The 72,089-nt window shown below is 32.4% G+C and overlaps 1 protein-coding gene, 1 long non-coding RNA gene and 1 other non-coding gene across 7 annotated transcripts in view; 1 reads left to right on the top strand and 2 right to left on the bottom strand.

Annotated features, from left to right (window-relative positions):
- Positions 1–23,662: 23,662 nt before the first annotated feature.
- Positions 23,663–23,769, bottom strand: LOC128295879 (small nucleolar RNA R71). The gene has a single exon (XR_008286428.1). It is a non-coding gene; the product is annotated as a small nucleolar RNA R71 (small nucleolar RNA).
- Positions 23,770–36,556: 12,787 nt separating this feature from the next.
- Positions 36,557–47,581, bottom strand: LOC128295129 (uncharacterized). Of its 3 annotated transcripts, XR_008285448.1 has the most exons (4): positions 41,178–41,278; positions 40,158–40,229; positions 39,051–39,107; positions 36,557–36,739 (listed from the first exon to the last, which is right to left on the bottom strand). It is a non-coding gene; the product is annotated as an uncharacterized LOC128295129 (long non-coding RNA). The 3 variants fall into 3 exon arrangements; XR_008285447.1 differs by lacking the exons at positions 36,557–36,739; positions 41,178–41,278 and adding an exon at positions 47,476–47,581 and having other exon boundaries at positions 38,756–39,107; XR_008285446.1 differs by lacking the exon at positions 36,557–36,739 and having other exon boundaries at positions 38,756–39,107.
- Positions 47,582–65,871: 18,290 nt separating this feature from the next.
- LOC108454375 (uncharacterized) overlaps positions 65,872–72,089 on the top strand; it is a 7,069-nt gene continuing 851 nt past the window's right edge. Inside the window, exons 1-6 of one of the 3 annotated variants that reach the window (XM_017752820.2) lie at positions 65,872–66,370; positions 66,960–68,001; positions 68,877–68,995; positions 70,105–71,010; positions 71,088–71,382; positions 71,926–72,089. The exon at positions 71,926–72,089 is cut by the window's right edge and continues 2 nt beyond it. In XM_017752820.2, the coding sequence (XP_017608309.1) occupies positions 67,186–68,001; positions 68,877–68,995; positions 70,105–71,010; positions 71,088–71,382; positions 71,926–72,089 (2,300 nt within the window). In that variant the 5' untranslated portion in view covers positions 65,872–66,370; positions 66,960–67,185. Of the gene's footprint in view, positions 66,371–66,921; positions 68,002–68,876; positions 68,996–70,104; positions 71,011–71,087; positions 71,383–71,925 lie in introns of all 3 variants that reach the window. The other 2 variants (XM_053030582.1, XM_017752828.2) reach the window with 2 other exon arrangements.

Raw genomic sequence — 72,089 nt, 5'->3', positions numbered from 1 at the left:
TTAGGCCATTTCTAAAATTTTCTAATATTCTTAACCTGACATGACACTATACCCAACTCTAAGGCATAACGCGAATGTTACAATAGCTTCATCTTCAAAGGCTTGAACGTAAAGAAATGTCTCCGCACATGCAAACTTATGTGCATAGAATTCTAGCATTAAGTTCTTCACATATGGCTTGACATAAAATTTTAAAAAAAAAACATAAGTTCAGTTTACTCTAGGATGATATCAATGCCATGCTCTACAAACCCATTTTTTTTAATATTTCTTTCATTGATGAAGACTTTCTCATACATAATCTTTTTTCTCTTGGCACATGATGGAGTAAGAAATCGAGGTTTCCTTTATTCAAGCTCAAGTCTAACAACCTCAACAACTTCCTTTAGGATGTTTTGAACACTAGCAACTACCAATTTCTTGTTTCTTTTTTCAACTAAAGAGGGGCACTAGGTTTCTTGAATTGGTGTTTTACAACTTGCGATGCTAAGTTAACCAATTGCATATTGTTTTTATCATTAGAATCTTCAGTAGGTAAAGCATTTTCTTTTTTTTTAAACCCTTGTTCTTCTTTGGAACTTGAGGGATAAAAGATTTCTTTCTTATAACATTCACTTCCATCTTGGCATTCTTTGACTCAATCGTGTTGGTCATAGATGCCCTAATACGTATTTAAGATGTAGGTCTAGTTGTAATTGAGGTAACAACAACTTTAAGTTTTTCAACCTCAACATCTACATCAATAATCGTCTCACCTTGTTCTTTTATTACAACAACCTTATCAACAATGTTGAGCTTCTAGTTCAACTATTAATGATTCCTATTGATGATAACATCACTTATTTGATCAAGATTGTTATCTTGGTTTGGATGTGGTGTAACAGCCCGATTTTAGGCCTAGTCAGAATAGTGGTTTCGAAACCACTATTCCGAGGCCTAAGAAAATTATTTTGATGTTATTTTATGTGATATAGAATGTTTATAAAGTGAATGAAAATTTTTGTAATTTTATTTTAGCGATTTCTAGTCCAATTTCGAAAAAGGACTAAATCGCGTAAAAGATAAAAGTTGTGTTTTGATGCCTAAAGGTGTTAAATTGCTTTGTATCTTAAATTGGGGGTCTTTAAAGTGAAATTTGGACATTGAAAGTGTGATGGCTGGCCAAAGGAGACAAGATTGGTCAAAAAGCCATATTTTATGGGATTTAAAGTGACTTTTTGGTAATAAAATAGAATAAAGAAAAAAATTGTCATTTTCATTCATTTTTCTTCTTCTTGTTCACCGAAAATGGCAGCAAAGAAACTCCCATGCTAGTAAGTGATTTTTAATGTCTTTCTTGATGATTTTTACATTTTTGGAACTCCTAAAGCATGAGCTTTCAAATGAGGAGACTATTTTGCAAAATGATTAAGAGTCTAGGGTTTTTCCATGAAAGTATATGTGTTATTTTCTGAGTTTTTTTATGGAATAATATGAGCCTTGGTAGTGTTATAAACAACTTTCATGAAAGAAATTTGCATGAAAGCACCTAAATGGGCTATTTTGTAAAGTTTGTAAAATAAGTGTAAATGTGTGAAATAATTGAATTTGTGAGTTGCTATAGTTATGAAAATGGTTCATCTAAGATTAAGGAGTAAATAAATTGAATAAAAATAATTTTACAAGCCTAGGGGCAATTTGGTAATTTTGGCAAAGTATAGGGGCAAAATCAAAATTTTTCCAAAATGTGTCATTGGACTAATTTGATTAGTATATTGTTTTAATAAGTTAAATGTGATGTTATAGATGATGAAAAATGAGATTCGGGCTCGAAACGAGGAAAAACGAGAAATTGATGTTTAGGCCTCTTTTACCAATTTGGTGTCGAGGTAAGTTCGTATGGTAATAATAATGTAATATCATACTTGAATTAAAATTTTTTATTGTTATGGCATTAAGTGTATGATTTAATATATTGGAAGTTTGTATGAAAGTAATTTATCAACTTTATTTTCGTGTGCTTAATACTTGATATTGTACAAAATTTGGATGTATGCCTTTATTGGAATTTACTTGTGATGATTCAATGAAAATGTGATGATAGCTTTGTATCTCAGAAATCCCAGGTGACTCTGAGGAATGCTTAGGATTTCGGGTATCATGACACCATATTAAATGTGTGCTAGTATAAGACCATGTCTGGGACATGGCATCGACACTGACTTGAGACCTTGTATAAGACCATATCTGAGATATGGCGACGATATGTAGATCCATGTAAGACCATGTATGGGACATGGCTTTGGTATTCTATTTGGTGTATGATAATTTCGAACATCCTTTAGCATCCCGAGTGTTCAACGGGAAATGAAATGGATGATGTGATGAAAGCCCTAAAGAGGGCATGTTAAAGAAGGTATGATGATATACTTTATTACGAGTTGGTACAGGTATGTACACTAAACTCACGAGTAATATCATGATATATAATGGTTCCAATGAGGTAAGTCATTGGCGAGTATGTACTTGAGTTATGTTACAAGTTGTACAAGTATGTACACTAAGCTTATGAGTAATGCCTTGATATGTGAAAATCTATGATGTATATAGTATTTGGTGATTACTATGAAAATGGCATGATTTGGACTAAGTCTTTGATACTTGATGACATTGAGATTATGGGTCCATGCTTATGATGCATAGCTATGTCTTCTTACCATGATGGATTGAATGATGTATTAATTTGGTGAACAATAATTGTGAATGAGTAAATTAGCCTAGACAATTTTGGGCTATTGCAGTAGTGTAACTTTGAAAATACACTAAAAATAGTGGAAAATGAGTTAGTGGCTGAATAAAATACAGAATTAAAGATTATTGAGTCTAGCTTTTTTATAAAAGAAGCTGTGTAAGCAAAAGAATTTCCTATAATGAGATATTTGAAGTTGTGTGAGATAGAGTCAGAATGACTTCGAAATCCCCTTTTTTGATTTGAGAAAATAATTATAAATTGTAAAAAAATAGTTAGGAGTTATAATTTATATGGTTAGAATCCTTTATGAGTATATTTTCAAGAAAAATAGACGGGAACGTTGTTCGAGTCCTGTGCTATGAGATAATTAAACTTTAGTGCAAAAGGGTCGAAACTATCAGATAGTGCATTAGTGGTAACTTTGAGGAATAAACTATACCAATTGGATAAACCAAAAATTCTGGAAATTGTATGGTAGAAAGGTATATGAGTCTAGTTTCAAGGAAAATTAACAAAACTTAATTTGGAGTTTTGTAGCCCCAGATATAAATATTTTATCGACTATTGTACAAGAAGACAGCTTATTACGAACTTGAGAATATGTTGGGAACATTGATAAAAGCATGTTAATGAGTTGCTTATTATTTTCATATGAACTTACTAAGCGTAAAGCTTACCCCCCCTTTCTTTCCCATGTTCTCTAGTGTTGCCAGGTTAGCTCGGGTTGGAGTTCGTCGCAGATATTATCACACTATTAAGCTATCACTATTGTGTAAGTGATTTCAAGTACTTTGAGTCTATGGCATGTATAGGAGTTTAAATATTTGACTATGTGATATTGCTTTAGCCAAATGTATTAGTTTATTTTGATTATGGGGTTGGTAAACCTATTTATTTATGAAGAGTCTTTAATGGCTTGGTATAAATGGTATGTGGATGTGATCATGAATGCTTAGTGATGAAAATGAGGTTTGATGACATGTTGATAGCTATAGCATTAATGTGGTAAAGATGAAGGTAAAATCTATGATATTGGTTGCATGTGAATTTGCCATGGTCATGAAATGTTAGGAATGTTTAAGTGCCTAATTTTTCCATGTTGTATGCTATTGTATAAGTATCCGTGCATGTGTTGTGAGGGTGATAAAATGGCTTGGAAAATAACCTTGTATTTTTCCATACGGATAGACACACGGGCGTGTGTCTAGGCCGTGTGTGACACATGGTCCGCCCCCATGGGTGTGTTGTCCAGCCGTATGTCCCCTGCACCTAAGTTTTTCAAGTCAGTATGTATGATAGTAAGCATACGGGCAAGAGATACGGCCATGTGTCTCAGTCGTGTGAAGGACACGACGGGCGTGTACTTTGGCCGTGTGGCTTCTATTTGTTCATGACCAAATTGGTAGAATGTCCAGGTTTTTGAACACGGGTTCAGGACACGAGTGTATCCTTAACACACGGGTGTTTGCTCTATACTCACACGGGCGTGTGGAGCCTTAAAGCATGAAATTTTTCCAAGGTTTTCTTAAGTTCTCGATTTAGTCCCGAACCGTCTCTAATGCATGTTTTGGGCCTCGTGAGCCCGTTTAAGGGACAAAATGTATGTGAAATGAAAATTTTTAAATTGATCAAAATTTTACGGCCCGATTTTATATGTAGTTGGTTGAGTTTAAGTCTCGTAACACCTCTAACCCTGTCCCGGCATTGGATACGGGCGAGGGGTGTTACATGTGGGGGTTCTTTCAGTAAATGATCCCTTTCTCTATATGCTTATATGTGTTCTCATTCGGTACTATTTCAATATCCTCTTCAACGTTCTCAATATTCTCTATTACAACAATATCATAAAATAAAGATCAACAAAATCAACCACAATTGGTTCTTTATGAATGGTAAAATTACGTTATCTTTATGATTGGTAAAATTACCTTGTGAAGTTGCAAATGATATTGTATCTAACTGTGGTTCTTGAACAGGTTGCTCTCGATCCTCGGTTTAAGGAATATTCAAAGAAGTTCCTTCACCACTTCATTGGATCTTCTATGGATCAATGGTTTGTGAGAGGGAAAGCATCTATTATTTCTTTGTGAGATCTTGAGCCTTTCGAGCATCTATTATTTCTTTCATGCTCACTTTCATTATGAGTGCGTCAGTATTGAATTGTTATTCTAGAACTTGCTTGATTATGCATGTCAAGACCACACCATTTGATTTGATATGTCAAAATGATAAAGGCACTTAGGTTTAACCCACTCACTCCATAAAAGCCTACCTTCACAATTAACCCTTAGTGAACCCCCTTGAGCCTAACAACTCATTCATTAATTTACCCTTAATATTAATCTATAACTCATTATTGTTGAAATCCCTAAATTAATTTGATCCTTATTTTTGTTGAGATTTGAGTTGGAATAGTTGCTTAGCTATGTTTTATTCTATTTTTTAATTTGACTTGTTCTTTAAAAAAAAATACATGTATACATATTAGTAGTGTTGAAACCCTTTTTAAAGGGGAATATATTTTGAAAACGGGAGTCGCCACCAACCTTTTTTGGTGTGATTGGACCACCTTACAAAACATTTTGGTTTATGAAGTTGTAAGAAAACGGGTTCGGGAGTCGGTTACGTACGGGGAAGGATTAGCACCCTCGCAACGCCCAAAATTGGTACCAAATTGAATAATTTTGTCTTAATGTCAAAAGTTTGAAAGAATTTAGAAATAAGGTCTCATTTTAAAAACCGTAATAATTTAAGTTAAAAAAAAAGCAAGATTCCTTCGCTCCAAAGAGTACAAACATCACATCCAGCATGATTGGACACGATATTTTTAAACTTTCGCAACTGAAATCATCTCGTGATTTACGAAATCTATTTAGAAGGATATTTTAGACATTTAGAAAAACGGGAAATCGCAACCCAGCATGTTAGAGCACTACTTCCCGAATTCCTAAATACCAAAAAAACATTGCCTTATTTTTAAAATTCTTTTGGATTAAATGAAATATAAATTTTATGATAATGATGTATCTAACATATTACAAGGTATCGATACCAAATAATACAAACTATATGATACATACTTTAACAATTCATGCAAATATAATATAGAAAATGATAAATAATGACATAAATTTCATAATATATATTATCATTGTATGCAAATATAATCACAGAAAACAATGAACATAACAATATAGATTACGTAATACATACATAATAATATTTCATGCAAAATATAGCATAATGAATATAACAATATAAATTACATAATATATAACAATATTTTATGCAAATATAACTTAAAATAACATAAATAATCATTTTTATGCAAACATGATAAACAACAAATAACATAAAAATAACAAATAGTTGGTGAGATAACATTAGCATCTAAAACAATATTAAATAAACACAAAAAGATACCAAAATAAATAAACAAATCATGAACATATAAATCAAAAAAGATAAGAAAAAAATACAAATTTTTTAAAAAATAGATGAAGTATTTTAAAAATAAAATATTTAAAACAATGTATAAATGATAAATGAGAGTTTTAGAGATGATTAATATATATATATACACTACATGATATAATAATTTAATATACTTATAAAAAATAATATGTTAAATAGGTACAAAATTTTGTAGTAAATTTAAAAATATTAGACATTAAATATTTAATAATGATATATGCATTATTTAATAATAATTTACAAATTTTAATTATATGTATGCTAATAAATAATAAATAATAAAATAATATATAATAAAATGAAGATAATATAAAGAACAATATATAATAAAATATACTATATAATAAAATATATATAATATACAATGAAATATAAGTAATACGATAAATAATCACATAAAGAAAAAATAAATATAATAATTTTTTACATGTATAAATAATGTTTATCAAAATAAATAATATATATAAAATATTTAAAATAAATAAATTATATGTAAAATGTATATATAAAAGGATTAAAATTGAATTTAAATAAAAATCTAGGGTTAATTTTAAATAAATAAAATGAATCTTGAAGCTAATTGAAACGCGTGTTAAAAGTTGAGGGACTCACTGGGTAATTTGACCCTAATCCCAAAACGACGTCGTCCCGAAATAAGCTTTAAAATAGTAAATAGCACTAAATTGAAAAAAAATAAAAATTCAGGGCTAAATTAAAACAAAATAAAATGAGATTGTAAATAATAAAAATGTGGGAGGATCAATTGGGCAATTAGCCCTTTAAATAAAAACGCGCGGATCCTACCCGGGTTTCGGGTCAACGCGCGGATCCTAAGCTTTGAAACGACGCCGTTTTGAGGCCTATTGTTTTAAACCAAAACGACGTCGTTCTTATGAAGCTATGTAAGCCAACTTTTGGCCTTAAAATCATTTTAAAACACGGTTTAAAAAAAAACCAAAAAAAATCCTTTGAAAGAGGATTGACGGCTGGCCCTCGGAGCTCCGTTGAGTCTCCGTCCACGGGCTCCCACATGCCTATGCGCTACCGTCAACTTCGCCACATACGGCGGCCGGAAGCTGGAAAGCTTTGTTTTTTAGCGCAAATCCGTCGGTAAGCCTCTCCTTTCCTTATTTTAGTGATATTTTCATACATTCATAACGAAAGAAAAAATAAAGTAAAAAATCACCTCTGTTTCTTCGATAATCTGCTGGTATTTTTTGTCTATGTGTGTATCAACTGCTTGTATATATAAAAAAAATCGTCCCTTTTACAGATTAGAAAATAGGCTTTTATAGCCTTCTGTAAATTGTTACATTTTGGGAAAGAAATTTTGGATTTCTTTCCATATTTATTCCCTTTCTGCTGTAGTTCTTTCCTTTTGCGGTACCGGTGAGGATATCACGGCGGTGAGTCTTGTTGGCGTTGATTAAATCGCCGATTACGGCGCGATACGAAGCTAGAATCACGGTACCGATGAAAGTCCACTGGAACGGCGCGAGACGAAGGGGCGTGACGATTGGGGTGTTTGCGGCGTGAAGCTTCTGGAAACCCTAGGGTTTCCTGATTCAGTTTAGGGATTGGGCCTTACTGGGTTTTACTGATTTGGGTCAAGTTCAGGTACATGGGCTAAGGGTTTTAGGTGTAACCGGGTATAAGGTTAATGGGTATTCTGGTTTAGACCAGTTGGGCTACAAGTGTAACCGAGTTTGGGCTATCAGGCCTTTAGGCCTATTTATTGTAAATTGGACATTAACAGGGATATTTTATTTTCAGTTTATAAATTTTGTTTATTTCATTTCACGGGCCCAGACAAATTTGGGCTATTACAAGTAGTAATGATCTTCTGAGCTAAAGAAGTTAAATTCCATATTCTGAGAAAAAGCTCTGTTGTACGCAATTGATGACTAGTCATTTTTCTAGTTAGGTAATTTTTCAATTGAATCTCGATTCTAAACCTTTCTTTCAGCTTGTGACCACACCCTCTAACCAAAGCCACGTTACAACCCTCTAAAAACCTTTTGATTGATTTTTCATCTCAATTTATAGTGGTGGAGATTTGATTTTCATGCAAGCCTATGGTAATGACTTTTCATTATTGACTATTGAGTGCTTCATTTATTGTACTTAAACACCTCGAGTGATTTGAGTGAATCTTTAGTGAGGATGTGAAACTCTATGATATTTTGAATCAAAGGTAATTACTTAGATGATGAGAGACACCTATGTTTTCATAATAAAATGCTCAACTTGGAATGTTTGAAATTTTGATGTTCTTTCAGTTGAATTTTCAATGTATGATTACCTATGAATTATTTTGAGATATTATCGATAAAAATTATAAGTTGAGAAGAATTTATTTTGATTATGAGTTGAGGATTTTGCTTGAGGACAAGCAAATGCTTAAGTGTGGGGGTATTTGATAAACCGTAATTTATACATATTTCTATCCCATGCTTAGCACATTTTATGGATGATTTTTCCTTGGATTTGGTGAATTCAATGCTCCTAATGCCTTAATTTCATGTTTTATACTTAGGTGAACATAGGAGAGTGAAAGGAACGAGAAACGGGCCAAAAACAGAGACAATGGGCCAACGTACAAAATCAACACAGCCTAGACTTCCTCACACGGGTAGACTACACGGCCGTGTCAATTTGGCAGAATCGAAACACGACTCACACGAGTAGACCACACGCCCGTGCCTATTTAATAGGCTTGACCACGACCTGAAGTATTAGTACACGGGTGTGTCCCTGTCGAGCCCAAACAGAGTTCTATTTAGAAAAGGCCATTTTTGAGGGCTCTTAGGCATTACAAAGCCTATAAATACACCCTAAAGGGGAAGGAAAATGAGGGACGCACAGGAGGAAGTAAGGAATTGCTCAACGAAAGCCGATCGATCCATTTCAGAAGCCGGATTCACCATCAAAACTGAAGATCTCCCTTCAAATTCCCCCAAGAGTTTTGGGTTTTCTTATGTTTTGTTATTTTTATTCTTTTGAGATGTGTTCTTTCATTAGTATGAACTAAAACCCCTAAATACCTAAGGGGAATGAAACCTACGACGGATCTTGTTATTATTATCTAAATTGTATGATAAATATTTGACTTGTTCTTAATTATGTGTTCTTAATTCTTGTTTTGATATTCTAGGATATTGATTCAAGTTAAGCTCTTATTCAGAGGAGAAATAGACCCTGTCTAAGAGTAAATTTGTCATAATTAAGCGGAGTTGATTGCGCGCCTAGAGATAGGGTGACAAGATTTTGCCGGATTAGGGTGAAACCTAATATGAAGATCTATAGATCGAGTTAATGCAACCCTAGGGCGTTAATTAGAAAAAGATTTCAATTATTCAATCTAGGGTTAGACGTTGTTAGTCTCGAGAGAGATAATAATATAACTTAGGGATCTCTACGGAACAAGTTGAATGAATAAATCGTTCAATTCAAAATCAAATAACAAGTGAAGTCTAGGTGGATTTTTCCTTAGGTATTGTCTCAATCAATCGAGTTTTCCAAAGAGTATTTTCTCCAAATTTCTTTTCTGTGATTTCTTAGTTTAATTAATTAGTTAGATAAACAAAACCCTTTTATTTTTTTAGGCTATACTACTGTTCGATAGGTACACTTGCCTTCATCGTGATAATAGTTAGTTTCAAGAACGATTCATTATAAATATTTAAAACCTGTCATGAATATCACGTATCAATCTCCCTCATGAAGCGATATTTGGTAGACCTATTTTCTATCGATGGATGTATCCTATAGAAAGGTGCTAATTTATTTGAAAAGTATTCATTCATTCACCTCTATACCTTTAGTTACAACTTTTGATAATGTTATATATCGTGTTTAGGTTCCTATGCAAATTGAAGTCTTATTGTAGTAATAGACGTTATCCAAAAGGATCAATTGCTGAAGGTTACTTGGCAGAGGAGTGTATGACTTCCTGTTCTAGATATTTAGAATATGTTGAAACAAGACTGAATAGACCAAGTAGAAATGCTGGGCTCACTGATCATAACTTGGCCGAAACTTATTTATTTCAAAGTTATGGAGAACCAATTGATAAAGTTGAAATTCTAGAATTAGATGATATATCTTAGATACAAGCACATCGATATGTTCTTTTTCACCACGATTCAATTAAACCATTATGCAAGTAAGTTCTAGAATTTGATAAAGATTCATTTTTTTTGATTTATTTATATTGTAACCAATTAAACCTCCTTTTAACATAGTGAGTATAAACAAATCTTGAGATCTCGTTCACGCTCCCGAAGATTACAACATCGAGAGATTAATAAGTTATTCACAGAATCTTTTCATGAATGGTTAAGCTAAACGGTATGCAACTGAAGTTAATAAGTTACACATAATCGTGATATTTTGTATCAAATAATAATGTTTTCTCATAACATTTATAATTACTAATTTTACTTTCGATTCAATAGGTTTGGAGTGGGAAGGACGTCAATGACGAAGTTAAATGGCTTTCCCAAGGTCTAAATAGAGTAGTAAAAAGATACAGTGCCTTCCTCATCAATGGATTCAGATTTCATACAAAGTATCGCGAGAGATTGAGGGGAACTCAAAATTGTGGAATTATTGTTAATTCTTCAATTACAAGTTATGCTAGTGCTAGGGACAGTAATCTTATTGAGGGAAATGTGGAGTATTACGAATGTCTTACTGACATTATTGAGTTGGATTACTATGGCAAATGGAAATTTGTCTTATTTCGATGTGATTGGGCTGATGTTAATATTGCTCGTGGAATTAAAAAAGATCAATTTGGTTTTACAATGTGAATTTCTCTCGCTTGATTCACACTGGACAACAATTGATAGACGAGTCGTATGTATTTTCTTCTCAAGTGAAACAAGTTTTTTATTCGAAAGATCCAACTGATGAGGGTTGGTACGTTGTACTCCGAAACACCCCTAGAGACTTGTTTGACATGGGCAATGGAAGTAGAGATGACATCGTCGAAAGATCAGAAACTTTGCCTTTTCCAGAACAAAACTTAAATGAAAATATCCTTAGTACTAGTACACAATTTCAATGGGTTCGCCAAGATGTGGATGAAGATGTTTACGAATTATGATGTAGTAATATTTTACAATTTTTTAATTATATGTAATATTATAATTTAATTCTTAGTCTTGTTAAATATTTCAACTATTTTATATGTACTATTATTTTTGTAATTAGTTACTAAAATTTCAACTATTTTATGTGTATTGCAAATAAATGCGTAGAAGAAGATTACGAGATCTAAGTATTATTCAGAATACTCCAAATTCAGAAGAAACAAATAGTGAACAATAAACTGCTATTGGATCTTCGAATGTTTCGAAAACACCTGACGAGCTTGCAGAAATTCAAAGTAATGTTAAATTTAATTTACATGCGTGTTGACTTTTATTATTAATTTCTTTTTCAAATTCTTATATTATAATATATCATTTTTCAGCTGAAAGCGGTGGGTCGCGCAGAACTCGAGAACATACGCTACTAAAAGATTTATACGAGTTAAATCCTGTCGAGAGTGTCAAAGTATTTAGAAACAATCTTGGTCAGCCTGTTGGATCAGAAGCTCAACTTTTAGCAGGATATTTGGGCATTATAGCACGAAATGCCAATATGTTGCCTATCAATTGCGAATCATGGCATTAAATGCCTGATAGTAACAAAAATTAAGCTCTTGATAATATTAAGGTAACAAAACATTAATGAAATTTATAATACTTTGGTTTAAGTTTCATTTATATTTATTTCCTAAACTTGTGTTTTTTTAGGAGAGATTTGCCTTAGAGGTCTCGGATGCTTATATCAAGAAAGCATTGGGAAAAAAATGGAGAGACCATAAAAGCACTTTAAAAAAGATATAAGCCTCGAAGAGAAATTGCGAAATGTCCTGCCGGGAATGCTGAGGTACCAATAGGAAGATGCGGTTAGATTCTAGAATTCAAAGAAAGGAGAGGTATTACGTACTTCCAAACTCTTATAATTATTTCAGTTTATAGTATTTATTATATACGTAATAATAGTTTCATAATGTAGGACCGTGAGTGAGTTGGAACAAGCAGCAGACAATAACAAAAATTCATGCACACAGCAGGGTCGAAAAGTTTTGCTTGTGTCAAATATTAATTTTTTTCTATTAAATAATATTTTTACTACTATATTGTAGGAACTCTCGTCTGGTCAAAAAGTTGGACGCTTTCAGCTTTTTGACATTACACATAGGAAGAAAGATGGATTTCTAATGACTTCTGAAGCTAGAGAAATTACGGTATATTTACTTAATAAAATTTGATTTATTTTAAATATTTATAATGTTTAATCATAATGGTTTAATTATAATGGTTTAATTCATCGTTAGTAGTTTTAAATAATGTTAAGTTATGTTGCATTTGTTTTTATTATATATTTCGTTTCTAACTCTTTGATTGATTTATTAGAATAAACTAAAGGATAAAAAGGTGGAGTATGAAGCGATTGCTTCGAGTGATAGTTTTGTTAATCTTGAGGACATTGATAACAGAATTATTACTGAAATTTTGGGTCCTGAAACGTATGGTCGGGTTCGATTTTAAGGATCTGGTGTTAACCCAACCCAATATTTTGGATCCAACTCGCAGCAATACATGCCTTCGAGGAGTCAATGTAACACCCCAAACCCGGCCCAGAAGTTACGACCGAATCCGGCGTGTCACATTGAAGTGTTTTTCGAAAACCATGATTTCATTGAAAACCCTTCTTGATGTTTAGAAACTTTTACCGTTTAAACTTGTATAAAAATTTAGCCTTATTTTTTTCCAAAACGTGATTCATTGTAACAATCAAAACATTGTTAACAACCTTGTAAAATCTTATGGGAAACTTTGAAAACTTATAAACCTTTGTAGTGGCAGAAACATGTTATTTTAAAAACAGTTAAGTATCGAGAAATCAAACCTTCTTTGTTATGGCTTAAAGTGAATGGAAGCTGTGCACCAGGTAGGAAGCCAGAAAAGAGGTGGTGAGTCTATTGGGCTGCTTAAGTACCAAGCTCTTCGTGGATCCAATCCTAGACATGCACACATCCATTGCCACACTTAAAGCATATTACTTGTCCACGAACAACAAATTAAGTTTAAGTCTATTTAAAATATTTATTTCCTTTGAAAACATTTACGTTGCGGAAGCTTTGCTCGGTAATCGTGATATTTTGAAAATAAGTAACTTTTATAAAACGCGCCCGAGAGCTAACCAATTTAATAACCCAAAATATTAAAAATAATAAAAAGAGCGGCCTTATTACAACTTAAACTAGAAAATAATCAAAATAAGAAATGCCAAACTTATTTTAAAGAAAACAGAAACTTAATATTTTTGGCCACTCTGAATCCCGCCCAGCTCAAAGTCCACCAACTAGGGCTCACCTGCAAGGATGGAAGAGAAAGGGGGTGAGTTTGGAAAACTCAGTGTGTAAAGTATCAGAACCAGAGCCCAAATCAGTTCAAGCCTTACTGGGCCTAAGCCCTATTCAGAAATTAGTGTTAATTGGGCCTTAGCCCATATCAATATTAATCTGGGCCATAGCCCTATTACAATATCAGAGCATACTGGGCCTAGCCCATATCAGTATCAGTCTGGGCCGTAGCCCTATTACAAGTCGAGATATATTGGGTCTTGCCCATATTAACACAGTTGGGCCTATTTCAATATAGTTGGCCCATAACAAAATAATCTCATATGATTAATGCATGATAACTCCATCCAACCCTGCACTTGCCTCCGTCCATCCTTACACTTCCTGTGGGGAATAAATCACCCACGCCATCCCTACACTTACAGTGTTAGCACCGATTGCGGCACTAACTATAATCCGCAGCAAAGCTGCTTATATCAGAATATGTGGCACAGCCACTAGAACGGGTTCTTCCTCCATAACAAAACCCAACCCCATGCAACAGATATACATGTCATGGTATACAACAAACATAATCAGAATATCATGCATTTCTGTCAAAATTAACCCTAGGGGTATAACGGTCATTTTGCACCTAGGGGTAAAACGATAATTTTCCTACTTAAGGGTATTCTAGTAATTTAAATATTTTAGGGTTTACATACATATTCTAACCATTAACACATTAACATAAGCACTTACCGAGCGTTTTTACCGAATCGAGCCCGTTGGCCCACTAACCTATTTTCGGCCCATTAAGCCCAAATATACCGAAGTGCGTGAAATTACGCACTCTACAATCATACTGCTTGTGATTATCAAAATTAACAACCAAACCACCTCACAAGCGCAGACATCATAAGTTCATAAATGTCGCTTTTTGGCTTTTCGGCCACGATCTAGTCTATGAGTGGGTGTCATTTACACACGATTTGTAACGATCTGTTGGCGCGATCCACTCACGAGTTGCCTACAATCAAGTTACTAAACGTCAGTCTACATGCCGAAAACAAACTATGTACTATTCCCCTTACCAAATTCACCAACATCCCTTACCCTAGAGTTCTTACCTTTTTGAAATATGGATTAGATCTAGAGATCCAATCCGAATCGGTCTTCACACCCTTCTTTGCCGCCCCTTGTCCACGCTAATGCTTATACAATGAAAAAGAAAAAAAGCACCAACACCCTTAGTCCAAACGTTAGCCACCCTTAAGGGTTTGACTTTTATCTTAAACCATGAATAACTAACACAAGTGATTGAATACTTACCAATCGTTGTTACGCCCAAGAGAGTGCTCTTATCTATGATTCTAATCCCAATCTACCATAGTCAGAAGAGACAGGTTCAAGTAACCAATGATTCGGCTTCCTACACCCCAGATATGAAGGTTTTCGGCTTTTGAAAGAAAAAGGGAAAATGATAGAGATTCGGCTATAGCAAGATTCAGCTTTTTGAGAAATAATGAAGAAAGGAAAATAAGGGAAAAGATAGAAAGAAAGGAGTATGGGTTCGGCTATGGAGAAAAGAAAATATGAATGCAAGTGAGGGGAGAAGAGAGGAGAAACAATGAAGGTCGATCTCAAAAATAACCGTAGATATGAATGGCCCCAACCTAAATCTATTAGTTACTTAAAAATACCCAAGACTAACACCAAAATTTTAAGAGTTTTTTCGGCATTTAATTGCCTATAGCCAAATTGGTACTCTGCCATAAATCTTATTTCGACATAAATTCCTTCCCAAATTTAAATTCCATACTTTTCTCCTAAATTTCAGCCCCCACCAATTTAAATCCTATCCAACTTCCTTGCACCATCAGCTGTAGTCCACCGCTTGACCGACTCAAGCCATGGCTAGGAGAGTTTCGGTCAAACTCTGACTCTCCCCCACGTGAGCAGCAAAAATCCAAGCCTTCCAGTGCGCGAGGTGAGGCTCAAACCCCAGACCTCAAATGCGCCCTTGTGCCTTCGCCGTCTTTGCCACTGCACCATGCTTCTCTCTTTACTTATATACGGTCACAATTAATTATAAACCTTACTGCTGAAGCTCGGTTACTTTGAAACAAAAGGAAATTTTTGCTGCTGTACATCTCGAACCTGCGACCTCTTAAACACACACATACGTTGCTTGCCACTGCGCCACAGGCTCTCCTTGTGTCAAACTTCATTCACAACTTCCTTTAAGGCCTATTCCAACCGCAACCTGCATACTAAAAAAACCCAATTTATGTGCCGTGCCTTGAACCAGGCACTTCCCACAACCTCCTAGCGTGCTTAGCCTTTGGGCAGTGCTTCTTTATGCTAAAACTCAGCCCAAGTTATTAATAAGGCCTACTGCCCAGATTCTCTTAAGAGGCAAAATTTGAAAATTTCGCTAAAGCTATGGGCCGAGCCTAGAGTTTTTCCCATACTATAAGCCATTCATATTTTATTTAAAAACTAAAATAATAATAATAATAACCATAATAATGAAAATTTCAAATACGATAATATATATATATATATTTCCTAATAATAATAATTATAATTTCCATAAATCAATAAAAATAGATCTTGTAAAATTTTCTAATAATATGTTAATTTAAACACTAAATTAATAACAATAATTTTATAAATATATTTGTATCTAATAATTATAATGATAATAATTTTATAAAAATTAAAATATTAGTACTAACATAAATATTTTATCAATATATATATTTTAAACACTAGTAATATTCAAAACTTCTCAATATTCAGGTTTTCTTCTATCCGAATCCCAGACTCAAAGTCCAACTCTTCTAAGCCCAATTTTTGGGGCGTTACAGTCAAGCTCAAGTTGAAGTTCAGAGGTTAAGAGACCAGATAGCTCAGATGCAAGCGAGCACAGTTGAGCAAATTGCTCAACTTAAAGCGGAAGCAGCAACGAGAGAATCAGAGCAAAACAGAAAATACAACGAACTCCAGCTATAGCTTCAGAATATGGTGAAGATGTTTCAGTAGTCGCAGAATCCACCATCTTAGACGTTTATTTTCTTATTGTAAGAATGTTTTAACAATATAACTTTTAACATTACTGTAAGAATATTTTGTTATTCCATTTATTAATTTAGATAATATAACTTTCGTTGGATTTTTGAAGTATCATTTAGGTTTGCTGTTATTGGTTGGATTTGATGTTATAAGAAGGGTTGTATATGAATGAAAATAGGATATTAGAAATCTGCTAAAATTAGTGGCTTTTTTGAGAAATGCGCTGTTAAAAGTCAAGTTCTTTAGCGGGGTTTGTATGAAAAGCGCCTCTAAAGGTCCCGTTCTTTGGCGGCATTTGTTTGAGAAGTGCCGCTAAAGGTCACGTTCTTTAGCTGCGTTTGTATGAAAAGTGCCGCTAAAGGTCACGTTCTTTAGCGACGCTTTATCAAAAACGCCGCTAAAAGTCATGTTCTTTAGCAGCGTTTTTTTACATAAACGCCGCAAAATGTTAGCGGCGTTGTCTTTAGCGGCATTTTTTGTGGCACTTATAAGCGCTACTAAAGGCCCAAAAAAACGCCGCTAAAAACCTGGTTTGCTGTAGTGTAAGGACCTTTGTTTTGAGCAGAATATTTTTTCCTTCGTCTCGTATTTTTGTCTCTTTTTCTTTGTCTCCTCCCCTTTTGTGTGTCTTTTATTCCCTTTTTATAATATCCAAATCATTACAAAAATAGTCATTTTTGTTTATCTCAGATTATATTTTAGTCACCTATATTTGACATGTTATGTTTTAGTCACTTCTGTTATTATTTTGTTACCAAGTAGTCACTCCACCATTAAACTCAGTTCCCTCTCTAACGACAGTCCAAATGGGTTTTAAATGCGAACTTGAATGTCCAGTTGTTGGGATGAAAATAGGTTTTTATAAATTTAATTTGGATTGCCACGTAGGACATCCAATTTGGCATTTAAAACTCATTTGGACTGCCACGAAGGACCACCGTTAGAGAGATAACGAAGCTTAATGATAGAGTCACCATTTTGTAACAAAATAATAACGTAAGTGATTAAAACGTAACATTTCAAACATAAGTGACTAAAATGTAATCTGAGGCAAACGTACCATTTTTGGACATGGAGTTCTCATTTATTAATCTCTCATTAAGTTTGAATACTTAATCTCATTTATCTAGCATTATCTTGTAGGTGCCCTTAAAATCTACATTGGAATCAGCATAACTATCATTGTAATTGTTTAAGTCAGTTGCAATTATTTGGTCAACTTGAGAGGTGGAGTCTACGTAGTTGCTAAGATGTTCATCATCTTCTTTTGTCATGTCATCATCATGTCGGGTTATACAAAGGGACATCTTTTTCTTCTTTAAAGAATTGGTAGACTTGACTTGAGTGTGTTCAAATTCCTGGCACTCGTGACACTGAATTCCCTTTTTTTTTTCACCTTGGAACCTTTTTCACTAGTTGCTACTACCTTAACTTTGCCCTTGTTGAATTCATGACTACCATCAAAATTCCCACTCTTCTTAGTTAGTTTTTTAAATGCACTATTAAAGTTTTCTGGGTTTCTCTTTAAGTTATAATTGGAGATACAACTTGCAATATAATATTGTTTTGCTCTTGCTCTTCTTTGCCTATTCAAGATTCTTCTCAAAAGTTTGCAAGCATCCAATTAGTTCATTAATTTTTATTGTATCAATCTCTTTGGCCATTTTATATAGTAGTAACCTTGATTACAAATCATTTAGGTAGAAATCTCAAGATTTTTTCGACTAACTTAGCATCAAAGTACTTTTCACTAAGAGCAAATGCCTAGTTTGTAATTTCACATGGTTTTACATAGAATTTAAATAAAGACTCCTTAACTAGCATTATAAAGTTTCAAAATTTTTTGTTAGCATTTGAAGTTTAGATTACTTAATAGTATGGTTGCCTTTGTGCGTAGTTTCAAGGATGGTCCAGGCTTCTTTCATAGTAGCACACTTTGATAATCCATAAATGTAACATATTTTAATTCCATGCTTGGCATATTTTTGGATGATTTATAATGAGAATTAGTGAATTTGATGCTCCTAATCCCTTAAATTCATGTTTCTATATTTAGGAGAGCATTTTGGAGCAAAAGGAGCAAAAAAGGGGCTAAAATCAGAGTTTTCAAGATCCACACGACCTGGGCATTTTCCACACGGGCTGGGCACATGCCCATGTGATCCACACGAGTAGGCCACGCGCCCATGTGCCAGCCCCTGTCAATATCGCTCACTGTTTCCCAAACAAACAGAAAAAGCCAATTTTTAGGGTTTCTAAACTTTCAAAAGTCTATAAATACATACTAGAAGAAGACCTAAGGGGGGCACACAGAGTAGAAAGTAGAAATTACTCGAAGAAAGCCATTGGAATCATCTTAGAAGTAGATCCACTTCAAGACACCAAAAAATCAAGCATGATAAGTCTATTTTCAATATTAAAAATTTTAGGTTGTTTTCCCTAAATTGAAGTATTACCTTGAAGTTTGAGATTTGCAAGATTAACATCAAAAACCATAATTTTTGTTAGATTTTGAGCCTTTAGAGCATACACTTTTCTTGCTCATTTTATTATTGGTTATAAGTGTGTTAATATTGAATTGTTATTCTAAAACTTGCTTCAATTATGCATGTCGAGACTACACCTTTGATTTGATATACTGAGATGATAAAGGCACTTAGGTTTTAACCCACTTATCCCATAAAAAGCCTACCTACATAATTAACCCTTAGTGAACCCCTTTAAGCCTAACAAACTGTTTCTTGATTTACCCATTAATATTAACCCATAACTCATTTTTTGATTCATTGAGAATTGTTCCCGTTTTTATTAACACCCTTTTTTTTATTTGGTTAGTTGCTTAACTATGTCCTTTTGTTTCAGTTGTTAAATTCTCTCTTATTATCCATTGTTCTAAAAAAATTAATGAAAAAAAAAAGAAGTGAAAAAAAAATTATGTTGATTATTAACTAGTTCTATGTTTTTGAGCTTAAGTAGTTAATTTCATATTCTGAGAAGAAAGCTCGTGTTATTCTTTAATAATTTCAATTGATGTAATTATTCAGTATTAGTTTATTTTTTTAGTTGGGTAATTTATCAATTCGATCTCGATTCTAACCTTTTTTTCAACATTTATCGCACTTTTAACCTAAGCCCCGTTACAACCCTTTCAAGACCTTTTGATTTGTGTATCATATCATCTTATAGTGGTGGAGATTTGATTTTCATGCAAGCCTATGGTAATGACTTTTCATAATTGACTTTTGAGTGCTTAATTTTTTAACCTTAAACACTTTGAGTGATTTGAGTGAATCTTTAGTGAGGATGTAAAATCTTGTCGATTTTGAATTGATAAACGCCAAATGATACATGTTTTTACCCCAAATACTTAGCATATTTATGGATATTTACTACTGGATTTGTGGATTTTGGTGCTTTGAATCCGGTTATTTCATGTTTTGTACCCAGGAGAGCACCAAGAGTCAAAAGGAGCCAAAAATGAGCTAAAAATAGACAAAACGGACCAAATCGAGAAGACCCACACGGCCTAAGCCTACCCACACGGGTAGCTCACACGCGCATTCCTTTCGAGGGTGTCGACCAAGGTTTACACGACTTACATGGCCTGGCCATTGAGCCCACATGGCTGTGGCAATTTAACGGATCGCACACGGCCTGGCAAGCACGTCACACGGCCGTGGCACACGGACGTGTCCCTTTTCCAATGATTTGTATTCTACATGAAAAAAAAAGGATACTTAGGGGGGAAGAAAGCCAATAAAAAGCCTATATAAACACCCTAAGTATGGCCTAGAAAGGGGGCTCTCCAGAACTTTTCTGGAACACAGAACCACATGCTGGGAATTACTTGAAGGAAGCCAGACGATCCATCTCAAAAGCTGGAGCTACTCCAAGACTGAAGATCTCTCTCAGAATTCCTTCAGGGGTTTTAGAGTTTTCTTTATGTTTTGTTATTTTCATACTTTTGAGATGTACTCTAATTTTATTTTGAACTAAACCCCTTAGATACCTAGGGGGGATAAAACCTATGATGGATCTTGTTATTATTATCTGAACTGTATGATAAATACTTGATTTGTTCTTAATTATGTGTTCTTAATGCTTGAGTTAATATTCCGGTTATTAATTCATGATTTGATGTGCTTATGTAGAGGAGGAATAGACCCTGCCTAATAGTAGATTTGGCATAATTAAGCAGAGTTGATCGAACGCCTAGAAATAGGGTTACGAGATTTTACCGGATTAGGGTGAAACCTAATAAGGGGATCCATAGATCGAGTTAATGCAACCCTAGAGTGTTAATTAGAGAAAAGTCTCGGTTATTCAATCTAGGGATTAGATGTTATTAGTCTTGAATAGGGATAATAACTTAACTTAGGGATCTCTACGGAACAAGTCAAGTGAATAAATTGTCCGGTTCAGAGTCAGATAACAAGTGAAATCTAGGTGGATTCCTCCTTGTGTGTCGTCTTTATTAATTGCTTCTCTTCAAGTCTTTTTCTAAATTTTCTCTTCCCTTTAATTAAATTAGTTAATTAGTTTAGATAATTAGTTCAATAAACAAACCCTTTTATTCTTAGGCTAGATAATAAGAAGATAGTTATTACTAGTACTTTTGGTTCCCTTGGGTACAATATCCCGATCTTGCCATTACTATACTATTGTTCGATAGGTGCGCTTGCCTTTTCGTCGTCATAATAGTTAGTCTAGGTTTGATCTTCATTATAAATATTTATTACTTGTTACGAATCACTGCTATCATGAATTAAAGGTAATTACTTAAGTAAGGGGAGATACCTATGTTTTCATGTCTTAAAAAAATGTGACTTGGATTGTTTGAATCTTTAGGGGTCTTTTAGTTGAATTTTCAATGCATGATTATTTGTGAATTATTTTGAAACACTATTGATAAGGATTATAAGTTGAGAAGAATTAATTTTAATTGTGAGTTGAGGATTTTGCTTGAGGACAAGCAAATACTTAAGTGTGGGGATATTTGATAAACCATAAATGTAACATATTTTAATTCCATGCTCGACATATTTTTAGATGATTTATGATGAGAATTAGTGAATTTGATACTCCTAATCTCTTAAATTCATGTTTCTATACTTAGGAGAGCATTTAGGAGCAAAAATAGCGAAAAAGAAGCCAAAATAAGAGTTTTCAGGATCCACATGGCCTGGACATTTTCCACACGGGTTGGGCACACGCCCATGTGATCCACACAGGCAGGCCACATGCCCATGTGCCAGCCTCTGTCGATATAGCTCCTTGTTTCCTAAACACACAGAAAAAGCCAATTTTTAGGGTTTTTGAACATTCAAAAGTCTATAAATACATACTAGAAGAAGACCTAAGGGGGACACACAGAGTAGAAAGCATAAATTACTCGAAGAAAGTCGTTGGAATCATCTCGGAAGCAGATCTACTTCAAGATTGAATATCTCTATTCAAATTTATTTCGAAGTTTATTTGGGTTTTTTTATGTCTTGTTAGTTTTCCAAATTTAAGATGTTTTCCTATTACATTATGAACTAAACTCCCTAAATACCTAGGAAGGATGAAACCTACGATGGATATTATTTAATTATCTGAATTACATGATAAATACTTGGTCTTGTTCTTAATTATGTGTTCTTAATTATTACCTTAATATTTTTAGGATATTAATCCAAGTTTGATGTGCTTATTCAGTAGAGCAAAAGTCCTTGTTTAAGTGTATATCTAGCATAATTGAGTGGAGTTGCATGCAACCCTAGAAATAGGGTGACATAAATCTACCGAATTAGAGTCAAATCTAATAGGAGAATCCATAGATCGAGTTAATGCAATGATAGGGGTTTTAATTAGAAAGAGATTTCAATTAATCAACCTAGAGTCAGTTGTTCTTAGTCTCGAAAGAGATATTAACATAATTTAAGGGATTTCTGCAGATCAAGACAAGTGAATAAATCGTTTGATTCAGAGTCAGAATAATAAGTGAAGTCTAGGTGGATTCTTTCCTGGGTATTGTCTCTCTCATTGGTTTTCTTAAGTATTTTCCTAATTCGATCTCTGTCGAGTTCATTAGTTAATTAGTTTAATTTTAGATTAAAACAAATCCCTTTAATTATAGGCTAAATAATAGAAAGATAGTTATTACTAGTACTTTTAGTCCTCGTGGATACGATATTCTGGACTCACCATAGATATACTACTAATCGATAGGTGAGCTTGCCTTAGTCGTGACCGTAGTCTAGTTTAGTGAATCATAAAATGATCATCAAGTTTTTGGTCGTTGTCGGGGAGTAAAATATTAGGAACACTTAATTTTTATTACTTTATCCCTTTTTTATTTTTATTTTTGTTTTTACTATAATTTACTAATTTTTTCTCTTATTTGCTTCTGGCAGGTTTTTTTAGTTTATGATTAGAAGAAACCTGTCAGAACCCCTATTATTTGATCGTGAAATTAAAAGCACAGCTCGCAGAATTCGTAGAGAAATAAGGCAGAGTCTACATTATATAGAGGAAGAGCAAGAGGACGATACCAATATTACTGAAGAGATGGCTGAAAATCAGAATAATCCGCTACCTCTTGTGGTTACTGCGAATCCTATAAATCAGAATCCTACTCCTCGTACTATGTACAACTATGCCAAAGCCTAATTTAGCAGGGGTTGGATCGAGTATTATGAGACCTGCTATTGCTGTAAATAACTTCGAACTGAAGTCGAACACCATTCAAATGATCTAACTGTTTATTCAGTTCGATGGTTTACCCAAATACTCATTTGGCTAACTTTCTGGAGTACTATGATACTTTCAAAATTAATGGTGCTTCTGATGATTCCATTCGCCTTCGATTATTTCCCTTCTCATTGAGGAATAAAGCTAAACAGTGGTTGAACTCTCTACCATGAGGGTTCATCACTACATGGAACCAAATGACCGAAAAATTTTTGCTGAAATATTTTCCACTGGCCAAGACGGCCAAATTGAGGAATGATATCCCTTCCTTTATGCAGATGGATTTAGAAACCCATTACGATGAATGGGGGAGGTATAAGGATCTATTGAGAAGGTGCCCTCACCATGGGTTACCTCTATGGCTACAAGTTAAAACCTTCTACAACGGTTTGAACCCCTCAACTAGGCAACTAATCGATGCAGTCGCCGGTGGTACTTTGAATAATAAAACACCTGAGCAGGCTTATGAATTTATCAAAGAGATGTCACTGAATAACTATCAATGGCAAGTCATGAGGACAAAACCTAATAAAACAATCGGTGTTTTCAACCTTGACGGGTCACTATGTTATCTAACCAGGTAGAGCTTTTAAATAAAAAAAATGATGGTTTGTATGGTTCTACGCAGGTACATCTGGTGATGTAGTGTGATACAAATGGAGGAGGGGTGAACAACATAGAATATCTATCCTATAACCCTAGCACAAAGAACGAACAAGTCAACTATATGGGTAACAATTCTAAACCTCAAAATAATCCCTATAGTAACACTTATAATGTAGGTTGAAGGAGCCATCCCAATTTCTCGTGGGGTGGTCAAGGTAATCAAAGACCGCAACCTCCTCCAGGTTTTCAACAACCACCTTACTAGCAGGAGAAGAAGCTGAACCTTGAGGAGATGCTAACGAAATTCATCTCGGTGTTAGAAACACATTTCTAAAACATCGAAACAGCGTTTAAAAATTAGCAAGCATAGATTCAAGGACTCGAGAATCAAATAGGTCAGCTTGCTAAACTAATCTCAGAAAGACCACAAGGTAGCTTGCCTAACAACACCGAAACTAACCCAAGAGAGCACCTCCATGTGATTACTGTTTAAGATGAAGAAGGGTTAGTTGAGTCTAAACCAAAGCCAATGCAAAAAAGTGTGGTAAGTAAATGTAAGGTTGATGAAAGCCAAGTAAACAAAAATCGATAAGTAACGAGTATACACCTCGTGTGCCATATCCAAATGTGACAAAGAAAGACCGTACAAATGAACAATTTGGTAAATTTCTTAAACTTTTGAAAAAGTTGCATATTAACTAATCATTTATTGAAGCTTTTTCGCAGATGCCTAGCTCAGTTAAATTTTTAAAGGAGCTTTTGGCAAACAAACGAAAGTTAGATGATTTGTCTCACATGTAGCTAAATGCGGTGTGCTCAGCTATCTTACAAAATAAACTGCCCAACAAATTGAAAGATCCAGGGGTTTTACTATTCCTTATTTAATTGTTAACTTAAATGTAAATAATGCTTTATCTGATTTAGGGGCAAGTATTAATGTCATGCCTTACAAAATGTTTAAACAGCTAGGTCTTGGGAAACCCAAACAAACTAGGATGGACATTCAATTAGCAGATAAAATGATTAGATTTCCTAGAGGTATTGTTGAAGATGTACTCGTAAAAATTGATAAATTCATATTCCCAGTTGACTTTGTTGTCCTAGACATGGATGAGGATAATGATGTCCCTTTAATTTTAGGACGTCCATTTTTAGCAACTGCTAGAACTATCATTGATATTGGTACAAGTGAACTCACACTTCGTGTAGGTGATGATACAATTACGCTCCAAGCTCGCGATTCGGTTAAGACATCAAGTAATAAAGACGATTCTATAAATCCTGTTAATAAGACTAATCATGGGATTCAACCCTCTTTATAGGAAACTCTTTCAAAAAACACAAATGAGCCACGTTCTGGTTCATGCGCCAACAATGGAACCTTCCATAAAAGACAAATGCTACAGATAGATGAACTAGACGAATGGCGGACTTATGTCAAAAAGGAACAGAAGCAACACCATGTCGAGCTTAAGGATAGAACCAATCAATTTAAGGTTGGAGACCAGGTACTGTTAGATAAAATGGATCCTCGAGTTATCACTTCAAAGCTTAATGCAAACGGAGCAACTCCCTTTACGGTACTAAATGTCTTCCCATACGGTACTGTCGAGGTAACTCATTCTAAATTTGGTACTTTTAAGGTAAATAGTACTCGAATTAAACCTTATTTTGATGTTAGAACTGATAGCAAGAGAGAGGAGTTTCAACTCCTCAAACCACCATGATCATGCGAATGAGAGGTAAGTCAAGCTTAGACTCTAAATAAATGCTTCTTGGGAGGCAGCCTGAGCACTAACCCTACTAATTAGTTTATTTTTACTTCTTTTCATGTTTAAATGCAGGTTTTTGACCCACACAGCCTAGACACACGGGCGTGTCCTTGGTCGTATGAAAACAGGGCTAAAATTTTCCCAAAAATTGACAAAGACACGGCCTTAAATTAAACCACATGGGCGTGCGACACGGCCGTGTGAAACCTAGAGCAAAATTTTTCAAATTTTAAAACAAGTCAAAGAGTTACACGGGCAAGGCACATAGCCGTGTACGAAACACGGCCTAGCCACACAGGCATGTAAGAGGTCACACGGACGTGGGAGAAATGAAGGACGATATATATGGTCGTGCGACTCGACCGTATGAACCACATGGCCTGGACATACAGGCGTGTCCGAGGCCATGTGAAGACTGGCTACTTTTTTCTCCCTCGACGAACACGGGTTAAAAACAAGCCACATGGGTGTGTGACACGGCCGTGTGGCCCAACAGGGACCCTCATACAACCGTGTCACCCCATAAAAACCCTAACCCCTTTTTTCTTTTCTTATTTTGTCTTCTTGTTTTATCTTATTTCAATTTTTATTTATCTTTTATGTTTCTTATTATCGTTTAAAGACTTGTCTATTATATTTTGAACTATATTATGGTTGTTCCTAATTGAGTAATCCTTTAATCTTCTCCACCAATTATGTTTATTTTCTTAATAGCTTGCTCAGAATCATGCACTACATGTAGTTTTCTCTACAATTCCGCTAGTCACTAATTTGAGGACTTCATCCAAAATTCAGGGCAGTTTCACTTCTCTCCCTCTCTTATGATATGCTACTTATAATGTCATTATATATATTTATACATTGAGGACAATGTATATTTTAAGTGTGGGGAGGTTATTTATGTGATTATTAGAAAATTCCTAAATTATGTCTTGTTCTTAAGTAATTTTCTCATATTACTATTAGAATAAATTTTTATTGATTTATGATTTTTATTAATATGTTTTGGGTTAAATTCATAGGTAATTATGCATTAATTGTTTAAACTTTAAGACACCAGAAAATCAAACATGATAAGTCTATTTTCAATACTAAAAATTTTAGGTTGTTTTCCCTAAATTGAAGTATTACCTTGAAGTTTGAGATTTGCAAGATTGACATCAAAAACCATAATTTTTGTTAGATTTTGAGCCTTTAGAGCATACAATTTTCTTGCTCATTTTATTATTGGTTATGAGTGTGTCAATATTGAATTGTTATTCTGGAACTTGCTTCAATTATGCATGTCAAGACTACACTTTTGATTTGATATACTGAGATGATAAATGCACTTAGGTTTTAACCCACTTATCCCATAAAAAGCCTACCTACATAATTAACCCTTAGTGAATCCCTTTAAGCCTAGAAAACTATTTCTTGATTTACCCATTAATATTAACCCATAACTCATTTTTTGATTCATTGAGAATTGTTCCTGTTTTTATTGACCCCCTTTTTTTTGTCGAGATTTGATTTGGTTAGTTGCTTAACTATGTCTTTTTGTTTTAGTTGTTAAATTCTCTCTTATTAACCATTGTTCTAAAAAAAATGAATGAAAAAAAAAAAGAAGTGAAAAAAAAACATTTATGTTGATTATTAACTAGTTCTATGTTTTTGAGCTTAAGTAGTTAATTTCATATTCTAAGAAGAAGCTCGTGTTATTATTTAATAATTTCAATTGATGTAATTATTTAGTATTAGTTTATTTTCCTAGTTGGGTAATTTATCAATTCGATCTCGATTCTAACCTTTTTTTCAGCCTTTATCGCACCTTTAACTCAATCCCCATTACAACCCTTTCAAAACCTTTTGATTTGTGTATCATATCATCTTATAGTGGTGGAGATTTGATTTTCATGCAAGCCTATGGTAATGACTTTTCATAATAGACTTTTGAGTGCTTAATTTTTTAACCTTAAACACTTTGAATGATTTGAGTGAATCTTTAGTGAGGATGTAAAATCTTGTCGATTTTGAATTAAAGGTAATTACTTAGATAAGGGGAGATACCTATGTTTTCATGTCTTAAAAAAATGTGTGACTTAGATTGTTAGAATCTTTAGGGCTCTTTTAGTTGAATTTTCAATGCATGATTATTTGTGAATTATTTTGAAATAATATTGATGAGGATTATAAGTTGAGAAGAATTAATTTTAATTGTGAGTTGAGAATTTTGCTTGAGGACAAGCAAATGCTTAAGTGTGGGGATATTTGATAAACCATAAATGTAACATATTTTAATTCCATGCTTAGCATATTTTTGGATGATTTATGATGAGAATTAGTGAATTTGATGCTCCTAATCCCTTAAATTAATGTTTCTATACTTAGGAGAGCATTTGGGAGCAACAGGAGCCAAAAAGGGGTCAAAATCGGAGTTTTCAGGATCCACACGGGCTGGGCACACGCCCATGTGATCCACACAGGCAGGCAATATGCCCATGTGCCAGCCCCTGTCAATATCGCTCCCTGTTTCCTAAACACAAGGTAAAAGCCAATTTTTAGGGTTTCTGAACATTTAAAAGTCTATAAATACATACTAGAAGAAGACCTAAGGGGGACACACAAAGTTGTAAGCAGAAATTACTTGAAGAAAGCCGTTGGAATCATCTCGAAAGCAGATCCACTTCAAGATTGAAGATCTCCATTCAAATTTTTCTCGAAGTTTATTTGGGTTTTTTTATGTCTTGTTGTTTTTCTAAATTTGAGATGTTTTCCTTTTACATTACGATTAAACTCCCTAAATACCTAGGAAGGATGAAACCTATGATGGATCTTATTATTTATTTATCTGAATTACACGATAAATACTTGTTCTTATTCTTAATTATGTGTTTTTAATTCTTGCCTTAATATTTTCAGGATATTAATCTAAGTTTGATATGCTTATTCAGTGGAGCAAAAGTCCCTATTTAAGAGTAGATCTAGCATAATTGAGTGGAGTTGCGTGCAACCCTAGAAATAGGGCAACATAAATCTACCGGATTAGAGTCAAATCTAATAAGGGAATCCATAGATCGAGTTAATGCGACGATAGGGGTGAAAGAAATTTCAATTAATCAACCTAGAGTCAGTTGTTCTTAGTCTTGAAAGAGATATTAACATAATTTAAGGGATTTCTACAGATCAAGACAAGTCAATAAATCGTTTGATTCAGAGTCAGAATAATAAGTGAAGTCTAGGTGGATTCTTTCCTGGGTATTGTCTCTCTCATTTGTTTTCTTAAGTATTTCCCAATTCGATCTCTGTCGAGTTCATTAGTTAATTAGTTTAATTTTAGATTAAAACAAATCCCTTTAATTATAAGCTAAATAATAGAAAGATAGTTATTACTAGTACTTTTAGTCCTCGTGGATACGATATTCTCGACTCACCATAGCTATACTACTAATCGATAGTTGTGCTTGCCTTAGTCATGATAGTAGTCTAGTTTAGTGAACCATAAAACGATCATCACACTTGGAGATTTGTTTGAATTATTACGGATCCACTCCATTAAAAATATCATTGGCGACTTTCGAGTTAGCATTAGCCAGTTTGTTCTCTATAGTAATCCAAGTAGTTTCTAGCTTAGGAGTCTTTACACCACTTTCATCATCTATAAAAGGCTCCCAACTAGTCAATATGAATGCCCAGCTCTCTTGTATGTGGAATTGATAAATGCCCTCATTCTTACATTCTAGTAAGCATAGTTGGAGTTATCTAATATAAGGATCCTTGAGATTGATGTTCTTTTCATCACATAAGCAATTCAACGACAAGATTTTCTCATAGTTCATCAAGTGTCTAGCTTTGATACCAATAAAAATTTCATTGAATTGGTTTATCAGTTACATGTTCATTTGTAATTAGAGTAACAATTAGAAGAGTAAAAATTGAGATGGACATAGAAATTGGTTACAAAGTTTGAAATTTTTTTGCTACACCTACGAGGCCTTACTTAGAGAGTAATCCACTATTAGTTCATAATACAAGATGTTATTTAAGTTCAATTCACTCATCAAGTTGCAACCTCACTCTTATACATCAAATCTAAAATCAATCTCCCCACTAAGACTTTCTTCTTGAAATCTTAGTTACAATTTGAACATAAAGAACAATTTGTTTACAATAATTGTGCACTGAAAAGGAGGTCTCTTACAATGAACAAATAAGTGATCTCTTACTCTCATACATAATCAAATAAATAAGCCTTCTTTATATAAGCATTATCAACTTGTAGAACTCCAATTAGTGTGAACTTTAATTCTCTTAAATTGTGCTCTAGTAGGTCTCCGATAAGGAATCAAATATTAGAGATCTAGGAATAAATTTATCTTACAAACATGGTCTTTTTATTTAAGGAAATTTGATTACACCAAAAATCTTCAAAGAGTCATTGCTTGATTTTTTTTTTTTGAGAATTCCATCTATTAAATTATTTCTTAAAATCCTCAAGATGTAAAAAGAAAATTCCAAGCAAATTTGATAAACAAGATGCCAATAAATATGGGAAGTTGCACATCAACCTACTTGCAAATCGAGTTATAACTAACATTTCATTTGAGACGTGCTTCTGACGCTAACATGGTGCATAAAATTTTTGGAACAATATGGTGAGGCTAACTGGATTTTGCATATTTGTTTTGGGCATCATGTGAGCGTGGCTCAAGCCAATACTTGGCTTTGTAAAATTGAATGTTGACGCTGGCAATAATGGGAGCAAATAAGTATGAGTTTTGGTGCAATACTTAAGAGTTGGGGCTTTTAAAGTTGCGAGGTGTTGGATAAGAAGAGGTTTTATGGAGATGACTAATATGAAAGCTTTCGTAGTGCTTGCTGGAATTAGATGGTTGATTGAAATACAAGTTAACAAAACTTAACGATCAAACTTAGCCAACATTAAAGGAGGGGCTTGATTGATTAATTTTTATCTTTAAGGCTCAATTGGCTGCTAAATTTTATTGAGGGTTTAATTTATTTTTATTAATTTTTTTACTAATAAGCGTATTTTATTTTAAATTTAAAACTAAAATTGGCAAGAAAGGATATTAAAAAGGAATAAAAATTGAAACAGATTTTATTGACAAACAATAACCGTTAATATAGGTAATTGTGAAAATTTTGAAAATAGATTCAATTTTTATTGATGAATACGCAGTCAGTATAGATTAAATTATGCAGCTAGACAGGGATCGTTATTAATTCTATGGTTAAATGGTGGAGTGAAATTATGAAAGAAAAAATGGGTTAAAATATTTCATAATTCCATTCTTAGTAAAATTTAATTTTTCTATTTTATTTTGAGATAATGTCACATTTGATACTTGTACTTTTATAAAATATCTAATGTAATACTTGAACTATCAATTTGTATATTATTTGGTACCTATACTTTCATAAATTGTCTAATGTGGTACTCATACTTTAAAAATGTTCAATATAATACCTAAGTTATCAATATGTGTATTATTATAGTTCCTAGAGTTAACACTCTTAGTAAATATTAAAACAACCAATGAAAATTTGATACATAAATTTTTCCCAAATAATTAATTCCACATAGATAATAAAACATATGTGAAAAGTTAAATAAAACAAAAAAAAATAGAATGAAATTATATTATATTATATTATATTATATTATATTATATTATATTAAAAAACAAATAACTAAAGTTAAAATATCAATTCCTTAATTTGAGATTAAACTCCAAATTTATGAAAATACACCATCTTATGACATGTTTAAACAGAAAATACTGTGTGAGAATATTTGACAGTAAAAGTTTATGTCGTCCTTTGTTGGTATATATTTTGATTGGTTATACTAAAAGAAATTAGTGTTTTATTGGCGGATTTGTGATCATCTGTATACATTCAATTCTTTTTAGTAGAAGTCTTATCATCATACTCTAATATCATGTTTTTTTTTTTTTTAATCATACTTAAAAAATATTTTATATCTGTATAAATTTTGATGTGTTAATAATTTATATTATATATGTTGGTTGTTTTTTGCATTTCCTAAATTCCATATTGTCAAAATGCCTGCAAGAACAAAACCGGATCAGCTAAGCCTGAGCTAGTTTGTTGGTTAATTAGGCCCATAAACTAAATTGGCTCTGCTATCATTGCCCATCATCTTGGCTATTTACTCTCTTCAGTAAAGAGGTTTGAACCCCCCAAAATAGGTATAGAGGTAATGCACTAATCAAATATTAGGATGCCATCTCATAAGTACTCTTATCTCAATGTTAATTTGGGTAAAAATTATGGCTTTTAAATTAAAAAACTTCAAAAAGCTAAAATTAATGATCCTTTTATCTTTAAATATTTAATATGTTATTATTGCATCTCAATCACTTTTAATCTATAAATAACTCAATTTCATATATAAATAAATTTATATATAATTAATTGAGAAAGTAAAAGAAATTAAGTGATAGTCACCTTTTAAGACATGGTATTTAATAAATTTAGTTTGAATTGAATGTTTATTTTTTCCTTTTTAAGTTGACGTATAAAAAAAAAATGAGTGGTGAAATTGTTTGGCCTCTTGCTAACGTTAAGTAAACATCATTTCATTTCGTTTGATTTCAATTTGTTCCAAAATTAACGTTGACGCCAAGTGAGGAAGTTGCTGATTGACACCTATTCCACTCTTCAATGCCTTACAACTTTGAGACCCCAGAAATGGAATTCATTTGGCTTCATGTGTGTTGGTTGCACCTAATCACTCATTCAATCAAACCATAAAATTTCAGCCTCCATTATATCTCTACATTTACTGACTATCTTCTCTTAACACTAATTATATAAATCAATTAAATTAAACGAAGAAAGGTCCTAATAACCATACTTACTGCCATTGGGACTGATCAACTTACCATTTTTCTAAAGTTATCAAATCTAATTTATGGTTAGTTTAAGGTTTAAAAGCATGCTATAGCGTGATAGAGTAATTTAATGATTGTTAACCTATAATTAGCAAAAGAAATTATTGATTAATTTTTCTATTGTATATAGCGTAAGCATATATAATTATCAATAAATGGTCACTTATAAGATTTTGATACCTTCAGTATGATGTGTCAAACATATCTAAATATAATATATAGGTTAAAATATTTCAAAACTACGAAACAAAAACTTTAAAAACATATAATATTTTTATCAAAAAAATTGCTCAAATTTGATACTCATATTAGACTTGGATAACTATGTTGTAATAAGAAGGCATTATTATAGAAAAACAACAAAAAAAAACACTAGTCTAAGCCTAAGACAAGATATGCACCCTCTTTTGACAAAAGACTTGCCCCAAGAAAGAGAACATGCTTCATTTTTTTAGGATGTTTGGCCCTTAGAGAAAGAGATAAATGCAAAAGGAATTCCTTTAGGCATAAGCTTAACATGAGGGAAAAAAGAAAAACAAAAAAACAAACACCATGTTTCCTGCTGGGGGGCCTAACAGGGGCGTAGCCAAGGGGCTGGCATGGGCTCCGGCCCCACTAAAATAGAAAATTCCATTTTAAGCCTTTGAAATTTTTTAAAAATTTTAAATAAGTAAAGGTAAAATTTCACTCTGGCCCTCCTTAAAATTATAAAAATTTAATTTAATCCTTTACAAATTATAAAAATATAAACTATAAAAAATTAAAATTTCATCCGGCCCTCCCAAAAAAAATTTCTGGCTTTGCCCCTGGGCCCTAAGGTATACATATAGCAAGGTGTCCTACCATTATAAATTCTGCAAGATGGTTAAATTTAGTAAGAACATGCATGTGCCTTTAAAGCTGCCAGTTTCTGGTGTTGATAAACTTAAATTCCTATCTTTCTAGAACACTCTTTCCCCCTAATTTGGCCATTTTTGCATGGCATATTGCTAAGATAAAATGGAAATCGATGTTAAATACAACAGAAAAAAAAATTATTAAAATATAGCATAATAAGAAAAGATTATTTGAGCACAAAATGAATAAAAAAAATTAATTATGTTGAAAAATATGAAAAAAGGTAATTGAATGCTCGAGGGATTGCCCACTCCTTAGACCATTACAACAGGTTAATGCAATATCTATATTTGTGATATTGACAATTTATTGAAATGTATTTATAGGTTGTGTTGATTATGTAGAACGTAATCTAGCCCATAAATGAAGATCATATCACTTGGGAAAATATATTTGGAAAATTGGATTGGATGGTATCACCCCTATCTAATCCCTTGGATCATGGATATTGGATTGAATTGGAATGTTATATCTTAGTTGCCAAGAGTTCATGTTTACCTTGTTCACTATTATTTTATCGTATTCAGCTTATATAGTGGTTGCTTTATAGAGATTGTGATAGATCTTATGCTAACAAGTCTCGAAGTATTCTATATAATTGAAAGACTTGTATAGGTTATTATACAAAGAGATTGAACACTTAATCTATTATAGTGAGCAACTACACTTTGTAAGTGCATTTTGATAGAAAAACCTTTGGTGTTGAGGTTTTATTCGCTGAGTTCATAAGGGTGAACTTAGTGGTGAGAGTTTCATTCTTCAAGGTATAAAGGTGAGAAATTTGTCACAGAAGTTTCACTCCCTTAACCACTTATTTCAAGCACATGGCTTATATCTAAACAATTGTTTTAAAACTTCAATTGAAATCAAAGCTTACCACTTAAAGTAGCTAAAGAAGATCCTTGGTGTTGTTAGATTCAAACTATGGAAGATTCATCTACTTCAAGACCCCCTGTGCTACACGTTGGCAATTATACATACTAGAAAGCACAGATGAAGGCATAAATTAGGTTATTATTATTTACAATTCTTCAATGTTGATTACCCTAAAATGATTTTTCTCAAAATATATTTCGATAAATTAGGTTTATTTCATGTTAACTATATATATTATACACAGTACAAAAATTTAAATATATATAAAATAACATGTTGCATTGTTTTTATTATAGTATTGTTGTCTTTATAAGAAAAGATCTCACGTTTGTATCAAATTTTCATGTTGTGCTCAATATATATAATGAAGGAAAATAAAGTAGAAAAATTGTATAGTCCTGAATCAAAATATCAAAGATATAATAAAAATTTACTCTCCAAAAAAATTATACCTCATACGTTTAGGATTTTGGATTTTGGTATTTAATATTGGGACCAAGTAAAACTAAATTTCTATATTTTAATTAAGATGTTTTACTATTTTTATTAAAATGTGCAATAGTAAGGCACATTACACTCGAGAATAAAATTCAAATTCAAATATTAAAAACAACATTATAGAAGGACAACCACAAACCCCAAAAAATTGATATACATCTAGTTGAGATTGTAGGAGAAGTTAATATTTAAAAAATAAGTTTTAAGGTCATATTTATGACTTGTCTTGTGTTCATGACAAATAAATTCACATATTTATGACTCTATATATAAATTTTACATATATTGTGCAAGACACTATATTTTAAAAATAAAATAATTATATTTATTTTTAATAATTTTTAAAAATTACTCGCTAATTTATTAATAATGTGTTTAAATACTATCCACCATATGAGGGGTGGGTGAGGTTTTTGCGTGACATTTTTGGTTGAAAGAGAGGAGGGGGCAAGGAAACATTATCTTTTCAGCTGTCGACATTCAATTTGCAATGTTCATAAAAATATAATGTGCCATTAAGAAAAGACAAGCTGTTGGGTTTACCTAAAAGTAAAAGACCATTACTTTTGAGGCCATTGTTTCCTAAATTATTTACATAATATATTTTTAAATGAATAATATATTTCTCTAAACATAGATTATTTATAGGATGTGATAAGTTTTTAACTTTAACTAATTCCATTGGTTTGGAGGATTTATTTTTCTATTTAAAATTGATAGATTCATAAACAATTAACTAGTTATCATTCTTATTAGAATTGTGTATGGGTCAGTTCGAGTCAAGTAAAAAATTCAGGCATGTTTTTTAGGTTCGATCCGAATAATGGGCCTAAAATTTTGTTCAAGCTCGGCTTAGATAAAAATGTTAAAACTCGATCATGGCTTGCTCGTATTAAAATATTTTATATTATTTTTTATATAAAAATAAATTTAAAAATATAATATATTAAATACACTAAAAACATTAAAATAAATATTTCCCAACAAATGAAAAAAATTAAAATATATATATACTTAAATAATACTAAGATAAATGCAACTTAGAAAGCAAATACCTCTACATTAGTAGCAAAATTAATAATAATAATGAGAGTTATATAATATCCAAACAATAACAACAAAATAGCAGCAATATAACAGCGAAATGATAGCATAACAATCAAAAAATTGGCAAAACAGTAAAAAACAGTAGTAATTTTTTTTACAAACTCGAGCCGGGTCAGGGCCAAGCCCGAGCCAAAAAAAGCTTACTTGAGGCCCGACCTGTTTAGAAAACAGGCCTTTTTTTTGTCTAAGTCCAATTTTCGGGCTTATATTTTTGCCTGAACCCTCCTATTTTTCGGCCGGGCGTTCGGGTGGATAAGTTCAATTGTGATAGATATTAATAAAGCTCAATAAGCTATTTGTTGAATTTAAGGAAATGAAGAAGGAAAAAAAATGATGAAATGATGAAGAGAAAAGGAATTTTTAATCTCTGAAAAAGCACATAGTTATTTGCAACAATGTTATATATATAGAAACTGTAACACCTTAAAGCCGACCTAGACGGGAAGGCTAAGTTTGGAATGTCACATTGTCTTATCAGAACACAGTCATACTTAAATCATTCTTAAGTTATAAAATCATCCAACATTCGGGGCATAGTCAAATCCTAGAAGTTTAAAAATACAAAGTTAAAACATACATTCACATACGTATACAAGTCTGATTGATGACCGAGTCCCACATCCGTCGGCCGCTTATTCCTGAGAGTTCCCTGAAATTCATTCAAGTAGTTAGTGTGTTACAATGTAGAACTTAACATAAATAGACTAGCCTATGTGCACGAATTTAGATATTACTGATTATTCAGATAACAATTCGGTCTCTTCGATCAGATTTACAACCTAAAACAAATCTAGACACAACAGTCCTGATACGTAGTAGATTAGTACAGATGCATGCATAATGCAAATACTATTAGGTGCCTACATCATACAGTACAGATACAGATGCAATTTCATATTCCATCCACTACATACTATCTCCATCCACCGTACACACCAATAAGTATATAATACCCATCCACCTCTACATTCCTTATAGTGTTGGTATGACACATTACAGTGTTTATAGTCTCGTTGCCAGATTAGATAATTTCGTGGGTGGTTTGACCACTAATTCATTACAGAATACTTCCTCCAATTCATAATTCTTGCCCTATGCAGATGCAGAACAAATAATAGATATCAATATGTATTTTAGATGCAAATACAATCACACGTTCCAATATAACAGAGTATAAATAGAAGCAGTTTATAGTTACAATAAAGTAGTTCATACAATTCAATATAGTTATACCTATCTCACAGTTAGTTTACACTCGCTCCGTACAATAATTACAGCATTACCAAAGTTGGCGATTTAGGCTCACGCGCCTTAACGGTGGCCCATCTTACTCCACACGGCCTAGCAAACGGCTATGTGGTCACCCATATGCCCTATTTGTCAAATCAGTAAGTCACACAGCCTGGGCACACGCCCGAGTGCTAGCCCATGTCCCTCACACGGCTCGACACATGCCCGTATGGCAGTTCGTGTGCCGTCGATAGCCTCATTTTCGACAGAGAAAAACACAAAAAAATTAAGGGTTTTAGTACGCACCTATTACCCGATACTTTAGAAGCACTCAATTGCAAATTCCAAGCCTAACTAGTTCCAACACTCAATTCAACATTACATTTGCAAAACACACAAGCACTGACAATCGAGTTCCGTCGTAACTTTCGACTTTCTACATGAAACAAGCGAAAGTCTACTTACCATGGAGTTCCAGTACACGTTCAAATCCTAAGTAAAATGGAAGGCATTAGATGTCTCTTGAATCTTCTATAGCGTACCAGAAAACAACGCACAATAAGATTATCAATCTTGGAGATTTTGGAAAAATCCCAAATTGCACAATAACGTAGTATAATGAAGACAACGATTCAACTTACCTTCAAACACACTAGAACAAGCAAGAACACCACCCGATGCAACAATTGTACAAGACGAATAGAACCAAAATGAAAATTTACTAAGAACGAAATAGCAAAAGGAAAAACATATTTGGGAAGAAAAGAAATAAATAAATAACTTCTAACTTAACAGTAAAGGGAAAGAGCAATTAAAATCCATTTTTTGCAAAAAAGTGCAAAAATATAAAATTCTTATTGCATATACAGTGACTTGAACACGGAACTAGAGAATTGGCAGACGCTTAACCAATGAACTAGCTGGCTCATTCTTGTCACAACAACTCACCAAATTCAACTTAAATAAAGAATCCTAAGCTAAGGGTTCAAGTAAAGAACTTAACAAAATTTTAAAATTTATGCGACTCAAACCTCAGATCTCAAGTGAGCAAATAGAACACATAACCACCAAAGCAAACACATATTCATCTGACACAACTTAGTAATTAAAACTCAATTTTTGGGGTGTGACAGAAACTATAGTTAGTCTTTGTTAGATTAGCTAATTAACTATTAAGTCTAGAAGGTTCTTTAATAAAAAGAGGAAATGTTGCAAACAAGTAAATGAGATGTACTGAAAGAAGGCAAAAAGGAAGACTAAAGTAAACTCGATAACACTGATATAACAACAGTGGTGGTTAGTAAAGTAGAGAAAAAGGAAAATATGGTTGACGATAAGACTTAAAAAAGAAAATAAGGCAAGAGAATTTTAAGGAGAGGGCTCTGAGAATCAGAATGTAACGCCCCCTAACCCTATACCGTCATCGGAACAGGGTTACGAGACATTACCAGTCAGTACAGTCCAATTTCGGTCATTAATTAAAATAAATATTTACACACATCCTAGTTTTAAGATGTCGTCCCTTTAATGGGCCCTCGCGGTCCAATATGAACAGTAAATTCAATTCGGGACTAATTTAGAATCACTACGAATTTTTAGTAAATTTCAAAATTCATACTACATACTGTTGCCAATCATAATTTACTCATTTCATGAGTACATCTACAACCTAAATGACTCTCATAAAACATCCTAGGTACATGCCATTACCAATAATTAACACACTTTACCTTGATGAATTCGGGATCGAACTGGGATGCTGATTCAACGTTCTATCTTTACTAAACCTGCGCACGAAAACAAACCATACGCTGAGTATGGTATACTCAGTGGTATTTCCATAATCCGAACACTTAATAATATAACAATTAAACTTAAAATCACAATAACAATTATAAGTATTCATTTATTTGTTTTATAGATAAAATTTCAATTACTTACCATATAAATTCTATACAAGTCATATATTCACAATTCACTTGTTTTCACACTTTACTTCTTAACAATATACCATTTTAATTCATCTAACATCAATCATCATCCATTTGAACTTCACTCATTTCATGAACCTTTTGGTTCATGTTTTCAATCTCATATCTCAATTTCAATTCTCAATTCAATTTCTCATTTCATTCCAATAGCTCAATCAATCAAATTCACTCGACTTATCTTTTCACTTATTTACCCCTATTAACAAGACTCGGACCTTGGCGGATACACAGATCCAACCAAACACACCAATATGGCACCCAAAGGCCTCATCGGATAGTTCAAGCAATATTTGACACCCAGTGTCTCATCGGCCTAGTCAAGTAAAGTTGGTACCCAGACCTCATCGAACCTATCCGAAGAAATATAGTGACACCCAAGTGTCTCATCAACTCGAGGTCGAAGAGTCCCTGAACACTTCCAATCCTATGGCATGCCAACTATATCCGACTCACCCGATCATCATTAATAGGGTATTCAATTCACTTTCAATTTTTTCAATCAATACACATTTTAATTAATCACATAAATTCATAATTCAATACAATTCAATTCACTTTTCAATAACAAATATCCAAATATCACAAATCTCATATTTAAAATTTTCAAACAATTTATATTTCAATTCAATTCAAATAATCAATATATATTCAATATTCAATATTCAATATATATATCTATATATATATCGCCAATTCAATCAATATAAATTCAATAAGTTCATCACATACTATATCAATCCATTTCATTTGCAAAACACAATAATTCTTACTTCAAAACACTTAATATACGTATTAAGAAATAAATTCAACAATCAAGTATTAGGTTCGGATTATAGAAATACAAACCGTAATTTTCGAGCTAACTCCCGTTGACTTTGTCTTGTCCTTTCTTAGCCGAGATTTCTGGTACCACATTGACTACGAAATTAATACAATTCATAATCATTAATACATTACTAATTCATATCTTGAGTTATAGAATTCTAAATTAAGATCCGCTAATTTTTCCTGAAACTAGACTCACAAATCTTCTTACAATAAAATTTTCAGAATTTTTGGTTTAGCCATTAAGTACAGTTTATTCTTTAAATTCACCCCTATTCTGCTGTCTGACAGTTTTGTCCCTTCTTCACTAAAAATTAATTATCTCACAGTACAGAACTCGGATAACATTCTTGTTGATTTCTAATGAAAATAGACTCATTAGGGATTCTAAACATATAACTTTAAGCCTCTAATTATTTTTATTCAATTTTTGGTGATTTTCCAAAGTCAGAACAGGGGAACCCGAATTCATTCTGACCTTGTCTCACAAAATTTATTATATCTCATAATTTACAATTCAATTGCTTATATCGTTTCTTCTATAAGAAACTAGACTCAATAATATTTAATTTCATATTTTATTCATCCTCTAATTCAATTTCTACAATTTTGGTGATTTTTCAAACTTAGATTACTGCTGCTGTCCAAAATAGTCTTAGTACAAAATGTTGATTTACTTTAATTTCAATTTAATTCTAACTAAATTCACTTACTTTTCTATCTTAATTCATACTTTATTTCTATTCAAATTTCATCCATACTCTCATTTAAATATTAAATTTCCAGCATACTTTCCTAATTTCAAAATTTCATCAATTTAGTCCCTACAACATAAAACTTATAACTTACTTTACAATTTGATCCTATTATCAATTCTAGCTTGAAATTTACTCAATTAAACCCTTAATTCACTATTTTATTCAACATGAACTATACTTGAAAATCTATAAACTCTCAAAATATCAACTTAATTTCATCAAAGCCTTGTTCCAAAGCTTCTAAAACATCAAAATTTAAGAAGAAATGACTTAATTGACTTACCAAATTAAACTTTGAGCCTTGAGACCCAAATTTTCCTTTTTCTTTCTTTCTTTCTCCCCTGTTTCTTCTCTGTTTCGTTTGCTTTCATTCTGTTTCTTATGTTTCTTTACTTATTTATATAATATAATATATAATATAATATACTATAATATAATAATAATTTAATATATATTTTAACACATAAAAATCTCAGATTTTTATGTTTATGTCATCACTTAGGACAAATGGCATAATTGCCATTTTGGTCCTCTTCATTTTCTTTTAATCTACAATTCAACTTTCATCCTTTATTCAATTTAGTCATTTTTCCTAATTACTCTTAATTAAACTAAATTTACTTAATTAAACTCTAATTAACCACTCAATTGACTTCGTAAATATTTTTAATAAATATTTACGAATCCATTTTTCGAAACGGGGACCGAAAATACACTTTTTGATAACGGTAAAATTCGGTCGTTACAATTCTCCCCCTTTTATAATTTCGTCCTCGAAATTTACCCGAGAGAGGTGGGGTATAAGTACAAAGATCTCATTGTTCCTCTCGGTTCCCATATTGCTTCTTCAATATTATGACATTCTCGCTCGGGCTAGTATCTCAACCGCTCTTTTTCATACTATAGATTACATCAAATCTCAATATCCTTTGTCGGTATAACATGCAAGAGATTTGATCTCTATAATCTTCGAGCTTCAAATCATGAAAAATTATCATAAACTTTCGTAACTTTAGAAGCAAAACCAAGCAATATTTTACCAATTTGACTTTTCTACAACTTCACATAGCCCAACGAACAATAACTCAATTTCTTTTTCAACTCGATCTTTAAAATTTTCTTCCAAGGTGGATCTTTAAGAAATATCATATCACTAATTAAATACTCAATATCCCAACGTTTCAAGTCCACATATGATTCTTATCCATCAAAATTACTTTCAATCTATCTTGAATCACTTCCACTTTTCTTCAATTTCACGAATTAAACAACTCGCATATTCTTTTCTCATCGTATTTAATCAAATCCCATGCGCTTTACATCAATCATTATTCGAACTTCATACGTTGTTGAAAACTATTATTACGCACCCAGAACTTCTTGTACTTGTTCTATAATCAGAGTATAAATCACGTATCTCAATCAAAAATAATAGAAACCACCATACCATGTAATCTAATAATCTCAGAAACCTAGATTTCAAACAATTATTGAGTAAGAAACTTATTCATACTAGAATAGAATATACAAGCTTCACCATACCTTCGATGATTACTCAAATACCGTCTTTCTTTTTCAAAGATCGAGATAATTCCAATTCAAACCCATAGAAATTATATCCCACTTCCATTCTGATATCCTTTCTAGTCAGTAATAGCTCAAGATATCAGTATCGATATAAACATTTATATACAATTTCAAAGTACTACTTTTCTTTCCCGATCTTCAACACATCTTCCTCAAATCATCTGACATCTTATTCTTCCAAAATGCATAGACATAGTACTACTATAATTTCATGCAAATTCTCCCGTATAAGTTCAATCTCTCTGTTCACTTTTATTTCTAAATAGAAAACAACCATCATATCCAATCAAATGTTTAATCGTAAATCAGATACTATATCCATTTAATCGATAACTCATTACCACATTTCGAAGCTTCGCAGATCTCTCAGTAAAGAAGTCGGTTTAATTTTTTATCTCTACCAAAATTGAACCATCTTCAAATGATAACAAATGATGTTCATAGCTCATAACACAAAACAAAGCTTTCAACTTGAATATACATACATTCATTGTCTTTTCGGATGATAATTAATTATCATATCTTGATCTTTTAATGCAAGAACAATAACTACCACTTCCGAATCGTATCAAATAATTCTTCCCATGTGATTCTAACATTTCGTAGCATAAACCATTACTTCACTTTTTTTTTTTTGCATCAAAACACTGCTATCCTCGTAAACCACAAGTTTCTTTATCGGATTTCGATCGAACGTAACTAGTGCTTGATTAATCGAGCTTTCAACTAATCGTAACCTTGCTAACGTCTATCGATCATTCCAATTCCACATCTTTCTATAATAACCGACTAGTTTTAGAAAACCTCGATTTCAAATATATTTTCACTATCATTTCGGTTACAAAATCTATAGCACATTCAACTTCTTCAATCAACATGAGTTCGGTAACTCTTCCGAAACACATTAGAATTCTCTTGCACTATTGCCACCGATTTAAACCTTAACTTAAATATTTTAATATTCAATACATAAACAAGGTAAATACCATGACCCTTTCCAAGCATATATCTATGTTGGCATGTTCAATATCACAATAGACAATTAGCTCAATCTTCTCTCGATTCAACAAAACATTTCATCATCTTGATCTTGCAACATATTATACTTCGCTTATAATTTACCACCATATCATGCGAATTAACCATTCCATTATTGAGATTATATCAAACAAGAAGAACATCAAATCGCTCGTAAAACAAGAGTATCATTATCAAACAGTTCTCGCAGATCTTATCACCCATAAATACTAATCTGAAAAATTTAATGCTTCAACCCAAAAATTTCAGCAAACCCAATAGGCAAATCTTTAATAGATATTGAACGTATGTAATCATAGGAATAGTCAAACTAAGATCAATTTAAAATAATCATATTAGTGTCGATAAAGAAGAAAGTACCGTAATGACATCCGGTAGAGATAAATCTTCTCATATATAATTAACATATACCGGTCGATGTTCATTCTCCGATTTTACAAAGTGAAGTCATTTGTCACACTTCGCTTTCACTGTATTTTTGAGATTACAGGTAACCTACCTCTGTTAACTACATTACTCGGTCTTGAACTCGAATAATGTTTTTTTTCAATTTTCTTCAAGCAATCACTAAGATAATAATCGAGAATCATGTCTAACACATATTCCATTCCTTATTCTATATTCTTCACTTCGTCTTCATTTAAACCATCTTCAAACCATTTGTATCATACGCTTTCTATCGAATATACCTCGATATATTTATTTAATCAAACAAATTCCTTCATACACAGCTTGCGCTTATATGATCCTGTTTAAGCTTCAAGAATTTCAGACGTTTCGATCAAGAAATCTCTCGATCGATATATATATATTTCTTTCGAACTCATCTCGTAAAACCTTCAAATAACCCTTTCTTAATCACAACATAATCAATGTTTTCTACCACCGTAAGCTGAATCTTTTAACGTAAATATCATACCCTTCTAACATTTAATCGGTGATAAGAACAATTCATTTACAATCCCGATAATATTCTCTAACAAGGTTTCATTTCTTTCAAGATCATTCTCAACTGTAATTCTCAATTCATCCACACCATATATATACATGTCCAGATCATTAATGAAGATAACTTACCCGCTCGGACAAGCTCTATACCTTGAAGCACTTCGGAACCGATTGAGAAGCAGGAGGGTAGATATCATAACAAATACAATTTCTTCTATTCACGAAAAACATCGTTATAATTCTAAATAATTATGTATCCTTTTTTTCTATTATTTCATCACCATCATTCAAGAATTAATTACCCATTGAGTTTATACCCGGTGTTGTTCATTCGGTTTTCATCTAATTCACGAGACTATTCGTCTCAAAGACACGCTTCATAATCAATACCATCGATATTTTTGTCTAACATTTTCACTATAAAACAATTACCAAACAAATATATCAAGATCCCATCCCGACTCAATTTCGACTCAATTATGGCATGTACCCCTAGACTCAATTCCGAGTTTGATTTAGTTCGAGAATCGGCTAAGCCTGAATAGCTCTGATACCACTAAATGTAACGCCCCCTAACCCTATACCGTCATCGGAACAGGTTACGAGACATTACCAACAAGACACAGTCAATTTCGGTCATTAATTAAAATAAATATTTACACATCCTAGTTTTAAGATGTCGTCCCTTTAATGGGCCCTCGCGGTCTAATATGAACAATAAATTCAATTCGGGACTAATTTAGAATCACTACGAATTTTTAGTAAATTTCAAAATTCATACTACATACTGTTGCCAATCATAATTTACTCATTTCATGAGTACATCTACAACCTAAATGACTCTCATAAAACATCCTAGGTACATGCCATTACCAATAATTAACACACTTTACCTTAATGAATTCGGGATCGAATCGGGATCTTGATTCAACGTTCTATCTTTACTAAACTGCAGACGGAAACAAACCGCATCACGAGTATGGTATACTCAATGGTATTTCCATAATTCAACACTTAATAATATAACAATTAAACTTAAAATCACAATAACAATTATAAGTATTCATTTATTTGTTTTATAGATAAAATTTCAATTACTTACCATATAAATTCTATACAAGTCATATATTCACAATTCACTTGTTTTCACACTTTACTTCTTAACAATATACCATTTTAATTCATTCTAACATCAATCATCATCCATTTGAACTTCACTCATTTCATGAACCTTTTGGTTCATGTTTTCAATCTCATATCTCAATTTCAATTCTCAATTCAATTTCTCATTTCATTCCAATAGCTCAATCAATCAAATCCACTGACTTATCTTTTTACTTATTTACCCCTATTAACAAGACTAGGACCTTGGCGGATACAGATCCAACCAAACACACCAATATGGCACCCAAGGCCTCATCGGATAGTTCAAGCAATATTTGACACCTAGTGTCTCATCGGCCTAGCCGAAGTAAAGTTGGTACCCAGTACCTCATCGAACCTATCCGAAGAAATATAGTGACACCCAGTGTCTCAACGACTCGAGGTCGAAGAGTCCCTGAACACTTCCAATCCTATGGCATGCCAACTATATCCGACTCAGCCCGATACTGTTAATAGGGTATTCAATTCACTTTCAATTTTTTCAATCAATACACATATTAATTAATCACATAAATTCATAATTCAATACAATTCAAAATCACTTTTCAATAACAAATATCCAAATATCACAAATCTCATATTTAAAATTTTCAAACAATTTATATTTCAATTCAATTCAAATAATCAATATATATTCAATATTCAATATATATATCTATATATATATCGCCAATTCAATCAATATAAATTCAATAAGTTCATCACATACTATATCAATCCATTTCATTTGCAAAACACAATAATTCTTACTTCAAAACACTTAATATACGTATTAAGAAATAAATTCAACAATCAAGTATTAGGTTCGGATTATAGAAATACAAACCGTAATTTTCGAGCTAACTCCGTTGACTTTGTCTTGTCCTTTCTTAGCCGAGATTTACGGTACCACATTGACTACGAAATTAATACAATTCATAATCATTAATACATTACTAATTCATATCTTGAGTTATAGAATTCTAAATTAAGATCCGCTAATTTTTCCTGAAACTAGACTCACAAATCTTCTTACAATAAAATTTTCAGAATTTTGGTTTAGCCATTAAGTACAGTTTATTCTTTAAATTCACCCCTATTCTGCTGTCTGACAGTTTTGTCCCTTCTTCACTAAAATTAATTATCTCACAGTACAGAACTCGGATAACATTCTTGTTGATTTCTAATGAAAATAGACTCATTAGGGATTCTAAACATATAACTTTAAGCCTCTAATTATTTTTATTCAATTTTTGGTGATTTTCCAAAGTCAGAACAGGGGAACCCGAATTCATTCTGACCTTGTCTCACAAAATTCATTATATCTCATAATTTACAATTCAATTGCTTATATCGTTTCTTCTATAAGAAACTAGACTCAATAATATTTAATTTCATATTTTATTCATCCTCTAATTCAATTTCTACAATTTTTGGTGATTTTTCAAACTTAGACTACTGCTGCTGTCCAAAATAGTCTTAGTACAAAATGTTGATTTACATTAATTTCAATTTAATTCTAACTAAATTCACTTACTTTTCTATCTTAATTCATACTTTATTTCTATTCAAATTTCATCCATACTCTCATTTAAATATTAAATTTCCAGCATACTTTCCTAATTTCAAAATTTCATCAATTTAGTCCCTACAACATAAAACTTATAACTTACTTTACAATTTGATCCTATTATCAATTCTAGCTTGAAATTTACTCAATTAAACCCTTAATTCACTATTTTATTCAACATGAACTATACTTGAAAATCTATAAACTCTCAAAATATCAACTTAATTTCATCAAAGCCTTGTTCCAAAGCTTCTAAAACATCAAAATTTAAGAAGAAATGACTTAATTGACTTACCAAATTAAACTTTGAGCCTTGAGACCCAAATTTTCCTTTTTCTTTTTCTTTCTTTCTTTCTGCCCTGTTTCTTCTCTGTTTCGTTTGCTTTCATTCTGTTTCTTATGTTTCTTTACTTATTTATATAATATAATATATAATATAATATATAATATAATATACTATAATATAGTAATAATTTAATATATATTTTAACACATAAAAATCTCAGATTTTTATGTTTATGCCGCCTCACTTAGGACAAATGGCATAATTGCCATTTTGCTCCTCTTCATTTTCTTTTAATCTACAATTCAACTTTCATCCTTTATTCAATTTAGTCATTTTTCCTAATTACTCTTAATTAAACTAAATTTACTTAATTAAACTCTAATTAACCACTCAATTGACTTCGTAAATATTTTTAATAAATATTTGCGAATCCATTTTTCAGAAACGGGGACCCGAAAATACACTTTTTCGGTAACGGTAAAATTCGGGTCGTTACACAGAATGCTAAAATGCCAAAACTCCTTCCATTAGTTATGAAAGGCTCTTATTTATAGCGTTTCAAGAATAAGAGTTACAAATCTGGTAATTAATAAGAGCAATAATAAATATTTTTCAGTTACAAAAATATTAATGGTTCTTTCTACTATGAAAGAATTTTTAAGTGATAGTAAATAGTGAATAAGATTTCACTACCTTTCTGAAAGAATGGAAAAACACTTAGCGTTATAGAAAAGGTTAATAGAAGAACTCTTAACTACCTCCATATCTGTTCCACCAATCCAAGCTCTTCGAAACATCCCAAAAGCGAAGATAACCTAAGAACCATGTCATATTTTGGATTACTTCCACTTATACTTTGGTGAAACGATACCTTGTGAAACATCTTTCGTGGAATATATCTTAAAACGCAAGACGATGATTGTTTTCGATGACAGTTGTTCCTAAATAATGATTATTTTGACTTGTTCCAAATGTAATTTGTTCTCAACATATTTGTTCTCAATGTATAGGTTGTTTCAAACAATAACTATTTTGTGGTGATAATTTTATTGGTAAAGCATGTTCTGAATAATAATTCTTCCAGAAAAACACAATTGTTCTAAATACAAGTTGTTCTAAATAATGGTTGTTCTAAACATAGTTTTTCTTGAAACGTATTATTCTAAACAAGAGTCGTTCCGAACTTTAGCTTTCTCAACAGTAGTTGTTCTCAAATAACAATTATATTGGATGAAAATTGTTCTAACTAACGCCCTGGATCTAGACATAGTTATTCTCAAACAACAGTTGTTCTGAACAACAATTATTCTAAACAAGCATTATTTCTCCAAAAGAGATATTAAGTGAAATGATTATGCTAGTTGTTCCACGCTTGGTAGCACAATTTCCTGAAATATAATATTATTTATCTCAAGGAAGAGATAAAGTGTTAGTAGCCAAAACTGTGTATCTATACAAAGTAAATGTTACTAACAAACTATATGTTAAATTGTTAACTTGCAATTACATATTCGAAGCACCCCCTTCAAGTTGGTGTATGAAAAGCATCTTTTATCCCCAAGTTGTGTAACACTCCTAACCCGTATCCGTCACTAGAATAGGGTTACGAGGCATTACCGAACGTATACGCTAGCATTTGTACAAAACCGAGTCATAAATTTGCATTCCAAATCAAAACTTTTCATATTCCACCATAAAGTCCCTAATATGGGCCTAAGGGGCCCAGTACATGCTTTAGAAGTGATTTGGAACTAAACTAGTAACTTTGAAAAACTTTGAAACTTTTCTTGAAGTTAGAGGCACACGCCTATGTGGCTCCTATGGTCGTGTGGCCAGCCCGTGGGCAGTTCTGACTTGCAATTTCTTAAGCATCAAAGGGCACATGGCCTGGGCACACGCCCATGTGGCTAGGCCGTGTGGTAAATTGATTTTTCACCATTTTAAAGCCATTTTCACATGATTTTGACATACGACCATGCTTGAAACCCGTGTCCTTCACATGACCAAGACACACAGCCGTGTCTTTTGCCTGTGTACTACCTGACTTCATATTTAAGGATGCAGGGGACACATAGTCATTTCACACGCCCGTAGGCTGTCCGTGTGTCACACATGGCCTAGACACACGCCCATGTGTCTTACTTATGTAGATGAAATAAGGCTATTTCCTAGCCCTATTTCTCACCTAAACTTAACCATTTTCCTGCATGAAAACTTACAAGTATATACCAACCAATTCAACAAATTTCTAACATTCAAAACAACAAGTTTTTATATTAATCCACAACATATCAATCTGAAACATGCTCCACTAATCACTCTAATGACTTGGTTACAAACCAAAATATTAAGTTGTTATTTGTCCACAAAAGCTTATACATGCCATTATAACAAAATATATTTATCATTTTTACCAAAATGAAGGGATTGATAGTGTGATGATAGCTCTAACCCAATTCCAACCTTCACGAGCTTTGAGCACTATAAAACAGGAAAAATATAAACCTAGTAAGCATTAATGCTTAGTAAGTTCATATAACCAAACTATACTTACCATTCATGTTCACCAAGTAATTCATACATTAAGTAATATGTCCATTAACTTATTCAATTAACAAATAAGGCCTATACACAATCATTCAACCAATTGATTAGTTTCCAAAAATACTAAAATGCATAGATGAGCTCATTATACCATTTCTCTTTATATCACTATGTATGTCGTTATCGCTGAATTATTAAATTTCCGATGGACCTTTCCTTTTCCAATTGTACACTTGAGGTGTACATTCCTTTCCAAGTGGTACACACAAAGTATACATTTCCTTTTCATATGGTATACACTAAGTATACCTAACCTTTCCAAGTGTACACATAAAATATACCTTTCCTTTTCATATGGTATACACTAAGTATACCTAACCTTTCCAAGTGTACACACAAAGTGTACATAACCTTTTCAAGTTGTACCATTTGGGTACATAAGTCCTTTTCAAGTATTACCCTTTCGGGATACATTTCCTTTTCATAATGAGATCAAAATATTATCCTTTAGGGACAGCCTTTATTGCAACATATGCAAGATCTCATATTCACGGTAATCACATGTCTAATTAGAAATCAATATTCAAACGGATTCATGCACCATTTCATCATTTATATAAGTCACAAATCAATAATTGTTTATTACATGTACTTAACGAATACAAGACATGATACACATAGTTTAATAATCAATTCAACACATTTACATGCTTAATTTAGTTATACAAACTTACATTAACAATTGATAGTACCTACTAATCCGAAACTTTTTTCTTTGTTCGACACTTCTGGATCTATATAAATAAATTTAATCATCAATTCTATGATTTTTACATTCAATCAAGTCCATTTCACATTTTAGGCAAAAGTATCATTTTACCCCTAAACTTTTAATTAATTATAGTTTCATCCCTAGGCTCAGAAATTGAAATTCATGCAATTTACTCCTTATTCCAAGCTTATTCAAAATTCCAATATAACTTTTACAGCACATGTATTTCATAAATTTCAATTTTTTTCAAAAATTTTACTACTTTGCAATTTAGTCCCTACACATGCTTTTACTAAAAATCTCTTTGTAAAAATGGTTTATCTATCAATAATCTTTCATTTTCTATTAAAAAATTTCAATTTAAAGCATATTCATCCATGGGTAATTTTCTAAACTTTGGTTTGTTTCAATTTAATCACCCAAATAAAGAAATTAAGCTTTCCCGATTTCAAAAATATAAAAATTACTAAAAACGGGACATAGAACTTACCAATTCAAGCTTGAAAAGTTTCCTTTCTCTCTCCTAGGGTTTCCATGTATTTTATGAAGAAGAAGAAGATATAAAATGATTTTTAATTCTATTTAATCATTTATCACTTACTATTTAATTCAATTTCCAATTTAATCTTTAACCTTGTTCAAGTTTTCCATGGATGACTCATTAAAAATATCTACATATTTTTCATAAATGGTCTAATTGCCATATAAGGACTTCTCACTTTTAATTCTGTAGCAATTTAACCGTTATAACTAATAGAATTCAACTTTTACATTTTATTCAGTTTAGTCCTTTTTGCAATTAGACACATATTTGATAAAAATTTTCTATAAAAATTTTCATGCAATATTCCTATCATAATACCTATCATTTTATGAAATTTAAATAATTTCATTTTTCGGACTTGGATTCGTGGTCTCGAAACCACTATTCTGATTTCACTGAAATTGGGCTATTACAAGTTGGAATTAAGATACTCATGATGCTATATTATGAGTGCCTTTGTCATAATATTTTCCAACCATTTTTTAGTGTTTACATAATGTGTTTGAATAAGCCCTTATTGAGCCTTTTGCCTTATGAAATGGCATTTTGCCTTTAGGTGTTTTGTTCTTTCATGGAATACAAGATTTGTTGTAATTTGTATTGTTTCCTTATTCACAATATAACTTTAATGGCTCTGCACTTTTAACTCCAATTTCCTTTAGCAATCCTAACAGCTAAACAAGCTCTTTAGTAGCCAATGCCATACTCATGTTTTTAACCTCTGCTAATGATCTTACGCAATTGAATTTTGTTTCTTCAACCTTCATGATATGAAAGTGTCACCTAGCTTGATGCAAAATTTGGTCACAAACTTTTTAGTCATGGGACAATATGCCCAATCTAAATCGTAGTAAGCAACTAGCTAAGGTGAACTACATGTTGCAAATAATATTTATTGCCCTGGTTTTTTTATATACCTCATAACTCATAAGGCTACTTCATAATGAGATAAATTAGGTTTCTATATAAACTAAGTTGTTAACTGACATATATTGTTAGTGGAAACAGGAGAAACACTCAATTGTAACTTATTTATTCAACTAGTTTTGCATATTATGTGTTTATCGTTTGTTGGCATTTTGACATAATTTCATGAAGATTTTTTGCAACAAATTAAAAAATAATTTTTAACTTTAAGGAAACTAATATATTGATTTTTTTAATTTGTATTTGGATTATCTTTACATTTTATTAAGATGATCAAGTCAAACATATGGACAATCCTTATATTTTCGTATATATATCAAGAATTGTTTAATATTTTAAGGATAATAAATATGAGTTATATTTCACATATTGAGATTGATTGTAAAGATTATTTTTTATCCTTCTGAGCTATTTTGAAGTGACACTTATTACTTTTCTATTGAAGTTTCATTTATAATTAAGATACGCAATCACAGAAAGATGTAGGTTGACTTTGTGAAGATTTATTTTAATCCTTTTTATCCTTATCAAGGGTAATTGATTTGGTGATGATCTGTGTGGAGTAGAATGGATTGATTTTACCTAGAAAGGTTAGACTCTAACTCTTTACATTGAAGCCTTGTTCAACCTTGGAAGATTCTTGTTAGTGCAACAAGTCATAACAGTTAGTTGCAACTTACTTTAGCTATTGAGGGCAAAGACTTGGGTTTTTTTTTTTGTTAATATCTTTTGACTATTTTGTGCCACTTTTTAAGGGATGTCATGATAAACATTTTAAGAAAAGTGCTTTGATGGTTTTGGCATATTGTACTAAGCTTTCATTGGGGAAAGTCTTAGTAGGGAAAGTTTTTTCATTATAGTTGCATGGAACTGATGTTACAACAAGCACGAGTGAGGTTGAGCTTAAATCATCTCTGCTATTGTGAAAAGTATAGCGGATTATTTTCTAGGTAAGGTCCTACAAGCCTAGGACCTATAAGCTTAAGATTGGATTCAACTTGTCTAAACAAATTGACTATGTTTTTTTTGTTTATGTTTTCTATTCTAAGTTGTTTCTATAAGTTACAACTAAAAGTAAAAATTTAAAAAGAAATTCAACACCTTCAATTGGTATCAAAGTTAGAAATTTGATGTATTTGGTGAGATCCTATTGTTAATTGTTAGTTCTATTATCAGGCTATTTATACTCAATGGCTCAATTATTTGTATTGGAAAGCATGTATGAGAGTCTTTATGAAGTTGAATGATGAGCTAGAAGACAATTTTGATTAGTTAGGAACCTTTTATTATTGAAGTTAATAAGTTCTCACTCTCAAACTTGAAACAACAAGATTATTTGAGGAAAAAAAAAGTAGCAAATTACAACGCTAGGATTTTAGATGCAAGTGTATTTTTTCTCATAAGACTTGGATAATACTTGAAACCATACATGAAGGAACCATTGGTGTGAAGCAATCAAAACTATATATGTTAACCACCAAGTTTTAAAACTTAAGAATGCATGATAATAAATATATTTATAATTTTTATACCAAGTTATGTGATATTAGTAATCAAGCTTTTGCAATTGGTGAGGACTATTCAAATGCAAAGAAGGTTCTCAAGGTTCTTAGATCTCTCCTAGAAAGATTATCCATTAAAGCGACATCAATTGAGAAGGCAAATGGCATCAACTTTGTAAGAAATGATGATCTAGTTGGGTCATTTCATACCTTTGAAATGAATTTAGAAGAGGTTGGAAAAGACAAAGTGAAATCAGTGAAGAGTTGTAGCATCCCTAATACCCCTTAAGTCAGCAACCGTGTTAAATTGAGAGTAAATATGTTAGAATTTGAAAATGTTATAAAATATAAGTTATCAGTGTTACTAGAGGGAGAAGATAAATATTGAAGGTAATTGAAAAGGCTAGTATACAAGAAATAAATCCGATATATCGACTTAATTGTAAGAGAGTGAAAAGTATTGGGGAAAAATGAAAAAAATTAATATTTGGAATTATTAAATTGAATTTAAGGAAAAAGGGAGGAGAGACTAGAGGTGAAATTTTACCAAAATAAAATGACTCATGAATGATATTATAGAGAAAGTTGAGGGATTAAATGGTTAATGCTTAATTTAGATTATTATGGAAAGAATAATGATTATAGATTAAATTGGTGAAAAAGTATGATTGGTGAAAATATTCTAATATTTATTATTTTTAATTATTAAATCAATAGATATTATTTTAGAATAGTTTAGAAAGACGATGAAACTAGAATGATTCAATTGGTGCTGTTGAAATCGACCTTAAGGAATTTGAGGTATTTGTAACCTCAATTGCAATTCAAGTTATGAAAGGTAACTCAATTTGCTGCCACCAAATCATCTGGAAGGCCTCTGATAAAGTCAAAGAGCCCTTTATCATTATTCTACCAAAGAAATGTAGATGAACTTGATGACTCAAATAGCCAAGACGAGAACAAAGATGTCTATTGTTCCTAAAACTTCAAAGTCAAGAAAGAAAAGACAGAAGACCAGGAAGTTGTTTTCGCCACACTAGAACCTAAGAAGCCAAAGTTTATCAACACAACTTGTGCCAAGAGAATAAAGGTGATGGCACAAAAAAGGTTTATAAATGAGAGAAACATTTAAAAATTAATCTTCATTAAGCATGGCATTGAAATATTTTCGGAGGGGAATGGGTTGATGTGTTCCATTGCCTATGTAAAGACATTTTACTAGAATTATATGAAAATTTAGATCAGTTTATCAATGATGAGAATCACAAAAACTTTAGTCGGGCTTATATGTGAAGGCACTGCTTTACTTTCATCCCAACCATTATTAATGGGTCCTTAAAACATATTGGAGAGGATCAAGATGACTTTACTCTTAATTTTAACTATTTGGTTGCAACCTACTTATGCAACCATGCAAGTCATTGCAACGAGGAATTTATTGCCCTCAAAATAGAGCATGTGTATAAACAAAAAGATGGTGTGTTTCTTTTATTATTTTAATTTGGGTAAATTAATATTTGATGAGATCGTGAAGCATGTAGAGAGCAAAAATAAAATATTAGATATTGTCGTTTTCCTCATTGATTTTCCAAATACTACTAAGCTAAAAGAAAGACCCATTGACTAAAGATGACATTCCTAAGCTTGAGTGACCTAAACTAAGGTATCATAAAAAATGGACCAAAGGTAAGCATGTTGCATAGGTCCTGATTCTGATTTATGTCTTGTGGAAAATGCTTATCCAATTGCAATTGCGGGTACAATTGTAGTTAAGTAAGCCAAAGTAGATGAGCACTTTAAAGCAGAGTGCCAAAACATGATTTGCACCTTAATTACAACTCACTTTGCAACTGGGCATTGTGCAACTTGCCTTATTAGTTAGCAGGTTTTAGAAGGATACTAGATTTGAAGTGTTTAAAAAGGAGAAGATCTCTTTTATTTCATGCCATAAAAAGGAGCATTGGAGAAAAATTATATAGTTTTATTGCAATTATACTAGTCCAAATATACAAGTCTTTTATTATTTATGTATTGAAGACTTAATTTTTTTTTTCATGTACAAGATTGAGAAATCACTACTCTATTCATTACATGAACTAATTAATTAGAGTGCAAATTGCTTGTAAACAAACTATTTTAATTCATTTGTAATTAAACTTTGAAAGGAGAAACACTTGGTGGAGAGTGAATCCAGTTGAATGCATAAGAGTGAGGCTACAACATGCTAACCAATTCATGTGTTCATTACCTTTACTTTCAAGTTTCAATTGTATCTTTAGTTGCTTACAATACAACTAATAACAAAAATGAAAACTAATCTATAAAGAACAGACAATCAATGAATCTAAGTGACAAATATTGAATATGTGAAAAATAAAATAGAATAAAATAAATAAAAATAAAGAACACATAAATTTTACGTGGAAACCCTTTCGGAAAAAAACCACAAGAGGAGAAGAAAATTCACTATGTCGAAAAATTTTTACTCAAATACAAGAGGAATAGACTATGTCTATTTATAGGCTTGCAAAGCCATATTCTAGTAGGATTGAAACACCTTATCCTAATCAATATAAAATAGATGGAGTTTAATAAGGTTTAAAACCTTATTCTAAAATAAAATAAAAGAAGTCTAGTTCTATATGGATTTTACTTTTATTTTATTTTCCATCGTATTTTATTTAAATAAGAATTTGGGTCACTTAATTCTAACAATCTCCACCTTGACACAAATTCTCAATGAACAAGTTCTTCATCGCGAACTTTCAATAAACAAGTTCTTCACCTCTTCCAAAAACCCCTTAAGGGTTTAACTTCAACAATGAACACCAACCAAGTCTAAGCAATGCTCAAACTTGGTTATAAGAAGTGACTTAGTCATCATATCTGCAGGATTTTCATGAGTGCTAATTTTGCTCACAACAATATCACCACGAGCAATAATATCACGAACAAAATGATACCGAATATCAATGTGTTTTGTTCTCTCATGAAACATTTGATCTTTTGTAAGAAAGATGGCACTGATCGTCACAAAATATCGTGCTGATTTGAAGGTCTTCATTGAGTTCACTAAATAGTCCCTTCAACCAAATAGCTTCTTTACAAGCCTCAAGAATCGCCATGTACTCACTTCAGTGGTAGACAAAGCGATCGTAGTTTGCAAAGTGGCTTTCCAACTAATTGCACAACCTCCGATTGTAAAGACGTAACTCGTGAGAGATCTTCTTCTATCAAGGTCTCTAGCAAAATCAGCATCAACATACCCTATAACTCCATCTTTAGTTCTTCCAAACTGTAAGCAAACATTAGTAGTGCCTCGTAAGTATCTTAAAATCCATCGAATCGCTTTCCGGTGTTCTTTACCAGATTCGCCATGTATCTCGCTAATCTGACCGATCGCATATGATAAATCGACGTGAACAAACCATAGCATACATGAGAGATCCCATCGCACTAGAGTATGGAACATGTGACATGTACTCAATCTCATTATCGATTGAGGAGATAAGGCCGATGAAAGTCCGAAATGGTCGCTAAAGGAGTACTAAAAAGCTTAGCACTCTGCATATTGAACCTGCAAAGAACTTTCTCAATGTACCCCTTCTGACTTAGGTACAATTTACTTGCTTTTCTATCTCTGAGAATCTCCATACCAAGTATCTTCTTTGCTGGTCCTAAATCTTTCATCTCAAATTCTTCACTTAGTTGGGCTTTAACCTTTCTTATCTCTCTTTATCTTTTGCTGCTATCAACATGTCATCAACATAAAGAAGTAGATACACAAATGAACCATCACTGTTTTTCTTAAAGTAGACACAACTGTCAAAACTACTTCTTTTGAAATCATGAGAAGTCATAAAGGAATCAAACCTCTTGTACCATTGTCTTGGTGATCTGTTTCAAACCGTAAAGGGACTTTTTCACAAGCAAACATAGTCCTCTTTTTCGAGACTATAAAACCCTCCGTTGTTGCATGTAAATATCTTCCTCAAGTTCTCCATGCAAAATGCGCTTTTACATCTAACCGCTCAAGCTCCAAATCATGCATAGCCACAATACCAAGCAAAGCTCGAATCGAACTATGCTTAACAACCGGAGAGAACACATCTGTGAAGTCCACTCGAATTTGATCAGAACCCTTTGCAACAAGCCTTGCTTTATATCCGGGTTCTTCAACTCCCGAGTCCCTTCTTTCTTTTTAAACACCCATTTACAACTAATGACCTTTTTACCTTTAGGAAGTTTTACAAGATCCCATGTTCTGCTTTTTTGTGGAGTGATTCCATCTCCTCTTGCATAGCAAACATCCACTTTTCTCGAGTCTTCACACTAATCGCCTCGAATAATTAAATGGCTCTTGATTCGCATCTATATCTTCACCACATTTAAAGCATAAGCAACTAGATCAACCTCGGCATACTTCTTTGGAGGTTTAATTTCTCTTCTTGTCCTGTTTTTGGCGATAGAGTATTGCGGTGAAGAAGCAACTCTATTCTCAATTTTGTCTTGGCTTGAGGAGTTGATTCAGATTAATCGATGCTCCACCGCTTTTGGTTTTCTTTATTGGAAGAGTCTTTAAGAGATAAGTTAGGTAGCATAGCGTTTCATCAAAAACAACATCTCGCTAATCACAACTTTTCTATTTTCGGACACCATAACTTATAGCCTTTTACACCACTTTATAACCAAGAAAACGCATTTAATGGATCTCGGTTCCAATTTTCCATTATCAACATGAGCATACGCAGACACCCAAAAATCTTTAAATCGTAATAATTAGCGGGATTACCGGACCATACCTCTTGTGGAGTCTTTTCTCAATGGCAATGGATGGAGATCGGTTGATCAAAAACATGCAAGAGAGGTCGCTTCGCCCAAAATGACTTCGTAAGTTGGCATTTGACAACATACATCGAACCTTCTCCATGATCGTTCGTTCATTCGCTCGCAACGCCGCTTTTTTGTGGAGTATGACGAACTGTCAAGTGTCTCATGATCCCTTCTGACTTGCACAATCTATTAAACTCATCAGAACAGAACTCTAAGCCATTGTCTGTACGGAGGTATTTTATCTGTTTTCCCGTCTATTTTTCAATCATAATTTTCCAAGACTTAAATGTGGAAAACACATCGCTTTTCTGCTTCAGGAAGAACGCCCAAACTTTTCTGGAAAAATCATCAATAAAGGTTAGCATATAATTAGCTCCACCTCTCGAAGGCACTCGGACGACCCCACGATCGTAATGGATATACTCCAACGCTTCCTTCGTGTTATGGATTCCTCTAGTGAATCGAACTCTCTTTTGCTTCCCAAAACACAAGGTGCTCAGAAATTCGGTTTGCAAATTCCTTGCCCATTAAGAAGTCCTCTTTGCTTAATTTCGCCATGCCATTCTCACTCATATGCCCTAGGCGATATGCCAAAGTTTAGTAATATCATCATCCGATAAGGAAGAGGAAGCGACAATTGCATCACCAAGAATGAAGAGAACCTCAGAAACATATAACTTGGCAATCTTTCTTTGCCCTTTCATCACAACAAGGGACCCTTTGAAATCTTTAAACCCCACTTTCACCGTGTATCTGCATGCCCTTTTGAATCAAGAGTACTCAACGAAATTAAATTTCTTTTCAATTCGAACATGCCGCACGTCACTAAGTGTTCGACAACTCCATCAAACATCTTAACTTTAATTGTTCCAACACCGCGATTTTACATGAAGCATTATTTCCCATCAAAACAACACCTTCAGACATCGTTTCATAAGTTGTAAACCAATCCCGATTGGGACTCATGTGGAAGGTGCAGCTGAATCAAGTATCCACTCCTCGCCACTTTAGAATCATTGATGAAGCAACTAGAAGTTCACCATCGCCGTAGTCTTCTACAACATCACTTCACCGAATTTTCCGTTGTTTTCCTTTTGATTCGCAGCCTCCTTTTAATCTTATTTTGTAGCTTATAGCACTCAGATTTAATGTGCCCTTTCTTCTTGCAGAAGTTGCAAGTTTTACCTCTGTTTGAAGATTTTGATCTACCCTTAGATTTACCACGAGGATTCCGTTCTTGTGTTCTACCACGATCATCATCAACATTCCGGTCTTGTCTCCCACGAACAATGAGACCTCTCCCCGAGAGTTGGGTTTAACCACAAGATGCTTCATCTTATCATACGAGGTTAAAGAATCATAAACCTCATCAACCTGTGAGAGACTCGCGGCTATATAAAATCGTGTCTCTAAAGGTTGAATAAGACGGGCAACGAACAAAGTAGAATCAACCCTAGATCTTCCTTATCATCTTGAACCTCCATGGCCTCCAAGTTTGAGAGAATTTCTTTAAACACCTTTGTTAAGTGTTCGTGTACGACGCACCTTCCTCCAAACGATGAGCATAAAGACGCCGCTTCATATGCAACTTGCTTGTTAGAGTTTTCGACATACATATTTGTTCTAGCCTCTTCCATAATGCAATGCATAGTTTTCTCTTTCATCACATCCCGCAAAATTTCGTTGGACAAATGCGATGTAATTGTGTTAATGCCTTTCGATCCTTACGCTTCTTCTCTTCATCTGTTAATGTCAAGGCATCTTATCTATCCTAGCAGGGCATCCTCTAGATCCATCTGCAAGAACCGCTTGCATCTTAATTTGCCACAACGCAAAACTGTGTTGCGATCCAACAATGAATTTCATACTTCAAAGACGCCATTACCGTGATCGAGATGAATAACCCTAAGCTCGATACCAATTTGTGAAAATAAAATAGAATAAAATAAATAAAAATAAAGAACACATAAATTTTACGTGGAAACCCTTTCGGAAAAAAAACCACGGCAGAGGAGAAGAAAATTCACTATGTCGAAAAATTTTTACTCAAATACAAGAGGAATAGACTATGTCTATTTATAGGCTTGCAAAGCCATATTCTAGTAGGATTGAAACACCTTATCCTAATCAATATAAAATAGATGGAGTTTAATAAGGTTTAAAAATCTTATTCTAAAATAAAATAAAAGAAGTCTAGTTCTATATGGATTTTACTTTTATTTTATTTTCCATCGTTTTTTATTTAAATAAGAATTTGGGTCACTTAATTCTAACAGAATATATGGCTAGCTTTGATAGCATGTTGAATTCGAGTAAATGAAGAAGTAAAAACGATGATTTGATGATGAGAAGATGAATTTTTAGTCTTTGAAAAAACATACCTATAATTATAGTGATGTTACACATAAATAAACTATAACTAACCTTGTTAACTTAGTTAACTTACTACTAAGTAACAACTATTAACAAACTATCCATTGAAGTTGTTAACATGCACTTGTTATTCTCAATACTATTGGTTTGTGACAATGACTTGTTGAGTTAACCTATTAGCATCATGTTTAGGTTTTGAACTTGCGTCCAAACTCATCCCATTTTCTAGTTTAAAATTTGTATGTTTGTTTCAATTTTAATAAACAATTAATAAAATTTAAATTAGAGAATTATTAGAGTAATATAATAATTTTGAAGTCTTATTATTATTATTTTTTGAAAGACGTAATTTTGAAGTCTTCATTATCTCTATACCCATACATTCTCTAAAGTCATTTATATTAATTTCAAATATATGGAATACCATTTGTTATATGCCTACCAACCCTTTTTAATTAATTTTTATATTAAAAAAATGTTAAGGTTAGAAATCCGAAATCATATCTAAACTTAATCATGATGAAAGTAAAATAAAAATGAAAAACTTGATAATTTATTAGTTAAATGATAAAATACCCACTCTCGAAGTTATCGACGTGATTTCTTGATACTTTTATGTGTAACACGGTTAGAGCATTGTTGAATTAATCATGGAAGTGGAACCATGCATGCGTATAAATAAAGAATAAAAAATAGGGTTATATTATGATCATTAACTTTAAATTGGATTTAAGCACCAAGGAGGGTGGGTGTAGGTAATAAAGAAGTCATCAACAATACCCTTGTTCAGTTTTAAGTTGTAGCAATTGGTCAATTTTGAAGTAACATTTTGACCTCGTAATAATAATAATAATAATCATCTTGATAATAGTTGCATATGCTAACAATCATCTTCATTTATAAATTTTATAGTAATAAAGTACCATGATTCAGCACTACCCGCACTTTTAAGCATTTGGCCAAGGGCATTGAGTCAACTCATTTTCTTCAATTTTTTATAGGATGGTAATATAATATATAGACACCCAAGAAAAATGATTCTTCAATTAGGATACAAATGTCGATTTTTATCTCCTTTAGTCACGACTTTTTCTATGTTATTATTAGTTTAGGCTCAATGACCTTTTAACAGGCTGAATTATATAATATAAACTGGTAAAGTTTGTGTGTTATACAAATGTATTAATAAACTACACAACGGCTTTACACTAATACACATGATGGCTTCGTCTTGCAACCAAAGCACATCCAATTATAAAATTAAGCATTTATATTCAATGTATTCTACAAAACACTCATTAAATTATATTATTTTAAAATATTTAATAAAATATATTCATGTGATTTAGTGCCGACAATATATAAATATACCCATAAAATTTTAGTTAATAATTACTTTTTTCAGTGAGAAGGATTTAATTAAATTAATATAAAATATATTAATTTTAACAGCTTTTAAATTTTATATGATCTATTTTTGTTTAAATTTATATTCACTTAGATTATACACTTTTACATTTTAATAAATTAATTTTTAATTATTTGTTTAATGTTTAAGGTAACAAAATTCAACCAATAAATATATATACTTAATGATGTAATAAATATACGATTGATTCTAGATGTATTACTTAAAACTTTTAATTTAAAATTTTAAAATTCTAAAACTAATCTTTGTTAAGTCCCATCAATAAAATTAATTGAGTTTTAAAACTAATACAAGTATATCTATATTTTCTATCTAAATTATTATATATAATCATAGGAAATTTAGTAGTATAATCAATTTGCTTTCCCAATTTTGATCGAGATTTCTAATTGCTAACTTTTGGACACTTGGGAATAAAATGACCATAATTTTAATTAATTTACCAAAAATTGCCAACTTGCTTATCTAGAAGATTTTACAATATTAATGGTAACACCTCATCTCCCACTCCCCCTATTACCAACCACATATACCATTTTCAATGCTTTTTTCTTGGTAACATTTCCCACCTTCTTGCAGAAAACAAGGGTCAAAAGTTATTTCATATAAAGTACTTTAAGTATACTTTTCTTCTTTACCCATTTTGATATATTTGAGGTAAAGTTCTTAGAGAATAATCATTGGTGCTAAATTTTATGCAAAAAGTCATGTTATGATTTGAAAAATTAAGCAACTTACCTATCTTAATGGGTTTATTTATTTATATTTAGAAATTTTAAATAAATTATTATTTTTTATAATTTATGTTCGAGGTTCAGGATTGCCCCTTCTAACAATGTTATCAATAAAGTTCAAATTTTGTTCTCTTTTTGAAAGTGTAATATGTCTTACCAATACACTCAATCATTGTTGGTTAAATTAATATTTTATTATTAATTATAATGGATAAAAGTGATATATATATATATATTCAACTCGTCTATAATAATTTTATTTGTTCCAAGATTTTACTTGTTATATAGAGTTAGTTGTTATACACATATAACAACATAATGTTATAGGAGATAATTATTGTAAACCTATAATAAAATTTATATTGTAACTTTTTCCAAATAAAGAAAGTGAGAACAATGTTCAAAAAAAGAAAGAGGGAATCAAATTAACAAAATTTAAAGATGTATTGTAGGTTCATACATTATTACTTTTATGGATAATTTATTTTACATTTTCACATGATTATAAAAATCATAAATCTAACAAGTTCAATTAATCAAGATGAGTTATCAAATTAAATTACAAGTTATTAAATTCAAGTAATAAATTTATAAGATTATAATGTTCAATTCATAGTAGAATATTTAATTAACTTAATAGTTTATTAAATTAATATCTTTAATTGCAATCCTTGAAAATTATTTTCATTTAATAAAATATGATTAATAGATTTTTTCATGTGAAATTTAAACATTTTATTGAGCAAATATTTTAATTAAGATAATTGGCTTACCTATATGAAATGCCTAAAATTTTAAATAAAATTTATGACAATATGAAGTTATAGAGAACTAATTTAACAAAAATGTATTTCATAACTATATCTGCTACTAATGTATTTCATAACTAAATCTGCTGCTATTATAAGCGAAAAATTTGTTAGAGAAAGTTAAAATAAAACATAAAAATTGGTTCTACTAGAAACTTGGCTATTGTAGCAAAATGATGTTATAACGAGGGTCTCTTATAGAGAGGGATAATTGAATAAATGGATAAAGTCAGAGGGGCTGGCATGGGCCCCGACTCCCTAAAATGTAAAATTACTATTTAGGCCTTTAAATTTTTTTAAAAATTTTAAATTAGTAAAACTAAAATTGCACCTTGGCCCCCTAAAATTATAAAAATTCGATTTAATCCTTTACAAATCATAAAGATATAAACTATAAAAAATAAAAAATTTCATCCAGCCCCCCTAAAAATTTTTCTAGCTTCACCCCTGGATAAAGTAATATTTAATCCTTGAATTTGGTAACTTTTTCTATCTTAGTCCCTAAACTTAGATTATGTTAATGTATGGTGATGTGGCACATATTCTCTTACAAAATTTTTAATATTATTTTGTATTTGTATTATGTATACATTCTTTTTCAAAATTTTAAATTATGACATAGCACAATTTTAAAGTGTCGCGTTATTATACATTAACATAATCCGAATTTGATACTAAATTGAAAAAAATTTCCAATTTTCAAAACTAATGTGGACTAGAAAAAATTAGAGACTAAAAAAAAGGAACTAAATATTGTTTTATCAAAATAAAGAAATTGGATAAAGTTATTTGTGATCCCTTAATTTGGTAAGAAGAAGAAAACTTTTATCAATTAGTTATTAAAATTAGTAACAATTGTTATATTTATCAAATACTAATTTGTATGGTAATTTGCATATGAGAAATGGGTGGAAAAAAGAAAAATGTTACAACGAAAATATCTTGTTGATATACAAGCAAGAAAAATATAAGGCAAGGAATTAATCCAAATATCTTCATGTTGATATAGAAGCAAGAAATTCCCGCTTAAGTGGAAGATTTAGATTTTACGTTTTTAAGTTCGAGACTTATCATATATAGTTATGTTTAGTTTAATTAATCATAACTTGTTAGCTTTAGTTTGAATTGTATAAATTTTTAGTCCATTTATGTTGTAATAATTTTTGAATTGTATTAGTTTTTAGTTTGATTGTATTGTAATAGTTTGATTCTACTGGATGGTTACTCGAACAATCCATTTTATAATAATTTAATGCTTGTTACAATTAAAAACATAAATTTCCTTAAAATTGCATGAAAATGAATTACCAATCCATTTTATAATAGTTTGATTCTACTTGAACTTGTATTTATAATGTATTGTCCTTATTACAATTTAAAACATAAATTTCCTTAAAATGCATGAAAATGAATTACCAATCATACTTTTTAATCTAAAATCTAAGATTTTCGTAGTCTAGTTCTACGTAAATAAACGAAAACAATAATTATTTCAAAAATATTTTTATAAATGATGAAAATTAAATTTGTAACCTCTAAAAATATATTTAAATTAAATAATGAAAGTAATTTTCTATAATCTATAATTAGTATAAAATACGAGTTTGGAAAATTTTTAAACTTACAAAAATATCTTTTATTTTTAATCATATTACTAAATTCACATTTAAAAATAATTATAATATTTAATTTAAAATTATTAATTTAAAAATTAAAATAAAATAAAAGTCGTGATAATTATATATTTAAAATAATTATAATTTAATAAAAGTTGTAATAATTGCATATTTACAAATTAATTAAAATAAAAATCTAAATAATTGATTATTCTAACCAATTCAGTTAATTGAATAAAATAAGAAATCACCATTTCGATTCGGTTTTCTTAAATATTGAGTATCATAATTAGGAAATTATTAAAATCAAACATTTTAGTACGTTTTACGAATTGCCGTTAACGCCACAACAATTTAAATTCCGTCATCGCCCTTCAACACCCTTTATTTTGAAATTTCAACTCAACAAGTGAAAAGGAAGGCAGAATTCCAAATCGCGAAAGCACGCGGCGGCTGCGTTTTCTGCACTTCCCGTTAAATCCAAGATTTGGGTAGTTTAACAGTTAAACGCGGGTGAAAAGGACTGATCCATGCGTCAAGCTCTTATTGGTTTTTTGTTCCCCGATTCTAAGACGTTGGTGTTACGGCTAGATTTAATCGGCACCCCCACAACACATCAACCGTAAAAAAGTTAAAAACAATAAAAAGAATTAAATACTAATAAATTAAAAAATGACGTGTCCCCTGTTTTTCATTTATTATTCATAAAATCTGTTCTTCTCCCACTCTCTTCTTCAATTCAGTTCTTTCTCTTCACAAATTTCCTCTCCCTTTAGGTTTCCTTTCCTTTGCTTCCAAATCAAACAGCTGAGGCCTCTTAGGTACGTTTTTATTTCTTTCCTTCAATTCGTTGCTCTTTAAACTGAGATTTTCCTTGTTTTTTGTTGTTGTTGTTGTTGTTGGTTTTTTTTTAATACATATTTTTTGAATGCGGATTTGGTAGTGTTGGTAAGCTTTCTCTCGTTTGATTGGTGAGAAATGTGAGGAGAAGAAGAGAACATTTCATTTTAGTTTATAAGAATTAAAAAAGGCTGTTTCAGTTTTTTTTTTCCTTCAAAATTTTGGATATTTTCGCGAGAGACTTTAAGAATTGAGATTTGTATTATTTTGTGTTATCCTTCTATATTTTCTCGGCAGCCAAACAAGGGAATAATTCTGATAAATCAATTTGGATAACTGTTTTTAGGTGTGTTTGGTGGAGGTTGTTTTAATTAGTTTCTAGATTTGTTTTTACTTCTAAATTTCTTCCTCATTTTTTGTCAAACGTAAAACAAGACATTCTGGAAATTTAATTTCGAGAGTGCTACAATTTGTTTATTTTATTTATGAAAATAAATTAAGAAAACACTGAAGTCCTTAGTCATTGCTGCAGAGTTTTTGATTGGAGATCTCATACGTGTTTTATTACAGCCCCTGTTTGTATGCTCTGAAGATTGATAGTGATGATGATGGTGACAGTATTGGCAGTGCTGATGCTGATAAATGAGGATGATGAAGAGATTTACTAGTTTTAGGTGTTGATTGATTTTCTGAAAGGGGATTGACTGCTATATGGTTTTCTTTTTTTTGGTAAGCACAGTTTTGCATTTGAAGCAGATGGGTTGAAAGGGTTTGATAGTTTAGATTTCAGAGTAATATGGCTATTGCTGGTCTACACAACGTTTCTGTGCTTGAAAATTCTTTCCTAAGGGAGTCTCAGTCTCAAGCATCAAGAAGGCGGGGAAATGGTAGTACCCGGCCATCCTCACTCCTGCAGATGTGGCGGGAGTTTGAGGATGAGCATGTGGTGAGTCATGCACAAGAGAGAACCAATGAAAGAATGCTCCAACAGAGGAGTAATGACCTTCCCATGACTGATCTTTCTGATAGTCGACGTAGTGAACATAGTGGTGTTTCAGAGGATGTGAGTGTGAGTGTGAGTGAGAATGAGTTTGTACAATGGTTACCAGATCGATTTGGATTGCAGAATGGGAGTGAGGATTCAAGTAATTTTGATTGTGAACATTCATCTGATTTGGGGGAAGTTGAAAGGGAAAGGGTAAGACAAATATTTCAGGAGTGGATGAACAGTGGTGGAAGGGGATGTACTTCAAATGTTTCAGGTAGAAACAATAGTTCAAGGGCCCAGTGGCTGGGTGAAACTGAGCAGGAGAGAGTCAGAATTATAAGGGAGTGGGTGCAAATGAATAGCCAGCAGAGAGGTTCTCTTACGGACAGTAGAGAAGAGCAAGCTGCTGATGCTGGTGGTCAAATAGAACGACTTCTTGATGGTTTGGTGGTTAACCAGAATGCAGGCCGGACCGAGCATGTGCATAGGGGCATTCGAAAATTATGTGGCCGACAGGCCCTGCTTGATATGCTTAAAAAAGCTGAGAGAGAGAGGCAAACAGAACTTCAGAGGTTGTTGGAGCATCGGGCTGTATCAAATTTTGCCCATCGCAACCGAATTCAGGTAGATGCATTAAATGCTGAACTATTTTTCATTTGTCGTGGTTGTCTTTAATTTTTCACATTTTTTGTGTACGTTCTTCCAAAATTTCAAACAAAAAGAAAACTTTATTTATGTTAGATGATAATTTGGTAGTTAGTCTTTATAAATTGTCATCTGTAGTTGATTTGTAATTTGCATAATTTTGAGCTATTAAACTTTTCTCAAGAACGAAGGAACAATGTATATGCTATGAGACTGTTGATTGCCTCAATTATATCAGTGGCTTAACTCAACCTTTACGTGTAATACATACCCTAAAAAGAGTATTAGATGTGTAATTATGGATTTATATCTTTCCTGTTAAAATTCTTTAAATAACTTCTTTGCAATTACATGCGTAGGAAAGAGAGAGTCTGTATAACATAATACTAACTAGGGCAGATGTTGAATGAAAAAAAAAAAAAAGAATACTATTACTTTGAACTAAGAGACAACTTCTGATTTTGTCTAATTATGATATGGTAGCATGCCTGTTCCAACTACTTTGCCTCTTTATCTTCTTATTATTCTTGATGTTACTGTTTTTAGCTTGTAACCTGTTCTGGAAATTAGAGCAATTAGGCTAACTATTGAATGCTGTCATTGGCTGCTAAAAAGGTCGTTAGAAATTTTAAAAAGGTTTATGGTTCTTCTATATGTTTCATTTGTTTGAAGGCAACAGTAGTTTAGCTTAGCTTAGCTTGGCATTGGTATCTGGCTTAAAGCTTTCCTAGTATAAACTATTAACTTTTTTGAGTGTTCTACCATCTTGATGGTTACATTTCTAGATGCGGACTGGTTTTACTGGCATTAAATTTTCTCAGTTATCTTCCCTTTTTCTTTTTTTCTTTTTTCAGTCTTTATTAAGGGGTAGATTCTTGAGAAATGACAGAATGGTTGAAGGTGACAGATCTATTTCTATTGCAGCCAGTGAATTGGGCTTATTAAGACAAAAACAGACTGTATCTGGTCTAAGGTACTTATTTCTTCTATTTATATAATAGCAATGTGCGTGTGTATATATTTTATTCTACAAAGTTCATCTTATGATATATTCTGAGAGAATTCCACTATTTTCATGTAAACATCTTTAATAATATTGGACCTAATTCGTGAAAAACTTTAAGCAAAGGGAACTTGTACTGTTTAGTAAATTGAATGCATTCAGTTCCGCATTCGATGCTTCAAAAATTGAAACAAGGGATTTAGATCTGTAATTTAATTTGTCAGTGGAAGCTTAAAAATAATGTCCCAATGATTTAACTCAAATAACTCACCAAGATTCTGGTCTGCAGAAAGGAACTGTTTGGTAACATTGAAGTTGCGGAAATTAGTGATATTATCCATGAAAGAGTTTGGGAATGTTAATGCCACTTTGGACGTGTCTTCACAGTTCAGTCTATTATTAAGGTTATCAGATGAAGAGGTTTAGTGACATATGATACGTTGTTATGGTTGCTTGATTGATGCCTGGAGATCATTGTTTCAGCTTTCAGGGCACCCCAGCTAGAAACACTGGACCAGATCTTGACACTGCAAATTTAGACATTTTGGTTGGTTGGCTGGCCTATGTAGGACCTTTTACACACTCATTTTGTAATTCATCTTGTGTCCTAGACTTCAGAGGCCATAGGGCAAGTCTCCTTATTTCTGGGTGTATACGATACTAACATACTTCATTTGGTTCAAGTATTATTCTGAGTAGAGTGATGTTGCACATTTTATCTGTACAGGGTTGAATTGTAGATTGGACTTTTATAGGTGTTTTTTCCAAATCATTTTATTGATTGTTAGACTTAGTATTGGCCTTCTAGTTATTATCAGCCGTGGCTACTAATATTGAGGATCTTCTGCCAATGAAAGGTTAGGTTTGATAAATTAGAAAATTTTGCTTGTCACAGCCCCCACCCCCTCTTTGAAATAGCTTGAATAGAGGACATTTTTTGGACACTCAATTATAGGAAATTCATAAAGGATGATCACAACTGAATTAGTTAATAACTTTCTAGTCTTGTCTGTTTTATTTACATTATGCCATTTTCACCTTTTGGTTGTAACATTTTGCAAACCGCACCTATGTATCAGGGAAGGTTTTTTATCCCGACTGGATAATTCGTGTTCTGGTCCTGCTAGCAGTAATCGTTCAGATAGACCATCTAACGCTGACAGTGATGGGAATAGAAGTGAAGAAAACCGAGTAAATAATACACATGATGCAATAGATGGATTAAATGACCGATCTGAATATGAGAATGAGGAAACTGATAATGGGAGGTGTGTGATTGGTACAGCTGATTTAGAGGTTGAAACTGAAGTAAGTCAGCAAGCAACTTCTGCTTGTTTAGAAGATCAGCAGGAACAAGTTTTTGAGAGTGTATTCAGTATCTGGCAGGGGTCGGCCAGTGTTGAGTCTAATGAAAGCAGATATGATATTGGACAAGTCTTTGATGGGCCCAGGGAAGAAAGTCTTGCTGATGAGTCGTCCCTTGAAACTTTGCAGAATGAAGCTGGAGGACAAAGTTGTCTACAAGAATCTGGTGAAGTATCTTATGAACGTTCTTTCCAAGATGGTGAGAGAAGTAGGACCTCTTGGTTAACGAATATTGTACAAAATGTAGAAAGGGTTCCTGTTGATCATATTGATGGCCAAGAACCTGCTTCTCAAGCTGAACAATGGCAGGAAGAGGATCAGGAAACTGAGGATGCAGACTGGCAGGAAGCTAGTGTGGACCATAACGAGTTGATGGATGGTCGTAATGAAGAAGCCTCTGACATGAATCATGAGGACGGTGAGAGTGAAAATGGAGGTTATGATGATATGCAAGAAGCTCCTGATGCACAACGTGAGGATGGTGGCTTGCACGACACTAGACAAAATTGGTTTGAAGGGTCTTACAATCTACAAGCTGCCACCATTGGAAGAACAGACACATTTTATCTTCCTGATGATGACAACTTACACAATACTGAACTGAGGGAACTCTTAAGCAGGTCTGAATTATATAACTTTGGGTTTATGTATTTCATTTTTTTAATTAGTATTTTCTGAGTTATTTTTAATGTTGTAGGAGAAGTGTGTCTACCCTTCTTCGTAGTGGTTTTCGTGAGAGCCTTGACCAATTGATACAATCATACGTGGAAAGGCAAAATCATGCATCTATTGACTGGGATCTGAATGAAGCAGCTCCTACTCCTGAATCCCTTGAACAAGATATAGAACAGCAAAGCAGGGATCAGAATGAGGGTCAGAGTTCTCCAATTGCTCCTCCTTCACCCAGGATGCCATCTACGCAGCCACTCTGGGACCAGGATTCTCACATCTATAATTGGCAACCACATGATGGGCATCAGCGCTTTGCCATCGTACGTGCTTTCTTCTTGCTCGCAACTTGATTCTATCCCTGATTATCTTTTGAGAAGTTGATTAATCAACTATCTGTGAAATTTTTTCTTTTTAATAGATACTTGGAATCAATGGTTTACTAAAAAAAATATTTTATTTTTTGTTATTTAATTTAAAACTGCTGTTTGATATTGCTGACTCAGTGATCTCATGACAATTATGCCTTTGTGGAAATTAGTGTTAGGCTTCAACAAGTGTAATTGTTAAAATCGGCTAGACCCACCCAAACAATACATGCTTTTGGATAGTCAAACTGCAATATGCTTCTTCTTTTGGATTTAGCCAAACTGCAAAATACTTATTGCTATCTTTGGGTCGCAGAACAGTTTCAGTTTGTGCTTCATTTGCAATTCACTGAATGCCAGTATTTACTTGACTTCCATTGGTTTTTTTTTTAAATTTTTTTTGGGGGGGAGGGGGGGGGGGAATTATTTGAGCTTAAATCAGTTCAACTACAAACCCTTTGGTCTCGTGATTGAGTTTGTGCTGCTAATTTTGTGCAGGAGTGGGAGATAATTAACGATTTGAGGGTCGACATGACAAGACTGCAGCAAAGAATGAATAACATGCAGAGGATGCTGGAGGCCTGCATGGATATGCAACTTGAGTTACAGAGGTCAATAAGACAAGAGGTTTCTGCTGCCCTGAACCGGTCAGCTGGTTCACA

The sequence above is a fragment of the Gossypium arboreum genome, chromosome 7 (assembly GCF_025698485.1).
Source record: "Gossypium arboreum isolate Shixiya-1 chromosome 7, ASM2569848v2, whole genome shotgun sequence".
In the NCBI taxonomy this organism is placed as follows: domain Eukaryota; kingdom Viridiplantae; phylum Streptophyta; class Magnoliopsida; order Malvales; family Malvaceae; genus Gossypium; species Gossypium arboreum.
The sequence above is the reverse complement of the archived record's forward strand: the minus strand, read 5'-3'. Positions and strand labels throughout refer to the sequence as shown.